At 47.8% G+C, this 72,089-nt stretch overlaps 1 protein-coding gene and 2 long non-coding RNA genes across 3 annotated transcripts; 1 reads left to right on the top strand and 2 right to left on the bottom strand.

Moving 5' to 3' along the window:
- The first annotated feature begins 8,438 nt into the window (after positions 1–8,438).
- Positions 8,439–10,878, top strand: LOC132386622 (uncharacterized). The gene is made up of 3 exons (XR_009509610.1): positions 8,439–8,554; positions 9,362–9,426; positions 10,373–10,878. It is a non-coding gene; the product is annotated as an uncharacterized LOC132386622 (long non-coding RNA).
- An 18,142-nt stretch (positions 10,879–29,020) lies between these two features.
- LOC132386623 (C-type lectin domain family 12 member A-like) lies at positions 29,021–49,193 on the bottom strand. The gene is made up of 4 exons (XM_059958918.1): positions 49,123–49,193; positions 30,748–30,890; positions 30,153–30,214; positions 29,021–29,637 (listed from the first exon to the last, which is right to left on the bottom strand). The coding sequence occupies exons 1-4, from the start codon at positions 49,190–49,192 to the stop codon at positions 29,442–29,444; spliced, it is 471 nt and encodes a 156-aa protein (XP_059814901.1). The 5' UTR covers position 49,193; the 3' UTR covers positions 29,021–29,441.
- An 861-nt stretch (positions 49,194–50,054) lies between these two features.
- On the bottom strand, positions 50,055–58,589 carry LOC132386621 (uncharacterized). Its single transcript, XR_009509609.1, has 3 exons — positions 58,365–58,589; positions 57,610–57,678; positions 50,055–50,113 (listed from the first exon to the last, which is right to left on the bottom strand). It is a non-coding gene; the product is annotated as an uncharacterized LOC132386621 (long non-coding RNA).
- Positions 58,590–72,089: the final 13,500 nt, after the last annotated feature.

Below are 72,089 nucleotides of genomic sequence, written 5' to 3'. Positions count from 1 at the left end.
GCGACCAGAACTGGACACGGTACTCCAAGTGTGGCTTAACCAGAGTTTTATACAGCTGCATCTTTACATCGCGTCTCTTAAAGTCTATTCCTCGAATTATGAAAGTTACCACCCCATAGGTTTTCTTAACTACACTATCTACCTGTGGGGCAACTTTCAGGAATCTGTGAACATGTTCCCACAGAGCCCTCTGCTTCTCCAACTTTCATGTATCCTGCCATTTACTTTATTCTCCTCCTTGGAGTTTGTGCTTACAAAATATCCCTCCTCTCACTTCTCTGGGATGAACTCTATCTGCCACTTCTCAACCCACTTCTGCATCCTATCAATGTCTCTCCGCAATCTTGGACAGTTCTCTACACGATCTACAACACCACTAACCTTTGTGTCGTCTGCAAACTTCCCAACCCACACTTTTACCCCCACATCCAGGTCGGTATTAAAAATTACAAAAAAGGTCCCAGAACAGAACCTCATGGGACACCACTCGTCACAACCCACCACTCCGAATGTACTCCCATCCAACACGACACTCTGCCTTCTGCAGGCAAGCCAGCTCTGAATCCACCCGGCCAAACCTCGCAGGATCCTATGCCTTCTGATTTTCTGAATAAGCCTACCGTGTGGAACCTTGTCAAATGTCTTACTAAAACCCACGCAGATCACACCCACTGCACTACCATCGTCGTTATGCCTGGTCACCTCCTCAAAGAGCTCTATCAGGCTTTTTAGGCACGATCTGCCCTTCACAACGCCATGCTGACTGCCCATGATCAGACCATCCTGATGAGGTCCTGAATTGTGAGTTTCGAAAACTAGGCAGATGTCTGAAGAACAGGAACTCAAGGGTGACGGTCTCAGGATTGCTGACAGTGTTACGTGACAGTGACGTTAAGAATTGGAGGAGATGGCAGTTGAATGTGTGGCTGACGAGCTGGTGCAGGGGGCAAGGCTTTAGATTTTTGCATCATTGGAATCCCTTCTGGGGAAGGTGGGACCTGTACAGATTGGATTGGTTGCACCTGAACTCAAGGGGGAAGTATATCCTTTCAGGTAGGTGGTTCGGGAGGGTTTACAATAGTCTGCAAGGAAGATGGGACCCAGAGTGATAGAACAGTGGAAGAAGTACATGGAGTAAAGCCAGATCTAACATATGGAGAGGTTTTCAGGAAAGAGTAGCAGAATAAAGAGTGTAACGGATGGTGGTGTTGTGGGTAGTGCAGAGGATTGTCGAAAAATACAGAGATAAACTGATTGAATGCAGAAGTGTCCTGATAAGTGGCAGATGGAATTCAACCCGGAGAAATGTGAGGCGGTAAACTTTGGAAGGACAATATCCAAGGCAGAGTACAAAGTGAATGGCAGGAGAATTGGTAGTGCGGAGGAGCAGAGGGATCGGGGGTAAATGTTCACGGATCCCTAAAAGTTGCCTGATGGATCGTTAGGATACTTCAGAAAGCTTATAGGGTGTTAGCTTTCAGAAGTCGAGGGATAGATTTTAAGAGTCGCGAGGTAATGGTGCAGCTCTATAAAACTCTGCTTAGGCCACACTTGGAGTACAGTGTCTAGTTCTAGTCCCCTCACCTTAGGAAGGATGTGGAAGAATTGGAAAGGGTGCTGAGGAGATTTACTAGGACTTATCTTGGTTTAGAGTGTCTGAATTATAATCAGGGATTATGGGAGCTAGGGCTTTACTCTTTGGAGAGAAGGGGGATGAGAGGAGACATGATAGAGTTATACAAGATGTTAAGAGGAATAGAAAGAGTGGACAGTAAGCACCTCTTCCCCAGGCCCGCACTGCTCAATGCAAGAGGACATGGCTTTAGGGTAAGGGGTTGGAAGTTGAAAGAGGATATTAGAGGAAGTTTTTTTTTATTTATTCAGAGTGTGGGTCGGGCTTGGAATGCACTGCCTGAGTCAATAGCGGAGTCAGATTCACTGGTGAAATTTAAGAGACTGCTAGACAGGAATGAGGAGGAATTTCAGGTGGGGAGTTATATGGAAGGCAGGGTTTAAGGGTCGGCATAACATTGTGGGCAGAAGGGCCTGATAAAACACGGCCTTTCCCGTAACACAATCGACACGCCAATGCTGTTATAGTACCAGGCCCTTCAACGAGACACAGATACACTCCTGACCGCGACACTGACACGACCATCGCCGTGACACACACATGGATGTCACACTGACCGTAACGTACCCCCCACGAACATCGACATGCCCCTGATCCTTACTGTTAAACTCCTCAAGCGGACACACCTTACAGTGACACCGATACGCTCCTAACAGTGACACTGATGTACCGTGACACCTTCACGCGATTCGCAATGCACCGTATTGTGAAGAGTCACAAGTCACTGTAAGACCCCTTTTCGAGACAGTATCACCCCTGAACATAAGCCGATGCACCGCTCAATGAGGCAAGTACCCGCTCCTCACCCTGACACAGGCAAACGCCTTAATGTGATACAAACACCTAAATTCATAATAACACTGATATATTACTCTCCGTGATACCGACAGTCACCTCAGCCTGTCACTCTCACACACACGGTGGCCATGACATGTCACTCCCCGTGTCACAGACACACCCCTCTTTGTGAGAATAGCAAACTCCACACCATGACACAGATACTCCACCCACGGTGACACAACCAGGCCCTCACGCTGACATTTTCCTCACCTTGACATTGAGATACACTTCATTGTGACCCGGTACACCTCTCGCCGGGGAACAGAAACTCCTATCACAGTGACACCGACACGTACCTCATAGCACCTCGGACATGCCCTGCAACTTACTGACGCAGACCCCCATTGTAATAACAACGAAATCTTCACCGGGACATTGATATACCCCTCAGCGTAACACAGAAAAGCCCCTCAAGGTGGCGCCGACGCCTCTCAATGTGCCACCAGCAAATGCTTCACTGTGTCACCCTTCGCCGAGACACAGACCCAAAACGTTCTGTGACCAGTTTGGTAGCGAGACGCTGACTTACGTGTCACAGTAAACGCTAAACATCCTTCCCCTTCTCTCTCAGTGTCACAGATCCGTCAGTCTCAGATCACATCCGGCCGTAACTTCCAGCTCTTTTGGGAAGAGTATCACGAGATGAACAGGACCCAGCGCCAATGTCTACTACAATTCCATCAGTTAAACTCCACCCTAGAATCCAAAATATTGGAGAATTCGCACCTGGATCTCTCCCGGAGAACCTGTCTCAAGAATCTCTCTGCGCTCAACTCTAATCTGTCCGATCTTAAACGAATGCACAGCGATCTCCGTCACCAGTTCACTGAGATGGAAACGAAGTACAGATCTGTCAACGGAACCAAGGCTCAAATCTGTGAATTGTTGACCAGCAGAAGAGGTGAGGCAGCATTCTCCTCTTTCACCCTCTCCTCATCACAGGGCAGGCATGGAGAGAGGAAGCGTCACTCTGTGCTTGATATCGGGAGTGTGTGAAGAGATGGCGTAGAGAGTGATTCACTCTGTGTTTGACCCGGTGTGTGTGTGATGGGACTGCGTGCAGGAAGTTTCACTCTATCACTGAATACAGGAGCGTGTGATGGGACGTTGTGGAGTTGGATTCACTCTGTGTTTGAATCTGGGTGTGTGTGACGGTATCGTGGTGGAACAACTTCAGACTTTGTTTGAAACCCGGACTCAATGATGGGACGGTGCATAGGGAATTTCACTATGTGTCTGACTCCCAGAGTTTCTAATGGGATCGTAGAGAGAGAGCGTCTAGGTCTGACTACGGGAGTGTGTGATCTAGCATTGCAGAGGCGCCTTCGTTCTGTGTGACACCATATGTGTGATTGGATATTGTGGAGGGAGTGTGAACCCGTGCGTGTGCCATGGGAGGGGCTGGGTCTAAGTACGCTTTTTCTGAGAACGCAGGGGGTGTGATAGGACCGTTCAGAGAGAGCTTCACTCGCCAGGAAGTGTGTGATGGGGCGAAGGGAGGGGGATTCACACTGTTTTGAACTCGGGAGTGTGTGATGGAATCGTGTGGAGGCAGCTTCACTTTGTGTCTGATAGTTTGCTCTGTGGTGTGTTGAGTAGCTGTAAATGAAAACAAAAACACTCTCACTCTGAGACAGCGGGAGAGTTTAAAAAGCGAACAGATTAACGGAGCGGGTGATGGAGTAGTGGGAGACAGAGTAGGAAGGCTTTGGCTCGACAGGCATCGGCGAGCAGAGACCGAAGACGAGCTTGCTCCCAGTGAGGTAAACTCTTTCAATTACTTAGAAGTAGGTAATGGAGGCAGCAGTTAGGACAATCGAATGCTCCGTTTGCGGGATATGGGAAGTCAGGGCGAGCACAATTGTCCCTGATGACTACACCTGTATAAGGTGCATCCAGCTGCAGCTCCTGACAAACCGAGTTAGGGAACTGGAGTTGGATGAACATCTGATCATTCATGAGGAAGAGGCAAAAATTGATAGGACTTTCATGGAGATAGTCACCCCTAAGAGTCAGGAGACAGGTAGCTGTGTGACTGTCTGGTGAGGACAAGAGAATAGGCAGGAAAAGCAGAGCACAACGGTGACCGTTCCAAACAACAATAAGTATACCGTTTAGGATGCTGCTCGTGGGGAGGACCTTCCAGAAGTTCTGAGTTGTCACGTCGAATGCATCGACACTGGATCCCAGAAGTGAAAGAGGGAAAAGTGGAGAGGAGAATTGATGGGGGTACAATAGTTAGGGGGACAGGTAAGAGGCTCTGTGGGAGAGATCGAGAATCTCGGATGGTCTGTAGCCTCCCTGGTGCCACAGCCCGCGATATCTCGGACCGAGGTCTCAGTATTCTCAAGAGGGAGGTTGAGCAGCCGGATGTCGTGGTCCATGTACGGACCAATGGCGTGGATGTGAAGAAGGAGGAGGGCCTGCAAAGAGAGCTTAAGGAGTTAGGTGCAAAGTTGAAGGACCTGACCGCCAGGTTTGCAATCTCGAGCTTTCTACCAGTTCCACGTTCTAGTGAGGCTACAAATAGGAGGATAATGCAGCTAGATCCGTGGCTAAAGAATTGGTGTAGGTGGGAGGGCTTCATGTTTCTGGGCAATTGGGTCTTGTTTCAGGGACGGGTTGTACCTGAACTGTAAGTGGAATAAATTCCTTGCCGGAAGGCTTGTTAGAGCTGCTCCAGGGGTATCACACTAGATTTGCAGGGAGAGGGGAACTAGAGTGTTGGAACAGATAGTGAGGTGGTGGTGGAAAAAAGTCATGCGAGAACTGCATGGACATTGCATGAAATAAACCCAGATATAACATATAAAGAGGTTTTTTAGGAAAAAAGAAGCAGAATAAAGTGTGTGAAGGTAGTAAGGTAGAACGGCTGAAGTGTGTGCACTTGAATGCAAGAAACATCAGGAACAAAGGTGATGAACTGAGATCTGGGATACATACTTGGAATTGTGATTTCGTGGCCATGACAGAGATTTGGCTGACACCAGGGCAGGAATGGATTCTAAAGGGGAGGGGGTGTGGCCTGACTGATCAGGGATACTACTACAGCTACAGAAAGGGAGGGTAATGCAGCAGGATCCTCTTTTGGGTCAGTATAGGTGGAAGTCAGGAACAGGAAGGGAGTAGTTATTTGGATTATTCTATATGTCTCCTGGGAGCTGCAGAGATACCGAGGAGCAGATTGGGAGGCAGATTTAGGAAAGGTGCAAAAATAACAGTGTTGTTATCATGTGTGACTTTAAATTCCCTAATAATTATTGGCACCTGCTTAATTCCAACGGTTTAGACGGGCAGAGTCCGTTAAGTCCGTTATGATTCCTGTCACAGTATTTTGACAGGCCGACCAGGAAAAATGCCATACTGGATCTAATATTAGATAACGAAACTGGTCAGGTCACATATTTCTCAGTGGGTGACTATCTGGGGGAGAGTGACAACCTCTCCCTGACCTTTAGCATTATCATGAAGAAGGATAGATTCAGGGAGGGTAGGATTTTTTTTTAATTGAGAAGGGCAAATTATGAGACTATAAGACTAGAACAGATAGCGGGTGTGAATTGGGATGATCTTTGTGCAGGTAAATGGACTATGGACATGCGGTCGATGTTTAAGTGTCACTTGCAGGTTGTTAGGGGTAATGTTTTCAAGTTGAGGAAGATAAAGAATGGTAAGCATAAGGAACCATGGGTGACGTGAGGTGGAAAATCTAGTCGGGTGGAAGAAGGCAGCATACATGAGGTTTAGGAAGCAAGGATCAGATGGGTCTATTGAGGAATGTAGGGGGACAAGAAAGGATCTTAAGAAAGGGCTGAGAATAGCAGGAAGGGAGCATGAGAAGACCTTGGTGCTTAGGTAAAGGAAAACTCCAAGGAATTCTTAAATCATGTGAAGAACACAGGAATGACAAGATAGGACCGATTAGAGATAAAAATAGGATGATGTGCCTGGAGGCTGTGGAATTGAGCGAGGTCCTCAAAGAACTCGTCCCTTCGGTATTCACCAAACAGTGGGAAATTGATGACGATGTGGACAATATGAGTGAGGTTCATGTTTTGGTGCATGTTCATATTATAGGAGAGGAGGTTTTGGAACTGTTAACATATATTAGGACGGTTAAATCCCCGGGGCCTGAAGCAAAAAATTCCCCAGGCATCTCCACGAGGAGACGGAAGAGATTACTGAGCCTCTGGCTAGGATCTTTATGTCCTCGTTGTCCACGTGAATGGCTCCGTTGGATTGGAGGGTGGCGAATGCTTTCCCCTTGTGAAAAAAAAGTTAGTTGGGATAGTCAGTGTAATTATCGACCAGTGAGCCTTATATCTGTGGTGGGAAATCTGTTGGAAATTATTCTCAGAGAACGGATCGATGGGCGTTTGCAGAATCATGGTCTGATCAGCGACAGAAAACATGGCTTTGTGAAGTGCAGATAGTGTCTAACAAGCCTGTTAGAGTTCGGTGAGGAGGTGAGTGTCTGGATGGTGTTCCGCTCTGTGTCTGATACCAGGGGTGTGTGATAGGACGGTGCGGATGGAGACGCTCTCGTTTTCCGACCCCTGTATTGTGTGATGACATCGGATAGAAGGAGCATCACACTGTGTCTGACCCCAAAAGCGTGCGGCGGGATGGTGCAAAGTGTGTTTCATTTCCTATCTGATCACGGCCGGGGGAATTGGGGTAGTGTGGAGGGAGGTTCACTTTGTGATTGTCCGCAGGACTGTTTGATGGGAGAGTGCACATGGAGCTTCACACCATGCTTCACCCGAGGAGTGTGAGATAGTGTGGGTAAGGGTTAGGGTCGTGTGTGATGGGACAGTGTGGAAGGAGCATCACTCTGTGTCTGACACCGGGAGAGTATGAAGGAACCGTGAGACAAGAGCTTCATTCTTCGTCCGTCTCCGAAAGTGTGCGACGGGACATTTTCGATGGAACCCAAATTACTGGCTGCCTCGTCAGGAAGTGTGATTGAATAGACTGCAGGGACTTTCACTCTATAACTGTCTCCGGGTGCCTGTGATGGTGCCGAGGTAGTTTCATTCCGTGTCAGATGTTGGGAGTGCGTGATGGGACGCGGTGGAGGGAGATTGACTCTGTCTGATCCCGAAAGGGTGTGACGAGATGGTACGGACGGTGCACACTGTTTTTGACCCTGCGCATGTGTCATGGGAGAGTGAGAAAGAGCTTCACTCACTCCATTTCTTTCTCCGGGTGTCAGTAATCGGACGGTGCTGAAGGAGCTACACTGTGTCTGATCCCAGGAGTGTGCGATTGGACACTGTCACAGTCCCGACCTCTGTGTCTCACTCTGCGAATGTGTGATGTGACGCTGTGGAAGGGATGCCCTCTGTGTCTGATACCGGGGGTGCACGATAGATGAGTTTGGAGGGAGCTTAATTCTGGGTCCAAACCATAGACTGTTGGGACGGTGTGGGAGGAGCATCGCTCTGTTTCAGACACACCGGGTGTGTGATGCGTTGCTGTGGAACGAGCCTCACTTTCTGTCTGTCTCCGTGACTGTATCAGGGACGGGGTAGAGGAAGCCTGAATCTGTGCCTGACTGGAGAGTCTGTGATAGATGATGTAGAGGGAACTTCACTCTATGCCTGATCCTGTGAATCTGTCACGGGACGTTGTGGAGGGAACTTCATTCTGTGTCTCTCCCCGGGCGTGTGCGATAGGACAGTGTGGTACGAGATGCACTCTGTGTCTTGACTCCGGGAGTGTGTGATGGCTGGTTTGGGGAGGAATTCACTGTGCCTTATTCTGTGAATGTGCGATGGGGCGTTGTTGGGGGCGGAAAAATTCCCTCTGTGACTGATCACAGGTGAACAAAGCTGTACCGCATGGCGTGAAATTCACTATGTGCTTCACCCCGGATGTGTGTGATGGGAAAGTGTGCAGGGAGATTCACTCTGTGTTCCTTGTTCGTGATTTCCAGAGCAAAACTGTTCCGAGAATTGGATCGGGAATAATAACCGGTGTTATTACGTCTCCACGCTTCAAACAAATTTCTCCGGAGCGATACAAGAATGTTCAGACCGTGATTCAAGGCTGCTGGAAATCAATTCAAGGGATGAAGCGGTATGTGTCACAGCACGGGAAGATCCCACAATATCACAGGAATCATCACACACTCGCGGATTCAGGCACAGATTGAACACACAACATACATTCCCAGCACACACTCACGGGGTCTGACACAGAGTGAATCTCCCTCCACATCACCCCTTCACACACTCCCGGGGTCAGACACAGAGAGAAACTCCCTCCACACCGTCCCCTCACACACTCCCGGGGTCAGACACAGAGTGAATCTCCCTCCGCATCATCCCTTCACACACTCCCGGGGTCAGGCACAGAGAGAAACTCCCTCCACACTGTCCCATCACACACTCCCGTGGTGAGACACAGAGTGAATCTCCCTTCCCACCGTCCCATCACAGACTCCCGGGGTCAGACACAGAGTGAAGCTTCCTTCACACCGTCCCATCACACATTTGCGGGGTCAGACAAAGAGTGAATCTTCCTCCACACCGTCCTATCAGAAACTCCCGGTGTCAGACACAGAGTGAATCACCCTCCACAACGTCCCATCACACAGTCCCGGCGTCAGACACAGAGTAAATCACCCTCCACACCTACCCGTCACGCACTCCTGGGGTCAGACACTGAGTTAATCTCCCTCCGTACCGTCCCAATACACACTCCCTGGGTTAGAGACAGAATGAATCTCCCTCCACACCGTCCCATCACATACTCCTGTTGCCAGACGCAGAGTGAAGCTCCCTTCACACCGTCCCATCACCGATTCCTTTTGTAGTCATCTGAGAGAAGTTCCGTACATAGATTTCGATTCTTGGCATTAATCAAATAAATTTAATTTCTCAGAGCTTTGTATTCAACAATCTTGTGTACAAGAACCTTGAGTACTGGATTGGAAAATGCGAAGACGGGTAAGATTTGGACTGATGTGTGGGGTGAGAGTTGAGTATTCAGATAGTTCTGATGGGAATATGTGGAATGCGTTTACGGACTGAAGTAGTTTTGTGGGTAAAGGGAGGGGCATTGGGATTTGCCTGTAGACTGTACGCGGGTAGAGTGTAGGGTGATACAGTGGGAACATTTTGGGGCCTACACGTGTCTGCCGGGGAAGGACAGGGCCGTGGGATTATTTCGGAAAGTGGCATTGGGCAGCGGGGACAGTTCAGTACACAGGGATTATTTTGGTATGACCTATGTCGGTGGGAGAGCGCTGTTCAGTGGGATCAGTCACCGGGCTGAGTGGCGAGAGAGAAACAGCCGGATTTGCTTGGTGAATGACATAGATCTGAAGGGCGAGAGTAGGAGAACTGGTTTAGTTTGGAGACCAGTCCAGGGCGATGGGTACACAATGGGTTAATGTGGTTAGTTCGGAGGTAGTCGCCGGGCTGTGAGGAGAGGGAGAAACAGTGTGATTCGTTTGCTAAATGACGTAGATCTGAGGGAACGGAGCTGGGCAGGTGGATTAGACGGTGGAAGAGTGGGGGTTGTTCGCGGACTGAAACAGATTTGAGGGGAGAGAGTTGGCATGTTAGATTCGTATCGGGACTAACAGAGGACTGCGTTGAGTAAGCGGTTCGGTGGGATTAGTTTGGGGGATACGGGGCTGCGGGGAGACATTGGGTCAGTGCCTTATTTGGGGACTGACACTAGACTGTGGGTAGACATTGGGACAGTGGTATCTGTCTGGGTACCGGCACCGGGCCGTCGGGGAGAGCGGTTGCGTGGGATGAGTTTGCGTACTGACACAGTCTGTTAGGAGAGATCAAAATCATGGGATTAGCTTGGGGACGGTCACGGCTCGAGTTCTCTGCTGGAGCTGTTTTGTCTCTGTTGAAATTGTTTATCCCTCTTGAATAGGAATGTGAGCTCCGGTCTCCTGTACAAGGGGACAACTGGAACGCCCCCTTGCAGACTGTGTGATCCGACTGCAGTCAGACCGATTTACCCTTGCGATCTTGATCAGCCTTTCATCTGCGAGAAATCGGTACATTTGTGCCCGCAAATTCCTGAAAAGATCCAGGGTCTCTGTCAACAGCCAGTGGAGGCGACGTGAATAAAATGACTGTCCCCAGTCTCCCCTTCACTCTCACTCCCCGGTCCTTCCAGATTCCCTGCCCACCCTCTCTGCCCTTCCGTGCTCCACCAATTCCTCCTCTTATCGCAACCATATTGTCTCCACCAGACACTAACAAGCCTCTCTTGCTGTCTGTCCCCTTCTTTCCCTCCATTCCCCGGTCCCGCTTTTCCTGCTCCCTCTACCTCCCTCTTTCACCTCTCTCCACGTCCATCCGCTTCTTTCACTCCATTCCCACGCCCCGCTCTTTCTGCTTCCTCTACCTATCTTATTATTACCTCATACTTCCTCCTCCCGTTTTTTCTGCTCCCTCTACCCACCTCATTCATCTCTCTCCCCGTCCATCCTCTTTCCCTCCATTCCCCCGTCCCGCTCTGTCTGCTCCCTCTCCCCACTTCTTTCACCTCTCTCCCCGTCCATCCCATTCTTTCCCTCCATTCCTCCGTCCCGCTCTTTCCGCACCCTCTACCAATCTTATTATTTCCTGCGTAATTCCTCCGCCCGCTTTCTTCTGCTCCCACTACCCCCCTCTTTCACCTCTCTCGCCGTCCATCCCCTTCTTTCCCTCCATTCCCCCGTCCCGCTCTTTCTGCTCCCTCTAACTACCTTATTATTACCTCGTAATTCCACCGCTCTATTTCCACATTCTCTCTTCGTCAACTATCACTGTTCCATCCTCTCGAACTCCCTCCTCACCCTTTCTGTCCCTTCCTCCTATCCCATTCTCCATCAGTGCTCGCAACCCCATTCTTCCCACGACACACCGACAAACCTCTGTCCCCATTGATCTCCGGATTTGTGGCATTTTCCAGCCCGTGACGTTCTTCTCCACCCCCTACTGCCTCGCCCTTTCTCCGCCGGCTCTTTGTCCTCTCCCGGTGCCAACTCTTTCCCACTTTTTGCTCCTTCTATACCCTCTTTCTACCCCTCTCTCTGCCTTCCCTCTCCGTCTCTCTGTACTCTCAGTGTTCATAATGTCCACTTTCTCCTTTCCACTCACTCTCACGTCAATCCTGTGCGGTCTGGTGCTCGATAACCCAACCCAGTGTGAACGTTTGTGCCTATTTCCTCTGTCTGTGCCGCTGTTGGGTTTATGGAACTCTGTCAGGTTACAAAACTGATCCAGGGAGTAAAGTCCCAAACTCCCTCCCTCTCTGCATAACCCTCAGTTTCCTGCAATATCCCCGGAGAACTCCAGGTACTTTGTTTTTCCAGTTCAGTGGCATTTTTCATAAAGCATAAAGCCTCACCGACACTTTGTACCGCTGCAGCGTGATCTCCCGACTCCCGTGTTCAGTGTCCTGACCGGTGAAGGCCAGCGTGCCCAGTGTCCTGTCCTATCGAATATTTTTCACCAGAATCGCTACTTGATTTTTGCCTTGAAATGTATACGGCATGCAATTTGTTCTTTAGCTTTATCAGTACGGCAAAAATATGTAGAGCTAATGTAAATTACAAACATTAATAAACACCGCAAAAAATGTCGAGTGTGTGCTTGTGCGTTCAGAGACGTGATGGCGCAGGGTGAGAAGATGTTCCTGAATCGTTGTGTGTGGGTGTTCAGGCTCCTGCGACTCCTCCCTGATGGTAGTAGAGCTGCTCCCGGGTGGGGAGAGTACTCATTGAAGGATGCCGCCTTCTCGAGGCATCGCCTCTTGACAATGCCCTCGATGGTAGGGAGGGGTGTGACCGTCAGAGTGGCGGCTGAGGCTGGAAACCTCTGTAGCCCGTTACTATTCTGTGCGTTGCAGCATCCGCACCCGGCGGCGATGCGGCTGGTCAGAAAGTTCCCCACCGAACATCCATAGAATTTTCCTCATCTTCACTGAGAGAGCACATCCCCTCAAACTCCTAAAGCTTTTATCCCTTCTGTAACGAGACCCAAATGCAGAGTCAGGTCTGGAAATAAGACTCAGAAACGAAGTAAACAATACGGCGCCAAGCCAACCAAAGCCAAAATCTCAAGCAGTCGGACTGGAGACGGGACTCTTACGATTGAGCACTGACTGCTCTGCTACAGTGCTTTAACTATAGACTGTCCATAAGGAATTGTGGCATTGCGCAATTATGTTTCTGAATCTTTAGAAGAAATGTGACAGTTAACTATACTCTGGGAAATGGACGTGCGGAAAAATGACACCTTCTGTGCGCTTGCGTGAACGCGTTGGGCCACAATAGACCCTCTGAGTTGTTGACACACAGTAACGTAGGAACTTCAATTAAACCCATACGACGCGGGAGGAGAATTAGGATATCGAGTCTGCTGGTCGTTTCATAGCTGATCCATAGTCCTCTTGGTTCCAAACTCACGCCTTCATTCCTTCAATAATGTAGAATTTTTCAAACTATCTCTTAAATATACGGAATGGCTGGTAGTCCACGCTTGCCTGCGGCGTAGAATTCCGCAGATTCAGCACAATCTGGTGAAGTAAGTTCCTTTTTATCCCCTTTTTAAAAGTTATCTCTATATTCTCGTTGTTTCTGCTGATCCTAGATCCATTCTCTTCACACCAACTCTGTCATAATCTTTCACAATCTGAAATATTTCAATATGAACCGTTCATTATTCATTATTCTGAATTCCCGCGAGGAGAGGCCCACAACCATCAAACGTTCTGCATACGACAGGCAATTTATTTCGGGATTCTCCTTTGAAACCTTTTTAAATATCACCACAAGCTTTGTTCGATAAGGGATATCAACGTGCTCACAATTCTCCAAATGTAGCCTCACAGTTCCTTATTGAGCCTTAGAATTATTGGCATTTTTGCTTGGAAGCTGAGGTGTGATGAGGTGGTTATACTGTGAGGAGGCTAGACCCAATGTGCAGTTCACAGGAAACTGGGTGACAGTCAGAAGGATGAAAGCGGTTTAACAGACAGGCTCAGGTTAGAGTGCCCCCTGTAGCCCAACCCTTCAATAGCACGTCTACCACTTTGTATACCTTTGGGTGGGGGACGGGTCAAATTACCAAGTAGAGGGATGTATCTCAGGTCAGGACTCTGGCACTGATTTTGTCTCTGTAGTTCAGAAGGGAAGGGGGAGGGCGAGATGAGGCGAGCTGTGGGATGGGGGATTATTTGTTAGGGAATTAGAAAAGGGGTTCTGTGGGCGACAGAGGGATTTGTGGATGGTATTTCGCCTCCCGAGTGTCAGGGACACTACCACTCTGAGCGGGTCCTCAGCAATCTTGAGTGGCAGGGTGAGCAGTCGAAGTTCGATACGCGCTGGTGTGGGCAGAAATAGGAAGATAACACTGCTTAACACGTGGCTAAAGTGTCCTGGGATGAGTGAGGGCTTCTGATGTCTGCATCATTGGTCCTCTTCTAAGGAAGTTAAAATATACCTTATATGCATAAGGCTTAAAATACGCCACAACGCAGCTTGAGTCCCGGGGTCCACAGAATGCAACCGGAATCTGGATTCGACACCGCCAGAGGTTGTCTTCTGCCGAGCGAACACTAGGGGGCGGCACATACACCTGCCTGGAGGCCATGCTGCACAGCCCCTTCCTTTACACTGCCAAGAGCAAATCTCACCGTTTACACCTGGACTGGACTGGAACTGATATTCCAGCGGGAAATTCTGTCATAAAAGATGAGGAGGAGTGGGAATAGAACCAGCAATGCAAGGGTATGAATAACAGAATGTCAGTCTTACATGAATAGGCTGAAATGCTGAAATGAGCGTTACTCCAGGACCAAACGTGCAAACAAATAAACGTTAATATATAAGGCTTAAAATAGGCCACAACGCAGCTTGAGGCCCGTGGTCCACAGAATGCGACCGAAATCTGGATTCGACACCAACAGAGGTTGTCTTCTGCCGAGCGAACACTAGAGGGAAGCACATACACCTGCCCAGATGCTGCGCCACAGCGCCCCCACGTGGCGCAGCCCCGTCATTTCCTCCGCCACCGAGCAAATCACACCGTTTCCACCTGGAATGGACTGGAACTGATATTCCAGCCGGAAATTCTGTCACTAAAGATGAGGAGGAGTGGGGATTGAACCAGCGATGCAGGGTATGAAAAACAGAATGTCAAAACAGATGTTGGAGTGGTTGTTGGAGCAGATGTTGTTGAGACCACAGACAAAGTGAGGGAGCAAAAGGATGAGCCTGCTAGGACTCATGTTCTGAGCTGCCTCCGTTTCAATGCGAGAAGTATTGTACGAAAGACCGTCGGGCTCAGGGAAGGGGTCATCCGCTGGCATTATGATACTGTGGACATTAGTGAGACGCCGTTGCAGGGCGGGCGGGAGCGTCAGCTCAACATACCCGGTTTCCGTTGTATCAGTCATGATGAAGCGGGAGGTATTCAAAATTGAGGGGTGGCTTTACAACTCACGTGAGATTCATTGACAAGCACGGAGAGAGGAGTTCACGTGCCGCTTTAACAGGGACGTTAATATCCAGGGAGTTGATTGTTGTGCAGTCAGAAGTGATTCAATTCAAGTGGTATATCGCAACATTGTTGGCCGAATGGTCTGTTCTGTTGAGTGATTTACGTTCACTGCTCTGCAGGAGGGGTAAAAGAGAAATTTAAACTCATCGAGTGGACAGATAAGGAGGTGGGTTAGATCAGGGACTTTGACGATAGGTTGCGAAACACAGAGAACAGCCACTTCACAAACAACATAGGCAGTGAGCGAGCTACACAGCTCTCACTGTGACACCTACACACACATCACCATGACTTGGACACAACACCGACCGGACGCTAAAGGACCCATACCGTGACACCCACACAAATCTCGCTGACACTCTGCGTAAAGCGTTGGAACTGGAACTGGATAAACTTAGGATCATTCGGGAAGCTAAGGGAGTGATAGAGAAGACATAAAGAGAGGTATTTACAACTACGGTGACGGGTACAGGTAACTGGGAGACAGACAGGAAGGGGAAAGAGGTTAAACAGCCTGAGCCAATGCAGAGCCCACTGGTGCCGAATCCGCAGAATAACAGGTAGACCACTTTCGATACTTCTGGATGGGAGGAGAGAGGTGCAAATGACCAATCAGTAGAAAGTCTCACCGGTCCGGTCTCTGGCACTGACTATGGCTCTGTGGCTCAGAAGGGAATACGTTGTGAAATCTGGCGAGCTATGTCGCTAAGGTTGTCTTTATTAGGGGAGCAGAAAAGAGGTATTTTGGAAGTGAACGAGATTACAGCATGGTTTGATACCTGGAAATATGATGTTGTAGCTATTAGTGAAACATGGATGCAGGATGGGTGTGATTGGCAACTAATTATTCCTGGATTTTGTTGCTTCAGGTGTGATAGAATCGGAGGGTGAAGAGTAGGAGATGTTGCATTGCTTGTCCGAGAAAATATTACAGCGGTGCTTTGATAGGAAAGATTAGAAGGCACATCAAGGGAGACGATTTTTTTTGGAATTGATGTATGGGAAAGGAGTAGTAACACTTATAGACCACCTAATGGGGAGCAAGAATTGGAGGAGCAAATTTGTAAGGAGATAACAGATATTTGCAGAAAGCACAAGGTTGTGATTGTAGGAAATTTTCCACACATAGACTGGGAAACTCATTCTGTAAAAGCGCTGGATGAATAGCAGTTTGTAAAATGTGTACAATACATAGAGGTACCAACGAGCGAAGTGGTAGTGTTGTATCTCTGTTCAGGAATGAGATAGGTCAGGTGACGGAGGTATGCGTTGGAGAGAACTTCGGGTCCAGCGATCACAATATCATTAGTTTCAGTATAATTATGGAGAAGGATAGGACTGGACCCAGGGTAGAGGCTTTTGATTGAAGAAGGCTAACTTTGAGGAGATGCGAAAGGAGGCGGAAGGAGTGGATTGGGACATTTTGTTTTATGGGAAGGATGTAATAGGGAAATGGAGGTCATTTAAAAGTGAACATTTGAGAGAACAGAATCTTTATGTTCCTATTACTTTGGAAGGAAATATTAAATATTTGAGAGTGCCATTGTTTTATAGGGATAGTGGAAGCTTGGTTCGAAAAAGAGGGAGATCTATAATATATATAAGCAGCATGGAGTAAATGAGGTGCTCGAGGAATATAAAGAATGTAAGTAGAATCTTAAGACAGACATTATAAAAGCAAAAAGAAGATACGAGATTGCATTGGCAAGTAAGGGGAAAATAAATCCAAAGGGATTCTACAGGTATATTAACACCAAAAGGATAGTGAGGGATAAAACTGGTCCCTTAAAGAATCAGATTGGACAGCTATATGCGGAACAGAAAGAGATGGGGGAGATTTTGATTTTTTTTTCTTCGGTATTAACTAAGGAGAAGGATATTGAATTGTGTACGGTAAGGGAATCAAGTAAGGAAGTTATGGATACTATGACAATTAAAGAGGAGGAAGTACTGATATTTTTAAGGAATATAAAAGTGGATAAATCTCCGGCTCCTGACAGAATATTCCCTAGGACCTTGAGGGAACTTGGTGTATAAATAGCAGGGGCTCTGACAGAAATATTTCAAATGTCATTAGAAACGGGGATGGTGCCGGAGGATTGGCGTATTGTTCATGTGGATCCAATGTTTAAAAGGGGTTCTAAGAGTAAACCTAGCAGTTATATGCCTGTAAGTTTCACGTCAGTGGTGGGTAAATTAATGGAAAGTATTCTGAGAGATGGGATATATAATGATCTGGATAAACAAGGTCTGATTAGGAATAGTCAGCATGGATTTGTGCGTGGAAGGTCATGTTTGACAAATCTTATTGAATTTTTTTGAAGAAGTTACGAGTACAGTTGACGAGGGTAAAGCAGTGGATTTTGTCTATATGGACTTCAGTAAGGTCTTTGCCAAGGTTCCGCACAGAAGGTTAGTCAGGAAGTTTTAATCGTTCGGTATTAACATTAAAGTACGTTTGTAGTAAAATGGATTCAACAGTGGCTAGATGGGAGATGCCAGAGAGTAGTGTTGGAGAACTGTATGTCAGGTTGGAGGCCGGTGTCTAATGGTGTGCCTCAGGGATCTCCAATGGGTTCAATGCTGTTTGTCATATACATTAATGATCTGGATCATGGGTTGGTGAATTGGATTAGCAAGTATGCAGATGTAGGTACCTACCTAAGGCACCTACTTGAGGTAGGTGGCGTTGTTGATCATGAGGTAGGTTTTCAAAGTTTGCAGAGAGATTTAGGACAGTTAGTAGAGTGGGATGAACGATGGCAGATGGAGTTTAATGCTGATAAATGTGCGGTGCTACATTTTGGTAGCAATAATCCAAATAGGACATGCATCATAAATGGTACGGCATTGAATATTGCAGTAGAATAGAGTGATCTAGGAATATTGGTGCATAGTTCCCTGAAGGTGGAATCTCATGCGGATAGGGTAGCGAAGAAAGCTTTTTGTATGCTGGCCTTTATAATTCAAAGCATTGAGTATAGGAGATGGGATGTAATGTTAAAATTGTATAATGCATTGGTCTGGCCGAATTATAGGAAAGATAGCAACAAAATACAGAGAGTACAGTGCAGATTTACTGGAATGCTACCCGGGTTTCAGCACGTAAATTACAGGGAAAGGCTGATCAAGTCAGATCGTTATTCTTTGGAGCGTAGAAGGTTGAGGGCGGACTTGATAGAGCTATTTAATATAATGAGGGGGATAGATCGAGTTGACGTGGATAGGCTATTTCCTTTGAGAGTATTTGAGATTCAAACTAGAGGACATGATTTGAGAGTAAGGGGGCAAAATTTTAATTGTAACACGAGGGGGAATTTCCTGACTCAGAGAGTGGTAGCTGTGTGGAATCAGCTTCCCGTAGAAGTGGTAGAGACAGTTCCGGTATTGTCATTTAAAGTAAAATTCGATAGGTATATGGACAGGAAAGGAATGGAGGGTTATGGGCTGAGTGCGGGCCAGTGGGATTAGGTGAGTGTAAGCGTCGGCACGGAGTAGAAAGGCCGAGATGGTCTGTTTTTGTACTGTAATTGTTATACGGTTATATGGTTATTCGTCGATCGTGTTCGGTCTTTATCGTCGCCAGTATTTAGGTATGAAACGAGCCGGTTCTGAACATTCACTTTAAAACGTGGCTAAAATGTTAACGTTGAAGCGCACATAATATGTATAAAATATGAAGATAGCAAGCATATTTAGGATATCAGTGAATACATTCTCGCATTACACACACACACACACACACACACACATCTCTGCAGCTTGAGGTCCCCTGGGCACTTTGAAGGCCACGGTAATCTACAATGTTCACAAATGACTTTGTATTCTGCTGAGGGGACACCTGGGGGCAGCACAGTGTCCTGCCCGGAGGCCGCGCCACACCTTCTCCACCTTGCTCCGGCCCTTCATTTCCTCTCCCATAAGTACACCTGAACTGGATTGGAACTAATATTCTAGGGTTGAATTTTTCCATGAAAATGGGAGACTGGTGATATAAACTAGAGTTGCAGGGACATGTAAACAAGAACGCCATTACAGTTAGTTGAGTGGTTGTTGGGACAGATGTTGCTAATACTTCTGAAAAAGTCAAGAAGCAAAAGGTTGAGCCTGCTGGGACTCATGTCCTGAGCTGCGTGCGCATCAATGCAGGAAGTATTGTTCGAAGGGCCGATGCGCTCAGGTCAAGGGTCAACGCCTCTAAGCCTGACACGGCAGATATTAGTGAGTCTGGATTGCAGGAGGGACAGTACCGTTTGCATAAGCTATGAACGAGACACACAACCCTCAGTGTGACACGGAGAAGTTTTTTCAATGAGGCTCTGAAAATGTGTCGGTGTCACTGGCACAACCCACATCTGACGTGAACACGCCCCTCATCGTGACACAGACACAGACAGGCTCTGCACCACAGCAGGATCTCACCACTCAACGATACCAACACAGAGTCAGGCCCTGCACTGTAACTCGAATACAGTCCTCCCCGTATGCATAACACCCTCCCTGTCCGAAAGCACTCCCGGACTCCGTCACCCTACTCCTAAACTATTCCCAGTCACCGTCACACAGACTGCAGTGCACCGCTCCCGTCTCCGTCACCCATTCCTCGCCTACAAGTAATCCCGTCTCCGTGACCCACCTCCTCTCCTGCACACTTCGCCATCTCCATCATCCCGTACGTACACATACGCCCCGCCCAGTCTCCATGATACACTCCACCCGCTAAACGCTCCCCATCTACGTCGTCCCTCCGCTCTCCTCCTACTCGATGTCCGAGAGACGGTCCCGCTGCAGTAAGTGCGACGCGTACTGGAGCTACAATTGTAAAAATAAATACAGATTCATCTGTGAGATGTCGGCACATTTATACCCGGATATTCCTGAAGAGATCCGAGGTCTCTGTCAACAGCCTGTCGCGTCGACTTCAATCAAGTGACTTCACGCCACTTTTCCCATTCAATCTACACCACTCTCACTCCCCCATCTTTTCTTACACCCACCCTCTCCGCCCCTCCTTCCTGAGCCATTATCCTCCTCTACTCGCATCCGCATACTCCTTCACTGGTCTTCCTCTCCCCATCCAGTGTACCCCTCTCCCTTCCCAGACCCGAACTCCCCCGATCCCCCATTTATTCCCCCTCTTCTCTTTCTCCACTACTCACCAACTCATTCCCTTTCCACCCCTCCTCTTCCCGTCGGATCCCATTCTCTGCCTTTCCTCTCTCCTATCTCTCCACACACTCTGACCTCAATTCTGTGCACTCTGGCTCTCAATTCCCCAAACCAGGGGAAAACTATTGTGCACATGCACCCTATCTGTGCCTTTCCTGGCTTCATACCCACGCTCCAAGGTACAAAGTCCCCTCCTTCTTGCCGTCTCCCCATAACTCAGACCCTCGAGTCCTGGCAACATCCTCGTAAATCTCCGTCTGCACTCTTTCCAGATCAGTGGCATCTTTCCTTCAGCAGGGCGACCAGAACTGAACACCGGACTCCAAGTGCGGACTCACCGACACCTTGTACAACTTCAACGTGACCTCAGCACGGTCGAAGATGCAAAATTAACGTAAATAGCGAAAAATAATAAATACTTGTTCAAAGGTGAATACCGAGGGAGAGTTTAAATGTGTACGGTGTATTCTTACACTGGTAGCGAAGAGGCAGCAACTGCTTGTAAATTGTTGAGTTAACCGGCGCCTGTACCCCCTCCCCGATGGTACCGATGAGCACAGCGCACTTACCCGGCTGGAGAGGGTCCTCGCTGATGGATGTGGTCTTCCCGAGGCATTCCTTCTTGAACATGTCCTCGATGGAGAGGAGGTTTGTGCCCGTGATGGGGTTGGTTGAGTCTAGAACCCTCTGCAGCCTCTGGCGACCCTCTGCGTCGCAGCCTCCACACCAGGCGGCGATGCGACAAGTCAGAACGCTCTCCACAGTACATCCGGAGAAATTCGCGAGTCTTCAATGAGAGACTACATCCCCTCAAACTCCTAACCTTGCAATCTCTTCGGTACCGAGAGAGGTATGGATGTTGGAGAAGGCAAGGGCCGAGTAGAGTCTAGAATACTCTCCGGCTCAGACCGGAATTAAACAAGAGCACAGTGATGAAATCCAAAGATAAAGTCACAAACAGCAGTACAAGAAATGGATCCCGTACGGTTGAGCACTGAGTGCTCGGCGCGAGGCCTTCACCGACAGACATTCCATGAAGGAACACTGGCCGACAATAATTGGCATTCTGAGTCTTAAAGGGAAAGTGACAGCGAACTACACTCGGAGGAATGGGAGTGCTGAAACCTGGGTGCCTGAGGCTATTCTGACAGGAACATGACCCGTTCTTCGAGTCACATGAATTTGTCGTGCCCAGTGTAGACCCTCTGAGGCGCTGTTACCCACTATCCCATGAACTTCAAATACCATCATACAACAGAGTGGTAGAATTAGGTCATTTGCTCCATCGGGTTGGCTCACCATTTGCTTATGGCTGATCAACCCTTATTCTCATTGCCCAGTCATTGCTCCGTTCTCTTCATGCTCTGTCTGGTCAGGAATCTGTGACTCTCTGTCCAGTAACATGACATCCACAGCCGCCTGTAACAACGAAGTGAAGAGCTTCACGCATCTCTGGCAAAATAAATTCCTCCCAATCTCTGTTGTGTATTCACATCTCTCTATCCTGTGGCCGTCAAAGATATGTTTGGAGAAAAGATGGGTGCAACATTTCATGAACAGAACGCCTCTCCAACTGTTAAACATGGGGTGGATCGAACATGCTTTGGGCTTGTTTTGCAGGGAGTGGCAAAGGGACAAATTTCACTGGTAGACAGGAGAATGCATTCAATTAAATACCAGCGAATTCTGGAAAGAAACATCACACCGTCTGTAAAAATGCTGAAGATGAAAACAGGACGGCTTCTACAACAGGATAATCATCTGAAACACATCCTAAACTCAAACTCCACAACGGACTACTTCAAGAGGCGCAAGCTGGATGTTTTGCCAGGGCCCTCACTGTCCCCCGACCTAAACATTATCGACAATCTGTGGATAGACCTCAAAAGAGCAGTGCATGCAAGACGGGCAAAGAATCTCGCAGAACTAGAAGTACTTTGCAAGGAGGAATGGGTGAAAATTCCCAGAAATAAGAATTGAAAGACCCTGAGCTGGCTACAGAAAGCGTTTAAAAGATGTACCACTTGACAAAGTGGGCATTACTAAGTACTGACCATGCACAGTACCCTACAATTTGCTTCGGGCGCTTTTACTTTTTTGTTATTTTGAAACTGTAAAAGATGGAAAATAAAAAAAGGCAATCTTGCTTAAAATATTAAAGAAATGGGTCATCTTTAACATTATGCCTTTTGGAATTCTGGTCCTTTTTTACTCGCTTATCTATTCAAAGTAACAAAAACTTTGACCGGGGTGCCCAAACCTTTGCATATCACAGTAACGGCACACTGTTGGTAGGTTTGTTTTCAGTTTATTTTTCGTTTATAATTGCACAGTTAGAACAGTAGGAATGCCTGGCAGGAGAGTTGAATGCTCCTCTTGCAGGATCTGTGACGACAGGGAGACCTCCAGTGTCTCCGACAACCTCGCCTCTGATAATTGCATCCGGATGCAGATTCTAACACTCGGATTTATGGAGTTGGAACTGCTACTGGATGAACTCAGGGTCATTCGGGAAGATGGGGGGATGGTCGGGAGACATATTGGGAGGAAGTTAGACCCCATATGCAGTTCACAGGAAATTGGGTGACAGTCAGGAGTTTGAAAGGGGTTAACCAGCTGGACCCACTGTAGAGTACCCCTGTGTCCAACTGGCTTAATAACAGGTTTAACACTTTCTATCAGTCTGGGTGGGAGAGATGCGTGGAACGGACCGAGAAGAGGAAAGTGTCAGAGTTCCGGTCTCTGGCACCGAGTTTGTCTCTGTGCTTAAGAAGGGACGGCGAGATGAAACAAGCGGTGATTATCGGCGATTCCTGGTTTGGGGAACATAAAACTGGCTTTCTGTGCAGGATAGAGATTCCTGCCTCCCGCGACCTCTCGGAGTGGGTCCTCAGCGATGTCAAATAGGAGGCTGAGCGGCCGAGTTCTGCACGGGCTGGTGTCGCCAGAAATAGGAGGGTAATAGATATCAACACTTGGCTCAGTTGTTGGGGTGGGAATGAGGGCTTCAGATAGTTGATCACTGGGGCTTCTATGGAAGGTGAGAAGTGTGCATAAGAGAGCGTTTCAATCCAATCCGAGTTTAATTGTCATTCAACCAGACATAAGTAAAAATGCATCAGGTAAAATAGAAAACACTGGGTGAATATCAGTATTTATACAATCACACAATTTAGACTGTATATACATTCACATATACACACACATGTATGCAAATCTGCAGTCGACCATAACAGAGCTTGTCTTCTGCGTAGCGAACACTGGGGGGCAGCACAGACTGTTGCCCGGAGGCTGCAATACACCGCTCCGCGTTGTGCCGCTCCTTCATTTTCTCCGCCAGCGAGCAACTCTCTCAGCTTACAACTGAGCCGAAGTAGAAAGGGGGAGTGGTGGGGTTAAACTTCAGTCGGTTTCTGAAACAAGATTCTGATAACAGATAGCGAAGTGGTTGTTGTGAAAGATGTTGTTCAGACCTCAGACAAAGTCAGGAAGGAAAATGTTGAGCCTGCTGGGACTCATGTTCTGAGATGCGTCCATTTCCTTGCAGTAAGTATTGTACGAAAGGAAGATGAGCTCAGGGCAGGTCCCAACACCTGGAAGCATGATATTATAGCAATTAGTGAGAGTTGGTTGCAGGAATGGCAGGACCGTAATTTCATCATTCCCGGTATCTGCTGTTTTAGTCGTACTAGTACGGGGATAAATCAAGGGCTACGGTTATATTGAACTAGTCGTTGAATATATCACGGCAATGCTCAGTTAGGAAAGAAAGGAGGACTCGTGCACGTGAGGACTTAAGGGTGGAGCTGAGGAATAAATAGGAATGAACTCGTTTATGGGGCAACAGTCCTGGGAGTTTAGAGGAACAAGCCTGTAAGAGGTCGCAGTCTGTTGCAAGAAGCATTTCGCTGTGATCTTGGGTGATTTTAGCAGGCATTGACTGTGAGTCCCATACTGTGAAAGGACCAGTGGGATAGTTTGTCAAGCGTTTGGAAGAAAGTTGTCCGAATCAGTACGTATAAAGTCCCATTGAGGGAGTGCGATACTTGATCTACTGCGGAATGGGACAAGGCAAGGGACAGAAGTTTGAGTAGGGGACCACTTTGTATCTAGTGATGATGATGCCATTAGGCAAAAGGTCATTATGGAAAAAAGATAAGTGTGCCGTTGAGTTTAGTTTCCGAATTTCAGGAAGACCAGCTTTATTGGTGTCAGGAGTGATCTGCCAAGTGTGGATCCGGTAAGGCTGTTTTCGGCTGTTCATCGCAAGTTGGAGCGGAAGCGCTGTTCAGCCTCAGTGTAGAGTGGAATGGACCAGACCGTAAATAGATGGAGGCGTTGAAGGAGGCGTTGGGTGACAGTCAGGAGTTTGAAAGGGGTTAACCAGCTGGACCCACTGTAGAGTACCCCTGTGTCCAACTGGCTTAATAACAGGTTTAACACTTTCTATCAGTCTGGGTGGGAGAGATGCGTGGAACGGACCGAGAAGAGGAAAGTGTCAGAGTTCCGGTCTCTGGCACCGAGTTTGTCTCTGTGCTTAAGAAGGGACGGCGAGATGAAACAAGCGGTGATTATCGGCGATTCCTGGTTTGGGGAACATAAAACTGGCTTTCTGTGCAGGATAGAGATTCCTGCCTCCCGCGACCTCTCGGAGTGGGTCCTCAGCGATGTCAAATAGGAGGCTGAGCGGCCGAGTTCTGCACGGGCTGGTGTCGCCAGAAATAGGAGGGTAATAGATATCAACACTTGGCTCAGTTGTTGGGGTGGGAATGAGGGCTTCAGATAGTTGATCACTGGGGCTTCTATGGAAGGTGAGAAGTGTGCATAAGAGAGCGTTTCAATCCAATCCGAGTTTAATTGTCATTCAACCAGACATAAGTAAAAATGCATCAGGTAAAATAGAAAACACTGGGTGAATATCAGTATTTATACAATCACACAATTTAGACTGTATATACATTCACATATACACACACATGTATGCAAATCTGCAGTCGACCATAACAGAGCTTGTCTTCTGCGTAGCGAACACTGGGGGGCAGCACAGACTGTTGCCCGGAGGCTGCAATACACCGCTCCGCGTTGTGCCGCTCCTTCATTTTCTCCGCCAGCGAGCAACTCTCTCAGCTTACAACTGAGCCGAAGTAGAAAGGGGGAGTGGTGGGGTTAAACTTCAGTCGGTTTCTGAAACAAGATTCTGATAACAGATAGCGAAGTGGTTGTTGTGAAAGATGTTGTTCAGACCTCAGACAAAGTCAGGAAGGAAAATGTTGAGCCTGCTGGGACTCATGTTCTGAGATGCGTCCATTTCCTTGCAGTAAGTATTGTACGAAAGGAAGATGAGCTCAGGGCAGGTCCCAACACCTGGAAGCATGATATTATAGCAATTAGTGAGAGTTGGTTGCAGGAATGGCAGGACCGTAATTTCATCATTCCCGGTATCTGCTGTTTTAGTCGTACTAGTACGGGGATAAATCAAGGGCTACGGTTATATTGAACTAGTCGTTGAATATATCACGGCAATGCTCAGTTAGGAAAGAAAGGAGGACTCGTGCACGTGAGGACTTAAGGGTGGAGCTGAGGAATAAATAGGAATGAACTCGTTTATGGGGCAACAGTCCTGGGAGTTTAGAGGAACAAGCCTGTAAGAGGTCGCAGTCTGTTGCAAGAAGCATTTCGCTGTGATCTTGGGTGATTTTAGCAGGCATTGACTGTGAGTCCCATACTGTGAAAGGACCAGTGGGATAGTTTGTCAAGCGTTTGGAAGAAAGTTGTCCGAATCAGTACGTATAAAGTCCCATTGAGGGAGTGCGATACTTGATCTACTGCGGAATGGGACAAGGCAAGGGACAGAAGTTTGAGTAGGGGACCACTTTGTATCTAGTGATGATGATGCCATTAGGCAAAAGGTCATTATGGAAAAAAGATAAGTGTGCCGTTGAGTTTAGTTTCCGAATTTCAGGAAGACCAGCTTTATTGGTGTCAGGAGTGATCTGCCAAGTGTGGATCCGGTAAGGCTGTTTTCGGCTGTTCATCGCAAGTTGGAGCGGAAGCGCTGTTCAGCCTCAGTGTAGAGTGGAATGGACCAGACCGTAAATAGATGGAGGCGTTGAAGGAGAGAGCGACTTCAGTGAACAGCATTGGGGTGCCGAGAAACAGACCAACATAGTAGATGGGAGTTGGGACTGGGCTTGACGTTTCCGAGTTCCCTAATTCATTTCTGGTCGCCCCGTTACAGGAAGAGTGTGGGTGTCTTTGGAGAGGATACAGAAGGGATTTACTAGGATGCTGCCACGAAACGATAGCATAATCTGTAAGCAGAGATCAGAATTTTTTTGCTTCTTTGCTCCGGAGCGGCGAAGGCTGAGCGGCGTCAGAACAGAATGTGGAATGAGAAATGCATGAGCATGCTCATGGGGCTACATTACAGGCCAGTCAACAATCCACTCGGATAGAGTTTGATGATGTGATTGTGAAGGGAGGATCTGAAGCCGATGTCGGAACCGGGAGTGTGTGATTTGACGGGGAAGAGGGAGCTTCACTCTCTGACTGTACAAGGGAACTTATACAGATTAAAGAGGAGTAGGTGCTTTCTGTCTTGAGGCAAATCAGAGCAGATAAATCCCCAGAACCTGACAGGGAATTCCATCAGACCTTGAGGGAGGCTGGTGTTGAAATTGCAGGGGCCCTGGCAGAAACATTTGAAATGTCAATATCCACGGGTCAGGTGCCGGAGGATTGGAGGAAAGCTCATGTAGTTCCATTGTTTAAAAAAGGCTCAAAAAGTAAACAAGGAAATTATAGGCTGGTAAATTTGACATCGGTAGTTGGTAAATTATTGGAAGGAATACTATGAGATAGGATCTACAAGTATTTGAATAGACAGGTGCATATTAGAAACACTCCGCATGGCTTTGTGCGTGGTAGGTCATGTTTAACCAATCTATTAGTGTTTTCGAGGAAGTTACCAGCAAAGTGGATGAAGGGAAGGCAGTGGATGTTGTATACATGGACTTCAGTAAGGCCTTTGACGAGGTCCCTCATGGGAGGTTAGTTAGAAACATTCAGTCACTCGGTGGACATGGAGAGGTAATAAATAAGATTAGACGTTTGCTTAATGGAAGAAGCCAGAGAGTGGTAGTGGAGGATTGCTACTCTGAGTGGAGGCCTATGACTAGTGGTGTGCCACAGGGATCAGTGCTGGGTCCATTGCTATTTGTCATCTATATGATCTGGATGGTAATGTGGCAAATTGCATCAGCAAATTTGCTTATGATACAGAGATTGGAGGTATAGTGGACAGTGAAGAAGATTTTCAAAGCTTGCAGAGGGATTGAAGCCAGTTAGAAGAGAGGGCTGAAATATGGCAGATGGAGTTTAATGCTGATAAGTATGGGGTGTTACAATTTGGTGGGACTAATCAAAATAGGACATACATGCTAAATTGAAGGGCATTGAGGAATGCAGTTGAACAAAGTGATCTAGGAATAATGGTGCAGAGTTCCCTGAAGTTGGAATCTCATGTGGATAGGATGGTGAAGAAAACTTTTGGTATGCTGGCCTTTATAAATCAGAGCACCGAGTGCAGGAGTTGGGATGTAATGTTAAAATTGTACAATACATTGGTGAGGTTAAATTTGGAGTACTGTGTAAAGTTCTGTTCACCGAATTATAGGAAAGAATTCAAGAAAATAGAGAGGGTACACAGGAGATTTAATAGAATGTTTCCTGAGTTTCAGCACCTAAGTCACAGAGAAAGGTTGAACAAGTTACGTCTTTATTCTTTGGATCATAGCAGGTTGAGGGGGGACTTGACTGAGGCATTTAAAATTATGAGGAGGATAGATAGAGTTGATGCGGATAGACTTTTTTTCTATTGAAAGTAGGGGAAATTCAAACAAGGGGACATGAGTTGAAAGTTAGGGGGCAATAGTGTAGGGGCAACAAGAGGGGAAATTTCTATACTGAGAGAGTGGTAGCTGTGTGGAACGAGCTTCCAGTAGAAATGGTGCAGGCAGGTTCGATATCGCCATTTAAAGAAATGAGAATATGGAGAGGAAAGGGTAATGGGCTGAGTGCAAGTCGATGGGACTAGATAAGAGTAAGCGTTCGGCACGGACCAGAAGGGAGGAGATGGCCTGTTTCCGTGCTGTAATTATTATATGGTTTTATGGTTATGTCTCTCTCGTTACAAAACAGATTAGAACGTTAGGAGTTTGACGGGATGTGGTCTGTCATTGAAGACTCGCGAATTTCTCCTGATGTACTGTGGAGAGCGTTCTGACTTGTCGCATCGCCGCCTGGTGTGGAGGCTGCAACGCAGAGGGTCGCCAGAGGCTGCAGAGGGTTCTAGGATCAGCCAACCCCATCACGGCACAATTCTCACTTCTATGAGGACATGTTCAAGAAGGAATGCCTCGGGAATACCACATCCATCAACGAGGACACTCTCCAGCCCGGTAAGTGCCCTGTGCTCATCGGTACCATCGGGGAGGGGGTACCGGCGCCTGTAAACTCAACAATTTACAAGCAGTTGCTTCCCCTCCGCCATCCGTTTTCGAAGCCTCCCTGAACACTTAAACACTCCTTCTGTATTCTGCTTTTTGCAATATTTATTAACTTCCCCGATTTACGATATTTTTACATCTTTGCACCGCACTGAAGTCACGTTGTAGTTGCCGGAAAGGTCGGTGAGGCTGCGCTTGGAGGGCGGTGTTCAGTTTTGGTCGCCCTCCTGCAGGAAAGATGCCATTAACATGGAAGGAGCGCAGAGGGAGATTTACGAGGATGTTGCCGGGACTCGAGGCTCTGAGTTATGGAGAAAAGCCAAGAAGGTTGAGACTTTGCTCCTTGGAGCGTGGGTATGAAGCCAGGGGATTCACAGATAGGGTGAATACACAGCCGTTTTTCCCCTTGGTTGGGGCATCGAGAGCTTGTATGCACAGCATTGACGTAAGAGTGGGTGGAGAGAACGGAGTGAGGAGAGGCAGGGACTGCAGTATGAGACAGAGATAAATGGGAAGAAGCGGAATGAGTTTGTGAGATGAAGGGCAGAGTGAGAAGAGGAGTGAGTAGGAAGGAGGAGTAAATGGAGGGAGTGGGGTTCGAGGCAGGAAGGGGAGAAGAGTGGTCTCGATGGGGAGAGGGAGAGTAGGGTGGCGAATGGGGACGTGAGTAGTGGAGGCTTGGGTAGGAAGCAGTGGAAGTCAGGGTAGGAGGGGATGAAAGGATGGGGGAGTGAGGGTGAGGTAGATTGAATGGGGAGAAGTGGGGTGAGGTCACTTGATTGAAGCCGGCCCGAGAGGCAGTTGACAGAGACCTTGGACCTCTTCAGGAATATCCGGGTATAAATATGCTGTCTTCTCGCAGATGAATCTGAATTTACTTTTGCAACTGTAACGGTAACTCGATCCGCACTTACTGCAGGTGGGCGTTTCATAGCTTAACTCGTACACAAGATCTGAGGCCACATTCCTGTTAAAGAGGGTTAGACAATTTCAACCGAGACAAAACAGATCCAGCAGACAACCGGAGACAGTCGCTAAACTCATCCCACTAATGTGCACCTCTCTCCACAGCCCCTGTCAGACTCTAAATTTATCCTTAGATACCGCGCTCTCCACTCAGTCCCGGGTCCATCGCCGTACGAATCCCACTACACCGCTCTCCCCTACAATCCCGAATCAGCTCCCAAATTAATCCCGCTGTACCACACTGTCCCGCTAACACTGTGCCAGAACTCAAACAAATCCCACTGCACGACTCTACCCCCGCGACCTCATTTCAGTCTCCAAACTAATCCCACTGTCTCACTCTCTCCACAACCCTGTCTTTCTCCAAACTGATCTCACTGTCTCACTCTCTCCCCACAGATCTGTGTCAGAGCTCAGACTAATCCCACTGCCTGACTCTCTCCCCTCGTTTCAGTCTCCAAAATAATCCCACTAACCCACTTCCACACCACAGAGCTGCAACAGTCCAAACCTCACCTGCCTGCGCATTTTCCAATCCAGTATGTTACATATCGTTCGACAGCGTTGGAAACAAACTTCTGTGAAATTAAATCCCTTGTGTTAATGTTTAGAACCAGACTCTAACAATGCATATCCATGTGAAGGGACGGTACAGAGAGGGAATCACACAGTTTCTGAGATTGTGCGAGTTTCACTCTTTGTCTGACCCCGGGAGTGTTTTGGGGGACGGATTGGAGGGAGATTCACTCTGTGTCTGACCACGGGAGAGTGTAGATGGGACGGTGTGGAGGGAGATTCACTCTGTGTCTGACCTCGGGAGTGTGTGATGGGACGGTATGGATGGCGATTCACGCAGTGTTTGACCCGGGGAGTATGTTATGGGACGGTGTGGAGGGAGTTTCACTCTGTGTCTGACCATGGGAGAGTGTAGATGGGACGGATTGGAGGGAGATTCCCACTGTGTCTGACCCAGGGAGTGAGTGCTGGGACGGTGTGGAAGGAGCTTCATTCCGTGTCTCACACCTGCAGTGCGTGGTGGGAATGTGTGTAGGGAAATTAGGGATTATTGTGTGTAGGGATTATTGACACTTCTTCTCGCGGTAAGACGTACCTTTTCATTGTTTGAATTTATTTCGAGGAGCCTTGAATCATATTCCGAACAATTTTGCCTCGCTCCATCATAAGAGGTTCCAAACGTGGATATGAAATAACAACGGTCTTCATTTTCGGTCCATTCCTGGGGACACTTTCTCTCTGCAACTCAGGAGAAACAAACTGTGAATCTCCCTCCATAAATCCCGTTGCATCAGCTGGGATCAGAAAAAGTTAAACTCCCTCCACACTATGCAATCACACACACCTGAGGGCAGACAGAGTGTCCCCTCATAAACTCCTGGGGTCAGACACAGAATAAATCTCCCTTCACACCGTCCTTTCACACACTGCCGTGGTCGATGTGAAACTCCATCCTCACCATCCTATCACACTTTTCCTGGATAGAACGCAGACCGAAACTTACTCCACATAGTCACCTCACACATTCTAGTTGTCCTTCAGCATCATTTCTTCCTACAGTCAGGTCAGACGCAAAGGGTAGTAATTAAGCATCACGCTTTCCAGAGATCAGACAGTAAGAGACGCTTTTTGTAAATTGTCCATTCATACTGTCCAGGGTCAGACACAGGATGAAGCTACATTTTATTGTCCAACTTCCGGTAATTACCTCACCCTCGCTTCCCTTATCCCGTGTTCACTATGCCTCCTCCTCCAGTTACCTATCAGCTCACTCCTGCCACCTCCTGACGGTTGGAGATCAGTCTGTGTCTGCCCACGGGAGTGTGTGATGGGATCGTGCGGAGGGAAATTCACTCTGTGTCTGACACCGGGAATGTGTGATGGGACGATGTGGAGGGAGATTCACTCTGTGTCTGCCCACGGGAGTGTGTGATCGGACGGTGTGAATGGAGATTCACTCTGTGTCTGACACCGGGAGTGTGTGATGGGACGGCGTGGAGGGATATTCACTCTGTGTCTGACCCCGGGAGTGTGTGATGGGACGGTGTGGAGGGAGATTCACTCTGTCTCTGACACCGGGAGTGTGTGTTGGGACGGTGCGGAGTAAACTTCCCTGTTTTCTGAGCCCAGGAGGGTGGGATGCGACGGTATGGAGGGAACTTCACTCTGCATCTGACGCTGGAAAAGTGTGATGGGACGGTTTTGAGGGAGATACACACTGCGTCTGACCCGGGAGTGTGTGATGGGACGATGAAGGGGGTCATTCACTCTGAGTCTCACCCCGGTGTGTGTGGAATCGTGCGGAAGGATTTTCACTCTGTGCCTGACCCAGGGTGTGTGTTTTGGGACGGTGCGGATGGAGCTTCACACTTGTCTGTGCACAGTACTGGGTGATGGGACGGTGTGGGGGAAGATCCACTCTGTATCTGAACCCGGAATATGTGTTGAGACGGTATGGAGGGAGGGACATCTAGTGTCTGACCCCGAGAATGTGGGGGAAGATTCAGTCTGTATCTGAGCCAGGAACCGTGTGCTGGGAAAGTGTGGAGAGAGATTCTGTCTGGTCTGACGCTGGGATTGTGCGACCGGACGGTGTGGATGGTGATTAACTCTGCGGCTGACTTCAGGAGTGTGTGATGGGACGGTGAGGAGGGAGATTCACTCTGTGTCTGACCCCGGGAGTGTGTGATGGGACGGTGTGGAGGGAGATTCACTCTGTGTCTGACCCCGGGATGGGAAGAAGGTTCGTAGGTGCAACGTGAAGAACCAATAAGGGAAAGGATCAAGGTGTGTGGACGGAGAGCAGGCGATAGGCTGAAAAGGTGAAGAAATGTAAGGGCATAGCACGATGGAGGCGGAACATTCCCGGGGTGAGACAGAGAGTGGAGCTCCCTCCACACCGTCGCCTCACAGTCCCGCGGTCAGACATAGAGTGCAATTCCCTCCACATTTTCCCACCACACACTCCCGTGGTCAGACACAGAGACAATCAGCTTCCACACCGTCCCATCACGCATTTCCGGGGTCAGACACAGAGTGAATCTCCCCATACACCGTCCCATCACACTCTCCCGGGGTCAGACACAGAGTGAATCTCCCCATACACCGTTCCATCACACACTCCCGTGGTTAGATACATAGTGATGCTCCTTCCACACCGTCCCATCACCCACTCTGGTGTCAGACACAGAGTGAATCTCCCTCCACACCGTCCCATCACCCACTCTGGTGTCAGACACAGAGTGAATCTCCCTCCACACCGTCCCATCACACACTCCTGGAGTCAGACACACAGTGTATCTCCTTCCACACCGTCTCATCACACCGTCCCAGGATCAGGCTCAGAATGTATCTCTCTCGACACTGTCCCATCACACACTAGCGCGCTCAAGTTTTAAATGAAAGACCGCCATATACAGCGGCAATAGTCGGAGTGGACTGAGTCAGAGTGGGTCGGCTTTGGCTCAATCAGGCTTCGGCAAGAACAGACAGAGGCGAGGATTGGACGGGGCACAACTGCGCAAGCGCGTGAAAGTCGTCCTGTGAGGCAGCGGGAGAATTTAAATGCCGAGCAGAGGCTGACTCAGGGCGAGCACTGTTGTCCATGAATACGACACATGCAAAAGGTACATCCAGCTGCAGCTCCTGACAAACCGTGTTAGGGAACTTGAGCCTGATGAAATTCTGATTATTCGGGAGGCAGAAATAGAAATAGACAGTAGTTTCAAGGAGATAGTCACCCCTAGGAATCAAGAGACAGGCAGTTGGGTGAGTGTCAGGAGAGGGAAGGGGAATAGACAGGGAGAGCACTCCTGTGACTGTTCCCATCAACAATAAATATACCGTTTTGGATACTGTTGGTGGCGACGACCAACCAGGTACAAGTTGCAGTGGTTGCGTTTCTGGCACCGAGAATGGACTCAGAAGGGAAGGAGGGAAAAGAGGAGAGCAGTAGTGATAGGGGATTCGATAGTTAGTGTGACAGATAGGAGGTTCTGTAAAAGAGATCGAGAATCCCGGATGGCCTGTCGTCTCCGTGGTGCCAGGGTCCGCGGTATCTCGGATGGAGTTCTCAGCATTCTCAAGAGGGAGGGTGAGCAGACAGATGTCGTAGTCCATGTAGGGAACAATGACGTGTGTAGGAAGAGTGAGGAGATCCTGAATGGGGAGTTTAGGGAGTTAGGTGCCAAGTTAAAGTGCAGGACCTCCAGGTTAGCATTCTCAGGATTGCTACCAGTGTCATGTGCAGGTGGGTTTAGAATTAGTAAGGTAGTGCAGATCAACAGAATGTTGAAGACATGGTGCAGGAGGGAGGGCTTCAAATTTATAGGTAAATAGGCATTTTTCCTGGGAAGGTGGGACCTGTTCCGGCGGGACGGTTTACATCTGAACTTGAGGCGGACAAATATTCTTGCAGGTAGGTTTGCTAGAGAGGATCTAGTGGATTTATACTAGATACAAGCGGGGAGGGTGAACCAGAGTGTAGGAACAGATGTATGGGAGGAGGAAGAAAAAGAAGACATTAAAGCTCTTGGTACTGTCAGAGATAAACAGAAAGGAAGTGCTGTAGAATTTTTTAAATACATTTATTTTAATGCTAGGAGTATTGCAAGAAAATTGGATGAGATTAGAGCATGTATTGATACCTGGAAATATGATGCTCTAGCGATTAGTGAAACATGGTTGCAGGAGATATGTGATTGACAACTAAATATTCCTGGATTTCTTTGTTTCAGGTGTGATGGAATCAGAGGGACAAGAGTGTTGCGTTGCTTGTCAGGGAAATATTACAGCAGGTGCTCTGGAGGTATAGATGAGAGGGGTCGTCTGGGGATACTATTTGTGTGGAATTGAGGAAGGTGAAAGGGATTACTAACACTTACAGGGGTGTATTAGTGACCACATAATATGGAGCTTGAAATGGAGGAGAACATTTGTAAGGAGATAGCAGATATTTGTAGTAAGCACTAGGTTGTGATAGTGGGGGATTTTAATTTTCCACAACTAAACTGGAAAGCCCATTCTGTAAATGGCTGGACGGGGTTGCAGTTTGTAAAATGTGTGCAGGATAGTGTTTTACAGCAATACATAGAGGTACCGAAGACAGAAAGGATAGCGTTGGATCTTATGTTAGTGAATGAAATAGGTCAGGTGAGGGGAGTATGTGTTGGGGTGCACTTCAGTTGCAGTGATCACAATGACATTAGTTTCAATATAATTATGGAAAGGATAGGACTGGACCCAGGGTCGAGATTTTCTATTGGAGAAAGGCTATTTTTGAGGAGATGCGAAAGGATTAAAACTACAGATTGGGACAATTTGATTTATAGGAAGGATGTAGTAGAAACATTGCGGTCATTTAACGGTGACATTTTGAGGGGAAAGATTTTTTATGTTAAAAGTTTGAGGGAGGCATGATTTTCTAGGGATATTGGAAACGGTTAAGAAAAAGAGAGACATCTGCAATAAATACAGGCAGCATGGCGTATTTGAGGTGCTCTGGAAATATAAAGAATATAAGAATAATCTTAAGTATGAAATTAGAAAAGCTGAAAGAAGATACGAGGTTACTTTGGCAAGTAAGATGAAAATAAATGCAAAGTGTTTCTCCAGTTATAGTAACAGCAAAAGGATAGTGAGGGATAAAATTGGTCTTTCAGAGAATCAGAGTGGACAGCTATGTGTGGAGCCTAAAGTGATGGGGGAGATTTTGAGCAGTTTATTTTCTTCGGTATTCACTAAGGAGAAGGATATTGAATTGTGTAAGGTAAGGGAAACAAATAGGGGAGTTATGGAAACCATGACAATTAAAGAGCAGGAAGTACTGGCGCTTCTAAGGAATGTAATAGTGGATAAATCTCCGGATCCTGATAGGATATTCCATAGGATCTTCAGGGAAGTTAGTGTGGAAATTTCTGGGGCTCTGACGGAAATATTTCAAATGTCATTGCAAACGGGAATAGTGCCGGAGGATTGGCGTATTGCCTATGCGGTTCAATTGTTTGGAAAGTGTTCTAAGAGTAAATCTCGCAAATATAGGTCTGACATTTTGACGTCAGTGGTGGATAAATTAATGAAAAGTATTCTTAGAGATGGTATATATAATTATCTGGATATAGATTGTCTGAATAGGAACAGTCAGCATGGATTTGTGCTGTTTGACAAATCTTACTGCTTTTTTGAAGAGGTTACCAGGAAAGTTGACAAGGGTAATGCAGTGGATGTTGTCTATATGGATTTCAGTAAGGCCTTTGACAAGGTTCCGCACGGATGTTTAGTTAGGAAGGATCAATCGTTTGGTATGAATATTGAAGTAGTAAAATAGATTCAACAGTAGCTGAATGGGGAGATTCCAGAGAGCAGTGGTGGATAACTGTTTGTCAGGTTGGAGGACGGTAACTAGTGGTGTGCCTCAGGGATCAGTATTGGATCCAATGTTGCTTGTCATATACATTAATGATCTGGATGAGGGGCTATTAAATTGGATTGGTAAATATGCAGATGATACTAAGGTAGGTGGCGTTGTTGAAAATGAAGTAGGTATTCAAAGCTTGCAGAGAGATTTAGGCCATTTAGAAGAGTGGGCTAAACAATGGCAGATGGAGTTTAATGCTGATATGTGCGAGGTGCTAAATTTTGGCAGGAATAATCCAAGTAGGACATACATGGTAAATGGCAGGGCATTGAAGAATGCAGTAGAACAGAGTGATCTCGGAATAATGGTGCATAGTTCCCTGAAAGAGGAATCTCATGTGGATAGGGTGGTGAAGAAAGCTTTTCGTATGCTGGCTTTTATAAATCAGAACACTGAGTATAGGAGTTGGGATGTGATTTTAAAATTGTACAAGGCATTGGTAAGGGCGAATTTGGAGAATTGTGTACAGTTCTGGTCACCAAATTATAAGAAAGATGTCAAGAAAATAGAGAGAGTACAGGGGAGATTTACTAGAATGTTACGTGGGTTTCAGCACCTAAGTTACAGGGGAAGGTTGAACAAGTTATGTCTTTATTATTTGGAGCGTCGAAGGTTGAGGAGGAACTTGATAGAGGTATTTAACATTATGAGGGGGAGAGATTGTGTTGATGTGGATCGGCTTTTTTCTATCGAGAATAGTGGAGATTCAAACAAGAGTAAATGTGTTGAGAGTTAGGGGGCAAAAGTTTATGGGTAACACGAGGGGGAATTACTTTACTCAGAGAATGGTAGTTGAGTGGAACGAGCTTCCAGTCGAAGTGGTAGAGACAGGTTCGGTATTGTAATTTAAAGTAAAATTGGATAAGTATATGGACAGGAAGTGGATGGAGGGTTATGGGTTGAGTCCAGCTCGGTGGGACAAGGTGAGAGTAAGAGTTCGGCACGGACCAGAAGGCCCTAGATGGTCTGTTTTCGTGCTGTAATTGTCATATGGTTATTTGATCAGACAGACAGAGTCTCTCTCTCCATGGACCCATCACACACCCCAGGTTCAGACGTGGAGCGAAGTTCCCTGCGCACTCCCGGGATCAGACACTGAGTGAGGTTCCAGTCCATAAATATCTGTCCCACACTTTTGGAGTCAAACACAGAGATTAGCTCCCTGAACAAAGCCTCGACTCACACTGCCTCTATGAGACAAGAATGAATCTCTCTCTCCCTAGACTCATCACACATTTCAGCCTTCAGATGTGTGATGAAGCTTGCAGCACACCGTCCCATCACTCTGATCCCGGGTCAGATGCTCAGTATTACTCTTTCCACACCGTCTCATCACACACTCCAGCGGTCAGACACAGAAAGGAACTCCCTCAGCACATTCGACAAATGTCAGAGGGAGAGTGATACTCCCTCCACAGCTTCTCAAAACAACACAGAGCAAGGTGTCAGACACAGAGGGAAGTTGCCTGCATACGGTCCCATTACACACTTCCGGCTTTAATAAAATGGGAATCTCCCTCCTTATATCCCATGACACACTTCCTGGCGAGCCACAGAGTGAGACTATCTCTGCACCGACTCATCGCGATACCCTGTGTTCTCACAGAAAGCAAGGTTTCTCCCACAAGCTCCCATGGCACAGCACCGGGTTCAGACTCCCTCCACAACATCTGATCACACAATCGGGTGACAAATAGAATGACCATCCCGTCACACAGTCCCGGATTCTCAGTGAAACTCTCTGTCCACTGTGTCATAACACATTTGAGGGGTCAGAGATGGGGTGAATCTCTCTGGACAGTATCCCATCACACAATCCCGCTGTCAGACACAGAGTTAAGGTGGATCCATATTGTCCCATCAGACATTCCCGGAGTGAGACATCGAGTGAAGCTGTAATGTTACGTCTCACAACCCCGTGGTCAGACCCAGAGTGAATCCACCTCCTCAACGTCCCATCACAATTTCCTGGATACATTGATAGAGTGAATCTTCCTCCACGCATTCCAATCACACAGTCACCGGGTCAAACACAGAGAGAATAACCCTCCATACCATCTCTTCACACACTCCCGATGTCAAGCACAGAGTGACCCATTCTCTCTCCATGCCTGCCCTGTGATGAGGAGCGGGTGAAAGAGGGGGATGATGCCTCACCTCTTCTGCTGGTCAAAAATTTACGGAACTGGTGACGGAGATCGCTGTGTATTTGTTTAAAAACTGATAGATTAGAGTTGAGCCCATAAAGCCTGGATTGAAGGGTTGAGTTTTACCCATGGTAGTTTCGGTGACAGGTTTCCTTAGACTGACGAATCTGTGATACTGAGAGAGATGGTGAAGGATGTTTAGCGTTTACAGTGACCCGTGAGTCAGCGTCACGTTACCGAACTGGTCACAGAGAATGTTGTGTCAGTGTCACGGTGAAGGGTGTCACAGTGAAGGATGTACTTGTGGCACAGTGAGAGGCGTCGGCGTCAACTTGAGACAGACACGCAAAAATATTGATCCCGAGCGAAATTGGATAATCCCGAGGGAAATGAGAGGCGTGTCTGTGTCACGCTGAGGGGTATATCAATGTTACGATGAAGATATAGTTCATGTTACAATGGGGGTCTAAATAAGTATCCTGTCGGTCAATCCGAGTTGCTGTGAGGAACGTGTCGGTGTCACTGTGACAGGTGTTTAGGTGCCCGGGCCCGAGTTGGAACAGATTTATGTGAGAAGGAAGAAAAAGATGACAGTAAAGTTATTTCTACGGTCAGAGTAAAACAGAGAGGAATAGGTGGAGAATTTCTTAAATGTATTTATATTAATGCTAGGAGCACTAAGAAAGGTGGATGGGCCAGGATGATACCTGGAAATACGATGTTGTAGCAATTAGTTAAACATCGCTGCAGGAGGAGTGTGATTGGCAACTAAATATTCCAGGAATTCGTAGTTTCTGGTGTGATAGAATCCGAGGGACAAGGGAGGGAGTTGTAGTATTGCTTGTTAGAGAAATTTTTTCAACCGTGCTCTGGCAGGATAAATTACAGGGCTCGTCTAGGGAGACTATTTGGATGGAATTGAGGAATTAGAAAGGTGTGGTAAAACTTATAGGGGTGTATTATAGACCACCTAACGAGGAGCGAGAATTGCAGTAGCAATTTTGTAGGGAGATAGCAGATATTTGTAGTAAGCGTCGGGAAGCCCATTCTGTAAAAGCGCTGGGCGGATTGGAGTCTGTAAAGTGTGAGCAGGATAGTTTGTTTGTTTGCTTGTTTGCTTTTGTTTGCAACAATACATAAAGGTACCAACAAGAGAATGGGCAGTGAATGCAAAATCTCAGTCATTTGCCAGATGATCGGAGGGGGGGGGGTGGTCGGCTACGGGACACTTTAATATGACCGGTTGATGGTGTGGCTGGTAATTGCAACCGTCTCACCCTCACACAACACGGTGCTCGACACAGAGTGGAGCTCTTCCACACAATCCCATCACACACGCCAAGGATCAGATACAGAGTGATGCTCCCTCCGGCGCATTCCTTCACACGCACACTGTGTCAGTCACAGAGTGAAGCATCTTCCACTACATCCATTCACAGAACATGGACGTCAGGTGAAGAGTAACGCTCTTCTCCATACACTCCCATCTTAATCCCGGGCGTTGAACACAGTGCGAGCATCGCATGGCACTCTCCCATCAGACACTCCCGGTATAAGACACGGAGTGAAGCTCCCTCCAGACTCTCCCAAGACACATTCCTGGGATCAGTCACAGAGTGATGCTCCCTGCATAACATCCCATCGCAGAGAAACTGCAGCAGATGCAAAGTAAAGCTTACTCTATACCGTACCATCATTCACTCCCACGGTTCGACACAGAGTGAAGCTCCATCCACAACGTCCCAACACACATTCCTGGGGTCAGAAACAACCTGGAGCTCCCTCTGAACTGACCTTTACCCGTTTCCGGAGTCAGATAAAAACACCATCCACACCCTCCCATAGACTGAATATGCGTTTTCACCGTCCCATCACACTGTACTGGTGACAGACTCAATTTGCAAGGTTTAGCTCCATCAACACCGTCCCATCTTAAACTAGAGGAGTCAATTACACATTTCCTTCCCACCATCCTATTACAGACTGACTGAGGGACACATAAAAACAGAATTTCAATCCACACCGTCCAGTGACGCGCTTCTGGGGTGAGAAACAGGAACTTCCAATCATCCAATCCGTTGCCAGACACTTTGGGTAATCTCCTTCAGCGGTGTCCCATCACGGAATCCAGGAGACAAACACAAAGAGAGACTCCCTTACATGTTACAACATACCCAACAGAGGTCAGACATAGCGTGAAGCTCTCTGTCCCTACGGCCCAATCATACATGCATGGCTTCAGACTGCCCGCTGCTCACTGTCACATCACACGTTCTTGCTGGTAGACACAGAGTGAAATTCCCTCCATACCGTCTCATCACACAGCCGGAAGAGACTCGGAATGAAACCCTCTCAGCTCCGTCCTCTCCCGGGATCAGACATAGAGACAATCTCCCTCCACACCGTCTGGTCACCCGCCTGTGATCAGAGAGGAAATGAAGCAGTGTCTGCACAATCCCGCCGCATACTTACGTGGCCAAACACAGTATGCTGATACTTCTACCTAGTGACATCACACAACAAACGTGTCAAAAAACGAGTAAACTCCCTCCGCACCGTCCTATCACACACCACTGGTATCAGACAGAGCAGAACAGTATCCAGACACACGTCACCGTTCCCGGTGTCAGACACACGCATGACACTCCCCCCAAGTGCATCCACCCACCCCACTGTCCGCCATATCTCCTCACCACACGCACAATGTGTTAAACACAGAGACCTATCATACACAAACGGAGTGAGCCCTGCACACCGTCCAATAATAGACAGCCTGTGTCAGGCACTGTGTGAATCTTTCTCTCCACGTCCCCATCACACACTCCATTGAAAGAAAATTCCTCAGCACAGACACGAAATAGACTTAGGCATCGAACGTAGAATAGTGCACGATAGTACAGGACTTTTGACACATTATGTTATACCGAGCCTTAAAACCTGCCTCCCATATATCATCCCAAATTAAAGTCCTCCATATACTTATCTATAGTGTCTTAAATTTCATTTGTGTTTCAGCCTCCACCATAGATCAGGCAGTGCATTCCACGCACCAGACACTCCTTCCCACCCCTTACCTCATAGCCATGTCCTCTTGTATTTGAGCACTGGTGCCCTGGGGATGAGGCGCCGCTGTTCACTCCATCTACACCTCATAATATTTTGCATTCCTCTATCATGTCTCCTCTCAACTTTTGTCTCTCCAAAGAGTAAAGCCCTAGGCCCCTTATTCTCTAATCATACTCCATAATCTCTAAATCAGGCAGCATCCTGGTAAATCTCCTCTGTACCATTTTCAATGTTTCCACATCCTTTCTATAGTGAGGCGAGTAGAACAGTACACAATACCCCAAATGTGGCCAAACCAGAGTTTTATAGAGCTCCATCATTACCTCGCGACTCTTAAAATCTATCCCTCGACTTATGAAAGCTAACACCCCATGAGCTTTCTTAACTACCCTATCTATCTGTGTGGCAACATTCTGGGATCTGTAGACATGTACCCCCGTATTGCTCTGCTCCTCCGAACTACCAAGTATCCTGCCTTATACTTTGAACTCTGCCTTGGAATATGTCCTTCCAAAGTGTGCCACCTCACACTTCTCCGGGTTGAACTCCATCTCAGCCCACTTCTGCATCCTATCAATGTCTCTCTGCAATCGTTGACAATTCTCGACACAATCCACAACACCACCAACCTTTGTGTAGTCTGCAAACTTGGTAAGCCACCATTCTACCGCTCATCTAGGGTGTTAATAAAAATCACGAAAAGTAGAGGTCGCCGAGCAGGTTCTTGTGGGACTCCACTAGTCACTTGCTTTCTGCAGGCAAGCCAACTCTGAATCCACCTGGCCAAGTTTCCCTGGATTCCATGCCTTCTGACTTTCTGAATAAGCATAACGTTTGGATCCTTGTCAAATGCCATGGAGATCACACCCACTGCACTGCCCACATCTATATGACTTGTCCTCCTCAAAGAACACTATCAGGCTTGTTAGCCACAATCTGCCCTTCACAAAGCCATGCTGACTGTCCCTGATCAGACCATCATTATCAAAATGCCCATAGATAAGAATCTGTTCCAATAGCTTTCCCAACACAGACGTACGGCTCCCTGTCTATAATTACCCGGACTATCTCTACTACCTTTTATGAAGAAGGGGACAATATGCCTCCCTCCAAGCCACTGGTGCCATCCCCGTAGACAACGAGGGTATAAAGATCCTAGCCAGAAGCTCAGCAATCTCTTCCCCCGCCTCTTGGAGCAGCCTGGTGAATATTCGGTCAGGCCCCGGGGACCTATCCATCCTAATGTATTTTAAGAACTCCAACACCTCCTCTCGGTTAATATCAACATGATCCAGATCTTCAAATTCACTCATATTGTCCTCACCGTCATCAAACTGTCCCTCATTTCTGAATACCGAAATAAGTATTCATGAGGAACTTCTTCAATTCCACAGTCTCCATGCACATCTTCCCACATTTATCTCTAATCGGTCCTACCTTCAGTTCTGTCATCCCTTTGATCTACACATAATAGAAGAATGTCTAGGGTTTTGCTTTACCATACTCGCCAAGGCCTTCCCATACCCACTTCCTGCTCTCCTCAGCCCCTTAGAAACAGAGAACCAGAGAACATTACAGCGCAGAGACAGGCTTTCTGGCCCTTCTTCGCTGTGCCCAACCATTCTTCTGCCTAGTCCCACAGACCTGCACCTGGGCCATATTTCCCCACACCCCTTTCATCCATATATCTCTCCAGGTTTTCACCACTTCATCTGGCAGATTCCACACTCCCGCCACAAGAAGCCCCACCTCATGTTCCCTTTAAACTTTTCCCCCTTCACCCTTATCCCCTGACCTCTGTTTTTTTTTATTTCTCCCCTGGCCTCAGTGGAAAAACAATCTGCTGGCATTCACTCTATCTATACCAGGCATGGGCAAACTACGGCCCGCGGTCCATATGCGGCCCGTTAAGCTTTTTAATCCGGCCCGCAGAACTTGATGAAATTATATTAATAAACCTTGTTAACGTTTCTTCCCCACATTTCTGGCGTTTTCCCAATAGATGACGCACTCTATATACATTGACCTTTGTTGAGGTGCAGCGTATTACTCCACATTTGCGCTTTACTCTTTGTGACCTTGTGGCGACCCATTTCCTGGCACATCCGAACCGGCTCACAATTAGCCAGCGTTCCGGCTAAGGGAGATAGCCTGCGGGGAATTGCGAGCGCAGAGCTCCGCATACTGGCGCGCTCTCACTGTTCTGTCATTGTGCGGGTCGTTGTTGAGTTTTGGCACAGGGGACAATTGAATAAAAAGGAGCAGGACAAGTAGACCTGCATCTCCTACCGTTTTTGAAATAAAGACAGTCAGGAGGAGAGTGATGATGATAATATCTTGAAGGATAACAGAATTTTCAGTGCTTTAAAATAATAACTGTTACTATTAAAAAAGCAGTATTTTATTCATTTAATTTTTAGTGTTTTAAAAGTCATTTCAATAAATAGCTAAATACCATGGGACTTCAAAGACAGATATTTTGTTGTAATGCATTTGTTCATTTTCAATTGATATTAAAGCTCATTTTTTCTACATATCCCAAAATATTTTATTTTCTCTTATGAGGTATATTACCAAAACACTCCGTCCATCTGCTCCTGATCCGGCCCCCCTGTCAAATTTTAGAACCCTTTGTGGCCCTCAAGTCAAAGAGTTTGCCCACCCCTGATCTATACCCACTAAATTTATACACCTCTGTCAAATCACCCTTTATTCTCCTGTGCTCCAGGGATTAAATCCCAACCTATTCAACGTTTCTCTGTAACTCAGTTTCTCAAGTCCCGGCAACATCCTTCTCTGCACTCTTTCAACCTTATTAATATCCTTCCTGGAATTAGTTGACCAAAACTGCACACAATACTCCAAATTCGGTCTCAGAGATGTCTTATACAACCTATCCATTACATTCCATGAAGCTTACCATAGAACCATAGAACTATAGAACACTACAGCCCAGAACAGGCCCTTCAACCCTCCATTCTGCGCCGACCCATATAATCCAAAAAAAAGTACTAAACCCACACTACCCCATAACCATCCATTTTTCTTTCATCCATGTGCCTGTCCAGGAGGCTCCTAAATACCTCTAATGTTTTCTCCACCACCACCATCCCTGGCAAGTCATTCCAGGCATTAACAACCTTCTGTGTAAAAAACTTACCCCAGATGTCTCCCCTAAAACTCTCTACATTAATTTTGTAGATATGCATTCTGGTGTTTGCTATTGGCGCCCTGGGAAACAGGTACTGATTATCCATCGTATCCATGCATCTTGTAGACCTGTATCAAGTCCCCTCTCATTCTTCTGCGCTCCAAAGAGAAAAGTCCCAGCTATGCTAACCTTGCTTCATGTGACCTTTTCACCAATCATTCAACATCCTGGTAAATCTCCTCTGCACCCTCTCCATAGATGCAACATCCTTCCTATAATGAGGTGACCAGAATTGAACATGATAGGGTGCGGTCTCACCAGAGATTTGTAGAGTTGCAGCATGACCTCTATACTCTTGAACTCAATCCTCTTTTTAATGAATCCTAGCATCCCATAGGCCTTCTTAAGTACCCTATCAACCTGTGCAGCGACCTTGAGGGATCTATGGATTTGAACCCCAAGATCCCTTTGTTCATACGCACTCTTAAGTAACTGACCATTAGTCCTGTACTCAGTCTTCTGGTTTGTCCTTCGAAAATGCATCACTTCACACGTGTCCGGATTGAATTCCATCTGCCATTTTTCTGCCCAACTCTGAAGCATGTCTATATCCTCTGGTAACCTTCGACAATCTGCAGCTCCATCCACAACTCCTCCAGTTTTCGTGTAATCCGCAAACGTACTCACCCATGCTTCCGCCTCTGCATCCAGGTCATTATAAAAATCTCAAATAGCAGGGGTCCAAGGACAGATCCCTGCGGCACTTTACTAGTCACCGACCTCCAGGCAGAATACTTATCTTCCACTGCTTTCTTCCTTTCAACCAGTTTTTATTTTACCCAAACAGCCAAGGCTCTACTTATCCCATGCCTTATGACTTTCTGGATGAGTTTCCCAAGAGGGACCTTACGATCTCTTCTCTTAATTCCCACAACAACCTGGTGTGCATCATAACCGGCCCTGGGGATTTATTAATCTGAATGTTTTTAAGAAGATCCAGCACTTCTTCTTCCTTAATCGCCACATTGTCCAGCATACAGGCACTCTCTACCTCCAACTCATCCTGATCAAGATACTTTTCTCTTGTGAATACTGAAACAAAGTATCCATCCCCAACCTCCTCCAGGCACATGTTGCCCACTTTATTCTTTTGCGGTCCCATCTTCGTTCTCTTCATCCTCCTATTCTTCACATATGCATAGAACGCCTTGGAGATCTCCTTAATCCTACATACCAAGGCCTTTTCATGTCCGCTTCGTGTTCTCCTTAGTCCTTTCTTTAGCTCCTTCCTGACTATATTTCTCATAAGCCCCTCTTACCTGCTTCTTGCTATTTCTAACATATGCTTCCTTTTGCCTCTTGACGACTTGCCTCACATGTTTCGTCAGCCATGGTTCCCTTTTCCTACCATTTTTCCTTGCCTCAGTGCGAAAAACCTATCCTGAACCCAGCTCAAGTTGTCCCTCAGCTTCTCCCACATTACTTCTGTGCTTTCCCCTTTGAACATCCGTTTCCAATTTACTCTCGCTAGTTCCTGCCTCACCCCTTCACAGTTTGCTTCTTAAGCTCCTTTTTTGCTAACCTAAATTCCTCAATAGAAAAATCTGATCCTCGCTTCCTGAACCTCATGCAGGCTGCCTTTCTCCACCTGAAATGTTTTCCCACCTAACCTGTCACTCATGGGTCCTTCACCCTACCGTTCTTTATTTTCCTCAAGGGGACAAATTTATTCCTAACATCCTGCAAGAGATCCCGAAATATCGACCACGTCTCCACAGTTCATTTCCCTGCAAAACGCCATCCCAATACACATGCAAGTTCTAGCCTTATAGCTTAATAATTCTCCGTTCCCCATTAAAAAAAGACGATCCTCTCTGATTCAGTCCTTTTCCTTGATAATGCTAAAGGCCAGGGAGCAGTGATCTCTGCTCCCCATATGCTCACCCACTGACATATCGGTGACCTGACTTGGTTCGTTACCTTTTACTGGATCCAGAATGACATTCCTCCTGGTCGGCCAGTCAACATACTGTGACAGGAATCCGTCCTGGACACACTTAACAAACTCTGCCCATCTAAACCATTGGAAATAATTTAGTACCAATCAATATTAGGGAAGTAAAAGTCACCTATGATAACCTGTTATTTTTGCACCTTTCCAAAATCTGCCTCCCAATCTGCTCCTCGGTCACTCTGCTGCTACCAAGGGGCCTATAGAATATTCCCAACAGGGTAACGGCTCCCTTCCTATTCCTGGCTTCCATCCATTCTGATTCAAAGAGGATCCGGCTACATTACCCAACTTGTCTGTAGCTGTTGTAGTATCCCTGACCATTAACGCCGCCCCTCCACCCTCCACCCCCGCCTATCCCTGTTAAAACACTGAAATCCAGGAATATTGAGAATCCAATCCGGCCCTGGTACCAGCCAAGTCTCTGTAATGGCCACTACATCATAATTCCCTGTATGCATAGAAGTTCTCAATTCATCCCCTTTGTTCCTGATGTTTCTTGCATTGATGTACACACTCTTCAGCCCTTCTACCTAACTACCTTTACAACCTTTATTCTGTTTCTCTTTCCTCAAATGCTAGTTCTGGCTTTACTCCATGCACGGTACTTGCAGTTCTCCCATGACCTTTATCATTCTGCACCTCACTATCTGTTCTAACACTCTGGTTCCTCTCCACCTGCAAATCTAGTTTAAAGCTCACGGAGCAGCAGTGGCAAACCTTCCCGGAAGGATTTTAGTCCCTCTACCGTTCAGTTGCAGCCAGTCCCGTCGGAAGATGTACCGGACCCAATTGTCCAGATACATGAAGCCCTCCCTCCTGCACCAACTCCTTAGCCACGTATTTAGCTGCATTATCACCTATTTCCCGCCTCACGAGCAAGTGGCACTGGAAGCAATCCTGAGACTACAACCCTGGCCGTCCTCTGCTTCATTTTGCACCTAACACGCTGAAATCCTTTTGCAGGACCTCCCCCTTCTTCCTATCCACGACACTAGTCCCGATATAGACCACAACATCTGGCTGCTCTCCCTCCCTCTTGAGAATACTGTGAACTCGATCCGAGATATCGCGGTCCCTTTCACCAGGGAGGCAACAGAGTATCCGAGATTCTCAATCTCTCCCACTGAACCGCTTATCTGCCCCCCACCAACTATTGAATCCCCTACTTCTACTGCTCTCCTCTTTTCCCTACTTCCCTTCTGAGCTGAGGGTCCAGTCTCGGTGCCAGGGACGTGACCACTGCATCTTGTCCCTGGTAGGTCATCCTCACCAACAGTATCCAAAACGGTGTATTTATTGTTGAGGGGAACCGCCACAGGTGTGCTCTGCTCTTTATGTCTATCCCCCTTCCCTCTCATGACAGTCACCCATCTACCAGTCACATGACTCTTAGGGGTGACTATCTCCCTGAAACTCTTGTCTATCTCAGCCTCTGCCTCCCGAATGATCCGAAGTTGATCCAGCTCCAGCTCCTGTTGCCTAACCCGGTTTGTTAGAAGGTGCAGCTGGATGCACCTTTTACAGGTGTAGTCATCAGAGACAAAAGTGCTCGCCCTGACTTCCCACATCCCACAAACGGAGCACTCAACTGCCTTAACTGCTGCCTCCATTACCTAATACTAAACTAAATAGATTAATTAAAGGAGCAGACCCGGCCTTACCTCACCGGGAGCAAGCTTGACCTTAGTCTCTGCTCGCCGTGGCCTCCGTAGCGAAAGCCCTCCTACTCTGACTCCCACTAATCCGTTGCCAGCTCCGGTAATCTGTTCGTTTTCGTTAAATTCTCCTGCTGTCTCCGAGGCCGACCTTCAAACGCCCTGTTCAAACTACAGAAGATATGACTATCCCCCTCTCAATCTGCTAGCGTTTTTAGCTCTCCCGCTGTCTGAGAATAAGAGAGATTGCCCCTCGAAGGATTCGTAACACACCACAGAGCAAAGTTTCAGAAACAGAGGGAAGCTGCATCTACACGGTCCGATCACATATTCCCGAGTTTAACAGTGTGAATCTCCCTCCTTACCTCCCATCACACAGTTCCTGGCGAGTGACAGAGTGAAGCTGTCTCTGAACCGTCCTATCACACACACCTGTGTTCTCACACAAAGCAATGCTAACCCCACCTCCTCCAATGGCACAGTCACGGGGTGAGAAACCATCCCCAATATCCACAATATCCAATCACAGAAACCGGTGTCAAATAGAATGTAAGTCCCTCTGTACTGTCCCATCACACAATCCCGGAGTCAGACAGAGTGAAGCTCCTTCCACACCGTCCCATCACACACTCCAAGGGTCAGACACAGAGTGAATCTCCCTCCACACCATCCCATCACACACTCCCGGGGTCAGACACGGGGTGAATCTGTGTCTATATTGTCCATTCAGACATTCCCGGAGAAAGACATGAAGTGAAAATGTAATGTTACGTCTCACAATCCCGTGATCAGACACAGAGTGAATCCACCTCCACAACGTCCCATCACACACTCCTGGATTCAGTGATAGAGTGAAACTTCCTCAACGCAGTCCCATCACACACTCACCGGATCAAACACAAAGTGAATCACCCTCTATTACCATCTGTTCACACACTCCCGATGTCAAGCACAGAGTGACGCTTCCTCTCTCCATGCCTGCCCCGTGATGGGGAGAGGGTGAAAGAGGGGATGATGCCTCACCTCTTCTGCCGATCAAAAATTTACAGATTTGAGCCTTGGTTTCGTTAATAGATCTGTACTTCGTTTCCATCTCAATGAACTGGTGAAGGAGATCGCTGTGCATTCGTTTAAGAGACTGATGAATCTGCGATACTGAGAGAGATGGTGAAGGATGTTTAGCGTTTACCGTGACTCGTGAGTCAGCGTCACGCTACCGAAAGGGTCACAGAGAGGGTTGTGTCACTGCCACAGTGAAGGGTGGCACAGTGAAAGATGTGCTGGGGGCACAGTGAGAGGTGTCGACGCCAGGTTGAGGGACGAGTCTGTCACGCTGAGGATTTATCAATGTCCTGGTGAAGTTTTTGTTGTTACCATGGGGTTCTGAGCGAGTATTGTGCGGAGTATCTCAGAGTTCCTGTGAGGAACGTGTCGTTGTTACTGTGTTAGAAGTTCCTGTGCCCCGGAGGCAGGTATACCGGGACAAAATGAAGTGCATCTCGATGTCATGGCGACAGAAATGTCAGTGTGAGTGGCGTTGTGGAGTGACGGTGTTGGAGTATCTGTGTCATGGTGTGGGGTGTGTCTTTGTCACGGTGAGAGGCATACCATCGGAGTGGTGCATCGGTGTTATGTTATCCCGTCTCAGTAAGGGGTGTGACAGTGACATGTGAGTCTTTGTCACTGTGCGGAGCCGGTCGTGTCACGTTGAGGAGCGTGTACGTGTCACAGTGAGCGGTGTCTCCGTGTCACGGTGAGGTACGTGTCGGTGTCATATTGAGATACGTGTTGCGATACGTTGAGCTGCGAGTCCGTGTCACTGTGAGGTTTTACATTCACGTTTCATTCCACACTGTTGGTTTACGGTCTGACTCCAACCGGAGTCCGATCGACTCACCATAGATCGACAGCCCGACCACGGTCACGAAGAGGACGGACGTAACGAGGCAGAGTATGCAGATTCTACGGTCCGGTCCATCTCCGAAGTTCTCGTTCGGCTCTTGCTTATGCGGACCTTTGGAGAGGCCATGCAGATGAACAGAAGTCGAAGTAAGGTTCTGGTGCGAGGGGAGCGATGGGCGGGAAAATGTGAGAGAATGGGGGAAAGCAAACGAAAAGAGAAAGGAGAGAGCGAATGGCGGCTTGAGAAGAGGGAGCCATTTTGATTTTTTTTTCTCATTGGGGGTAAGAGATGCGGGTCTGTGCAGGCGTGTGACGTCGCGCAGTGAAGAGCGGAAGATTTTAAAGGAACACAGACTTACACAGCGGGCACAAGAGTGAGCCGGGAACAGTGTGAAGGCTTAAGAGCTTGGGCTCGATTTGAGTTAAAGGACAGGACCTTCAGGAGAGCAATCTCAGGATTGCTACTATTTCCACGTACAGGTGGGTTTAGAAATAGTAAGATAGTGCAGATCAACACGTGGCTGCAGAAACGGTGCAGGAGGGAGGGCTTCAGATTTATAGATAATCGGGCAGTTTTTCAGGGAAGGTTGGATCTGTTCGGGCGGGACGGTTTACATCTGAAATGGAGGGTAACAAGTATTGTTGCAGGTATATTGCTAGAGAGGCTCCGTTGGATTTAAACTAGTTTTGCGGCGGGAGGGGAAACAGAGTGTAGGAACAGATGTATGGGAGATGGAAGAAAAAGAAGACATTAAAGTTCTTTGCACTGTTAGAGATAAACCGAGAGGACGAGGTTGGGAATTTCTTAAATGCATTTATTTTAATGCTGGGAGCTTTGTAAGAAAGGTGGATGAGCTTAGCGCATGGATTGATACATGGATATACAATGTTGTAGCTGTTAGTGAAACATGATTGCAGGAGCCGGGTGATTGGCAACTCAATATTCCTGGATTTCTTTGCTTCAGGTGTGATAGAATCAGAGGGAAAAGAGGGGGAGGGTTTGCGTTGCTTGTCATAGAACATATTAGAACGCTGCTCTGGCAGGATAGGTTACAGTGCTCGTCGTGCTTTTGGGTGGAATTAAGGAATAGGAATGGGAAAGGTGTAGTACATTTATAGGGTGTATTCTAGATAACCTAACGGGGAGCGAGAATAGGAGGGACAAGTGTGCAAGGAGATAGCAGATATTTATAGTAAGCACAAGGCTGCGATTGTGGGAGATTTGAATTTTCCACACATAGACTATGAAGCCCATACAGTCAAAGGGATGGATAGTTCGGAGTCTGTATAATGTGTGCAGGATAGTTTATCGCAGCAATACCTGGGGAACAAACTGGAGAAGGTGCTGTGTTGGATCTACTTTAAGGGAATGAACTAGGTCAGGTGACGGAGGTATGTGCTGGGGAACATTTCGGATCCAGTGATCACAATGCCATTACGTTTAATATAATTATGGAGCCGGATAGGACTGGACCCAGTGTTGAGATTTTTGATTGGAGAAAGGCTAAATTTGAGGAGATGCGGAAGGATTTAGAAGGAGTGGATTGGGACAATTGTGGTCATTTAAATGTGATATTTTGAGGGTACAGAATCTTTATGTTCCTGTTAGGTTGAAAGGAAAGGTTAAAATTTTGAGAGGGCAATGGCTTTCATGGGATATTGGAAACTTGGCTCGTATAAACGAGAGGTATCTACAATAAATATAGGTAGCATGTTGTAAATGTGGTGCTCGAGTAATATAAAGTATGTAAAAAAATCTAAATAAATAAATTAGAAAAGCTAAAAGCAGCTTACCTTGTAAACAAGTAAGGTGAAAGTAAATCCAAAGGATTTCTACAGTTATATGAAAAGCAAAAGGACAGTGACGGATAAAATTCGTCCCTTAGGAAATCATGTGTGGAGCTAAAAGAGAGGGGGGAATTTTTGAACAATTTCTTTTCTTCGGTATTCACTAAAGAGAAGGATATTGTTTTGTGTAAGATAATGGAAACTAGTAGCGTAGTTATGGAAACTATGATTATAAAATTACTGGCGCTTTTAAAAAAATATAAAAGTTGATAAGTCTCCTGGTCCATTTGGGATTTTCCTAGGGCCTTGACTGAAGTTGCTGCAGAAATGTTAGAGGTACTGACAAAATATTTCAAATTCCATTAGAAACGGGGATTGTTCCGGAGAATTGGCGTATTGCTCATGTGGTTCCATTGTTTAAAAAGGGTTCTAAGATTAAACCTAGCAATTATCAGCCTGCATGTTTGACGTCAGTGGCGTATAAATTAATGGATAGTATTCTTAGAGATTGTATCTATAAATATCTGGATAGACACGCTCTGATTAGGGGCAGTCAAATTGATTTATGTCTGGAAGGTCATGTTTGACAAATCTTATTGAATTTTTGTAGGGGTTACAAGGTAAGTTGACGAGTGTAAAGCAGTGGATGTTGTCTATATGGATTTCAGTAAGGCCTCTGTCAAAGTTCCACACGTAAGGTTATTTAGGAAGGATCAGTCGGTACTAATATTGAAGAAGTAAAATGGATTCACAGGGCTTGATGGGAGATGCCAGAGAGTACTGGTGGAGAACTGTTTGTCAGGTTGGAGGCCGGTGAGTAGTACTGTGCCTCAGGGATCTGTATTGGGTCCATTTTTTTTGTCATATACATTAATGATCTGGATGATGGGGGGTTAAGTTGGATTATTAAGTATGCAGATGATAGCAAGATAGGTGGCGTTGTGGGGAATTAAGTAGGTTTTCTAAGCTTGCAGAGTGATACAGTTCAGTTAGAAGAATGGCTTGAATGATGGCACATGGAGTTTAATGCTGTTAAATGTGAGTTGCTACATTTTGGTAGGATATACATGGTAAATGTTAGAGCACTGAGGATCGCAGTAGAACAGAATGATCGAGGAATAATCGTGTATTGTTCCCTGAAGGTGTAATCCCATGTGTATAGGGTGGTGAAGAAAGCTTTTGGAAAGCTGTCCTTTACAAATTAGAGAATTGAGTATAGGAGTTGGGATATAATGTTAAAATTGTACAAGGAATTGATAAGACCAAATTTGGACTATTGTGTGCAGTTCTGGTCACTGAATTATAGGAACGATGTCAACAAAATAGAGAGAGTATGGAGGACATTTACTAGAGATTTTTCTGGGTTTCAACAGCTAAGATACAGAGACAGGTTGAACAAATTAGGTCTTTATTCTTTGGAGCAGAGAAGATTGAAGGGGGACTTGAAAGAGGTATTTAAAATTATGAGGGGGATACATAGAGTTGACGTGCATAGCCGTTTTTCATTGAGAGTCGAGGAGTCTCAAACAAGAGGACATGAGTTGAGAGTAAAGGTGCAAAAGATTATGGGTAACACGAGGGTGGAACTCTTACACAGCTCTTACACAGTAGCTTTGCGTGGAATGAGATTCCAGTAGAAGTGGTGGAGGCAGGTTCGTTATTGTCATTAAAAAAATGGATAGGTTTGCGGACAGGAAAGGAGTTGGCGTTTATGGACTGAGATCAGTGCGAACTGTCGTATTTCAGAAAGACACGCTAGGGTGGGGCATTCACATTGAAGAGGAGGAAATATGGGAAGTATTATAGAATAGATGGACCCACGGCTACGGATTTACGGTTCCCAGAAATTGTGGTCAAGGTTGGATATGGTGGTGAAGATTTCATCTTCATCAATCAAGGCTCTGAATACAAGAGTCGATAGGTGACTTTGCGTTTGTACAAGATGTAGGGAAGGCCACTCTTGGAGAACAGTGTTTGTCCACCTGCGCTAGGAGAAATGCCACTGAGCAGCAAAGACTGCAGAGGGAGCATTACGGGGATATTGCCGAGACTCGAGGGACCGAGTTATTGAGATAATTCGGGCAGGTTAGGATTTTATTCCTTGGAGTTCATGGGTGACTGACAGAGGTTTATAAAACCACGTTGGGCACAAACAAGGTGAATGCGCAGAGTCATTTCCTGTAGACCTGGAGAATCGAGGATTAGAGCGCACAGTTTGTCTATAACAATGGATTCCAACAACTTTCCAAACTCTGCTGTCAGGCTAACAGTTCTATAGTTTCCTTTCTGCTGCGTACACCCTACCTAAATGGCGGAGTAACATTTGCAATTTCCCAGTCATCTTGTACAATGCCAGAATCTATCGATTCCTGGAAGATCATTGTCTCTGCAATCAGTCCAGCTACCTTCATCTGAACCCGAGGGTGCATTCCGTCGGGTCCAGTAGATTTATCCACTCTCAGACCATTAAGCTTCCTGAGCATCTTTTCAATCGTAACTTGCACTGCAGAGACGTAATTTCCCTGACACTCTTGAATGTCTGTTATACTGCAGACCTTCCAATGTGAAGTCCAATGCAAAGGATACTTTCAGTTCCTCTGTCTTCTCTGGGTCTCTCATTACAATATCCCCGGCGACGTTTTCTATTTATCAAATATCTACCCTTGACTCTCTTTTACATTTTATATAAATAAAAAATCATTCGAGCTAGCAGCGCCTATTCACTGTGATCATGGCTGATCTTCCACAGTCAGTATCTCGTTGTTGCCTTCTCCCCATATCCCTTGACTCCGCTATCTTTAAGAGCTCTATCTAACTGTCTCTTGAAAGCATCCCGGGAGCTGTCTCCACTGCCTCCTGAGGCAGAGCAATCCACAGATCCACAATTCTCTGGGTGTAAACAAAATCCTCTAAATGGCCTACCGCTTATGCTTCAACGGTGGCTTCTATTTCTCAACTCCCTCAACTTCGGGAACAGGTTTACTGCCTTTAGCGTGTCCAATCCCTTCACACCCTTATATTTTTCAATCAGATCCCCTCTCATCTTTCCAATTCCTAGTGTATACGTCCAGTCGCTCCAATCTTTCAACGTATGACATTGTCGCCAACCCGGGAATTAACCTCGTGAACCTACAATGCACTACCCCAATAGCAAGAATTTCCTACCTCAAAATTGGAGACCAAAACTGCACACAGAACTCCCAGTGGTGTCACCTGGGCCCTGTTCAACGGCAGAACGACCTCCTTGCTCATATACTCAACTCGGCTTGTTATGAAGGCCAACATGCCATTAGCTTTCTATAACATGCCATTATTTTAGTATCTTCTTTGATATCCGCCGCCAGCTTCCTTTCATAATTCATCTTTTCCTTCCTTGTGACATTCTTAGTTTCCTCCAGCAAGTTTCTAAAATCTTCCCAATCCTCATATAATACGCGTGATGCAGCCTAATACAGGAATGCTATGTACCTGCATAAGTCCCTGTCAGTAAGCATGGGCACGAACAATGACACTGGACCCCGGCATCACTCTGATAATCAACACTGTTTTGGTTCTTGACTTTAATATTGCGCTATCTCTTACCATTTGACTGACCGAAGTTCAACTTCTGAGTTTGTCCGGGTTAAGCTCATCCCGCCATTTCTCCAACCCACATCAGAAACTGATCCACATCCTACTGAAATCTTTGCAGATCTTCTACACGGTCCACAACACCATTTAACTTCACGTATCATGTGTAGAACTACAAAGCCCCCATCTACGTTTTCAGCAATATCACTTATTTTTAGCAAAATCAGGACAAGTGTCAGTGACTTCCAGAGATACAGATCACTTCGCTGGGATATAAGGCTGTGCATCAGTCACAGAATGCAGAATAAAGTGTCACAGTTACAGATAAAGTGCATGCAGGCAGACAGTAAGGTGGAAGGGTCACGAGGTGACGATTGTGAAGTTCAGCGTCCCTAATATCCTGATATGGGACTGTTCGGTTCTCTGTTAACAGTTGGATAGAAACCCTCCTTGAGCATAGTTACAGCTATAGAAGACCATGGTCAGATCCCATTTGGAGCACTGTGTTCTGTTGTGCTCACCTCACTACGGGAAGGATGTGGACACTGTAGCGAGAGTACAGAGGAGATTTACAAGGTAGTTGCCTGGATTCGGTGGCGTACATTATGAGAATAGGTTGAGTGATCCGTCGGCACAACATTGTTGACCGTTGCGCCTGTAATGTGCTATACATTTATATGTTCTATGTTCTAGTGAGACATGCTTTCGTATCTCTTCCCCATGGGGTGGGTGCAGAAGACAACATGTCCGGGTAGTGGGGTTGGTTCTTTGATGATGATGACAGCAGGAGGTGTGGACAGAGTTCCTGGAGGGGAGGCAGTTTGCCGAGATGTGCTCAGGTGTGTCCACAGTGTTCTGCAGTCTCTGTATGAGGGTTCAGGAACCAGGACGGTTCATGAGAGCAAGGTGGTAGACCCGATGTGTAGGGAACTCAATAAGGCGTTTATTGTTTCCAGCTGTAAGCTAATCTGTAGAATGCTTTGTGGCCCAGAGAGAGTTTACTGACTGATTTCTGCAGATTGGTAGGCAGAATGTACGCTGAATTTTACAAGTCCCTTCACAAGGTCGCAGATAGTTGATCGTTCTGGAAGATGGAAGAGAGAGGGGTAGGGAGAGACGTAGGAGGAACGGAGCAGTGATAGAGGGAGGGAGAAGGGAATAGAGGGATGGTGGAAGATAGAAGAGATATGGAGATTCTGAATGGTGTGAGACCCGGGGTGAGTTGTCGGGGTGATTTTACCGGTCTGACATATCAAGCACCGGTAGTGTATGTAGCGTATTTAATACAGATATGAACAATTGCTTCAATGGTTGTCTGCTCTGGATGATGATGTGGGACCCAGGAGATATTTCTGACTTATTTGATTGCGGAGGACCGATCAAATCGGGATGGTAGATGTAATATACCTAGATTTTAACAATGTCCCAGATGGTACACGGCTCTGGAAGATGGGCGCGATGCAGTCACGATTGACTGACTGATACACAATTGGGGCTGTGTGAGGAGGAAAGGTTTAAGGTTGCAGTTCCTCTCTCAGACCTGGAACCCGTCACTAGCAGAAGAAATGCAGTCTAAATCGGAAAAGTGCGAGTTATCGTATTTCAGTAACACAGCCCAGGGTTGGACTTTCAAAGCGTTCCGGGGGAACACTGAAGAGTGTTGGAGAACAGAAGGACCCGCGGTCCAGGAACACGGTTCCCAGAAAGTGAAGTCACAGGTAGACAGGGCGGTGAAGAATGCATCTGAACGCAAGCCTTCATCAGAGTGTCACCGACTACAGGAGTCGGGCGACCATGTTGTAGTTGTACATGACGTTGGTACACCTGGAGTACGGTGTTCAGTGTTGGTCGTCCTGTTCCCGGAAAGATGCCATCAAACTGAAAATGAGTGCACCGGGACTCCAGGGACTGAGTTAGGGAAAGAGGTTGGGTAGATTCCGACTTTATTCTTTGTAGCGAAGGGATGAACTTTCAGAGGTATATGAAGCCACGAGGAGCACAAACAGAGTGAATGGTGCAATTATTTCCCCTAGATCTGGACAATCGAGAGCGAGAGCGCACAGGTATAAGGAGAGAGGGGAAAAATGATTCAGCTGGTGAGCCGATTGACAACGGTTTGTTACCCCGTTGATGGTCAGTCAGTGGAACGAGCGGCCAGGGAATTGGTGGACACGAATGCCTCACCCAATAGGGCCTTTGGGAGTATGACATGTGAGCCATCTGGAATGACGTCATTGCTGCATCACTGACCTGTTTGTATATTGATGAGGGGTTCGACTTTCCGAATGTTCAGCTTTGTGTTGGTGGAGGTCTGATAGTCTGCGAGAGAGAGATAGACAAGGCAGAGTGAGAGCGCAGCAGAAATTCGGGGACAGTGAGGTGCCGAGTAGAGTAAATGACCTGTTTCTGTATTGATGAGGCGTTCGCTTTCCGAATGTCCATCTCGGTATAGAAGGAGTAGAGAGAGGCTCGGAGATATTTATCGAGCGGGCTGAATTTGTAAGTGAGATTGAGGCAGGAAAGGTGGGAAAGAGGAAGGGGAAGAGAGAGAGTGGGAGAGAAGGAATAGAGAGAATACCGTGAGAGACATGGCGGGGGAGAGTGGGCAGGGAGGAGTCTGTGTTTTAGTAGAGAGAGAGAGGAGGGTGGCGTTAGAGGGGAGCGAGAGAAAAAAAACAACATGGGGAGAAGTGAGACAGAGAATAGAGAAAGGGAGATGGTGGACAAGGGTCTGACTGAGGAGAAGAGAGCGGAGAAGAGAGGGAAAGAAGAATAAGCGTGAGAGGGAAAGGGAGAGAAAAGGTGGGAAGGGATAAGTATTGTGCAGAGTGAGAGAAGGGAGAGGAGAGCAAAGGGGCGAGAGAGGATTAAAATATATTTTAGTGTGCTCCCTCCGCACCGTCCCACCACACAATCCCGGGGTCAGACACAGAGTGAATCTCGCTCCACACCGTCCCACCAGACACAGAGTGAATCTCCCTCACTCCGTTTCTCTGCCCACTCACCTCGGGAGGAAGACCGTGTTTTTGAGAACTTCACATTCATGTAAGTCTCGCTATCGTCCATCCTGTCGAGGATACTCTGCGTCTCTGAGCTCAGAAAGGGGATGTACCGTTGTCAGAGGAAACCTGTTTTGACAAAGGAGTCAGACCGACACCAACAAACACGACATGAGAGGCTGATAAAGAGGAACCGAGAGCAGACGGTGGAGGAGTTGCCGTGGAAAGGGATTGAGAGTGTGCGAGAGTGTGGCCCACGGAGATTAAAGTGGAGGAGAGAAGAGTAGTGAGAGTGGGTAGAAAGAGGGGGAGGGAGAGGGGGGAATGACCGGGTGTTTGTGGAGAGAGAAGTGGGTACAGTGGAGTGAATGGGTGGAGGGGGAGAGGGACGTAATGCGAGTTAGGCAGAAGTGAAGGGATGATAAGAGTGATGGAGATGAGAAAACAGAGGAAGAAGAAGAGGGGTAGAAAATTAGAGGGAGAGGCGTTTGAGAGAGAGAGGGAGAAATGTGGGGACGTGTAAACCGGAGGGAGGGATGGAATGTGAGGAGCGGAGTGGATAGGAAGGAGAGTGTTTGGTAGATAGCAGAAATAGGAGAGCAGTAAAGGGAGGGATGAGGGAGAAGGAATGTAGACGATGAGGGATGGAGCAGTCGAATGGGGAGAGAGACGAAAGGAATGGACGGTGGGATGTAGAGGAGGAGGGCGGGTGGAAAGAAACTTAGGGATGAGGGAGAAGGAATGTAGACGATGAGGGGGGAGCAGTCGAATGGGGGAGAGCCGAAATGAATGAACGGTGGGAGGTAGAGAAGGAGGGCGGGTGGAAAGAAACTGAGGGATGAGGGAGAAGGAATGTAGACGATGTGGGCGGGAGCAGTCGAATGGGGAGAGAGACGAAAGGAATGGACGGAGGGAGGTAGAGAAGGAGGGCGGGTGGTAGGAAAGGGAGGGATGAGGGAGAAGGAATGTAGACGATGAGGGAGGGAGCAGTCGAATGGGGAGAGCCGAAAGGAATGGACGGTGGGAGGTAGAGAAGTAGGGCGGGTGGAAAGAAACTGAGGGATGAGGGAGAAGGAATGTAGACGATGAGGGATGGAGCAGTCGAATGGGGAGAGAGACGAAAGGAATGGGCGGTGGGATGTAGAGAAGGAGGGCGGGTGGAAAGAAACTGAGGGATGAGGGAGAAGGAATGTAGGCGATGAGGGAGGGAGAAGTCGAATGGGGAGAGAGACGAAAGGAATGGACGGTGGGAGGTAGAGAAGGAGGGCGGGTGGAAGGAAAGGTAGTGATGAGGGAGAAGGAATGTAGACGATGAGGGGGGAGCAGTCGAATGGGGAGAGAGACGAAAGGAATGGACGGTGGGAGGTAGAGAAGAAGGGCGGGTGGAAGGAAAGGGAGTGATGAGGGAGAAGGAATGTAGACGATCAGGGGGGAGCAGTCGAATGGGGAGAGAGACGAAAGGAATGGACGGTGGGAGGTAGAGAAGGAGGGCGGGTGGAAGGAAACTGAGGGATGAGGGAGAAGGAATGTAGACGATGAGGGGGGAGCAGTCGAATGGGGGAGAGCCGAAAGGAATGAACGGTGGGAGGTAGAGAAGTAGGGCGGGTGGAAGGAAACTGAGGGATGAGGGAGAAGGAATGTAGACGATGAGGGGGGAGCAGTCGAATGGGGGAGAGCCGAAATGAATGAACGGTGGGAGGTAGAGAAGGAGGGCGGGTGGTAGGGACGAGGGAGACGGAATTTAGACGATGAGGGCGGGAGCAGTCGAATGGGGAGAGAGACGAAAGGAATAGAAGATGGGAGGTAGAGAACGAGGGTGGGTGGAAGGAAAGTGATGTAAGAGGGAAAAGGAATGTAGACGATGAAGATGGGAGTAGTCGAATGGGGGAGAGACGAAAGGAATGGACGGTGGGAGGTAGAGGAGGAGTGCGGATGGAAGCGAACGGAGGGATGAGTGTGAAGGAATGTAGACGATGAGGGAGGGAGCAGACGAATGGGGAGAGAAACGAAAGGAATGGACGGTGGGATGTAGAGAATGAGTGCGGGTGGAAGCGAACGGAGGGATGAGGGAGAAGGAATGTGGACGATGAGGGAGGGAGCAGACGAATGGGGAGAGAGACGAAAGGAATGGACGGTGGGAGGTAGAGGAGGAAGGCGGGTGGAAGGAACGTCGATGTGATTTTTTTTTCACTCATACAGAGCCTCTATTCTTCAGGAGATTGAAATAACCGGTTGGTTCATGGTTTGTGCAAAGGACACTCCCATTGCTCCTGTTCATCGTCGGGTCTGCGAGAAAACACGGCCCCAGGGCAAACACCCATGCCCCACCGAGGTGAGTGAGCTGCCCCTCCTTCCGAGTAACGTGAACAGCTCCCCTGGTAAATCGTGTCCCCCACGGGGTGTCCACGACTTTCTCTTCCAGTGGGGCACTCTATCTTCCTTTCTTTATCCCATGACTCTCTCTCTCTCTCTCTCTCTCTCTCTCTCTCTCTCTCTCTCTTTCTCTCCATGACTCTCTCTCTCACCACTTTGCCTCCACCATTCCTCTCTTCCCTTCTTTCCCACCTTCCCCCTCTCTCACCTCTTCCCCATTATCACAACTCACTCTCCCATTTCTCTGCCGCTCTCTCTTTCTCCTCTCCACCACCCGTGTCACCCCAAACTAGAGATACACCCCCAGCCTATCCACCGTTTGCACCCCGATCACAGTTCCCTGCATTATCCCCCTCCATTCCGTTTTTGCAGGGGTTGGGATGTAGGTGGTGTTTGGGAATTTGGTAACGTTCAGCCCCGAACTTCCAGCTGTTTGTCAGAATCACTCTCCCTTCTTCCCATTTCCCACCCTCCCCCTCCGTCGCCCAATATCCATCCCTCACTTCCTTAATCCTCCCCCAATCCTCTCCTTCTCTTGCACCACATCGTTCCTCTTTTCTTTTAGCCCTCTTCCTCCTCCTTACGTCTGCCACACTCACTCCCTCTCTCCCCTCGACCAACATCGCCCGTATCTGCACTTTCTTCCCTCCTTGCCTCTCCTCCTTCCCCACCAACTCTCAACCTCCCCTTTTCCGTCATCTCTACACCCCGTCCAACACCTACCTTACCTTCCCCACACCTGTCCGCCCTCCCTTCACCTCTCCCCTTTCCTCATGCACCTCCGTCATTCTTACTTCTTCCCTCACCCTCGCTTCCTCCCTTCTCCATTCCTTTCCATCACTTTCCCTCTGCACGGCTCTCCTCAGTTCTCGATGTCGTGCTGCGTACAGCACTGCGAAGCGCTGTGTTGAGGGAACCCCACCCGTCTTGTGCACCACGCACCACGCTGGTGGGCAGCCACATCCCTCCGGGGTGAGAGGACGAGTGGAATTCTGAAGGCCAGGCAGCTTTTCCGGATTTCCCCAGGAGCCGGGATTCCAACGACGAGTTTCCTCCACCTTTGGCGTTCCACTTCTTTTTCACCCCGTTTTCCTCACGATGTCCCACTGCAGGAGCCGCCGCCTTTCACACAGGACAGTTAAGGTGAGGGAGAGAACACCGGAGAGGATGCGGAGGGTCAGAGCGGAGAAAGATATTAGAGGGGGAAGAGTGGGGAACAGCAGAAGGAGGAGGAGTGGGCTCTCCCATGACCGTAAGGTATGGGGTAATCCCTCTGACGCACCGAGGAACGGGAGATGATTTCTTCAGAGTCATGCTGAACCGGGAGATGCGGAGGTGGTCGGAGGTGACGGACGCCCTGTCCTCATTCATCCGACCCACTGGCTCACCTTCACTTATTTTCACCTCCCCTGCGATTTTTTTTTATATATAGCCAGAGGGTGGGGAATCTGTGGAATTTGTTGCCAGAGGCAGCAGTGGAGGCTGTCATTGGGTGTATTTAAGGCAGAGATTGATACGTATCTGAATAGTCAATGCATCCATGGTTACGGTGAGAAGGCGGGGGAATGGGACTAAAGGGGAGATTGGATCAGCTCATGATGAAATGGCAGCAGACTCGATGGGCCGAATGGCCGACTTCGGCTCCTTTGGCTTATGGTCTTATGGTCTTACGGTCTTCCCTCTCCTCACCTCCAAAATCTCATTTGTCCCCTCCTTGCCTCTTCCCCACCTCAGTCCCTTTGATGTCCTCATTCCTCATCTGTCTCCCTCCCTCTGTCGCCTTCACCTTCTCTCCGGCACCACTCCCCTCCATTCTTCCCACATGCTACTCCCCTGCTTCTCCTCTTCCCCACCCTTTCCGCCTCTCTTTCACCTCCCAGTATCACTACCGCACCTCTTCGTCTCCCTCTCAATGTACGCTGTTCCACCTCACCAAATGTTTCTTCCCCTCCTCTCAACTCCCTTTCTATCGCCTCCTTTCTCTCTCTCCGAACACCCTCAGACTTCACTCTCCCATCTCTTTTTCCCTGCTATCGCCTGTACATCTCTGCCCACTTGCCCTTTCGCACTCTCTCTCTACCGTCCATGATGCCTCTAATATGTTTCAGTTTCGCTCCTTTCCCCAACTCCCTCCCTCTCTCTACCCATCTCTCCTAACCAACTGTCCTCCTCAGTCAAAGAACAATGCAGCACAGTGCATACCATTCGGCCCAAAATGTTGCGCCGACCTTCAAACCCAGCCTCCCATATAATCCCCCACCTTAATTTCCTCCATATACCTCTCTAGTAGTCTCATAAATTTCACTAGTGTATCAGTCTCAACCACTTACTCAGGCAGTGCATTACACGCACCAACCACCCTCTGGGTAAAACAAACCTTCCTCTAATATCCCCCTCTAACTTCCCTCCCCTTACCTTAAAGCCAGGTCCTCTTGTATTCAGCAGTGGTGTCCTGGGGAGGAGGCGCAGCTGTCCACTCTGTCTATTGCTCTTAATATCTTCTACACCTCTATCATGTCTCCTCTCATCCTCCTTCTTCCCTGAGAGTAATGTCCTAGATCCCTTAATCCGTTAAATTTTATTTTGCTCGTTTAGAGTGGAGACAATGCTAGGCAGGATGCTGGAATGCTCCTCTTGCAGGATGTGATAAGTCAGCGAGACCTCTGGCGTCCCTGACAAGGACACCTGCAAGAAGAGCATCCAGCTGCAGCTCCTAACAAACCGCGTTCAGGAAATGGAGCAGGAGTTGGATGACCTCTGGATCATTCCGGAGAATGGGAAGTTTATAGATAATATACAGGGAGGTAGCTATGCCAAAGGAAGAGCGCACAGGCAATTGGGTGACCGTCAGGCCAGGGAAGTGGAAAGGGCAGGTAAAGCAGGGCTCACCTGTCGCCATTGCCGTCAACAACACGTATACCGATTTGCATAGTGTTGGGGGGGATGACTCACCTTGGACAAGCTACGGCAGAAGGATCTCTGGCACTGAGTCATGTTCTGCAGTGCAGAAGGGAGGGGGGCAGATGAGGAGAGCGATAGTGATAAGGGACTCGATAGTTAGAGGTACAGACAGGAGATACTGTGGTCGTGACAGAGACTCCCGGATGGTTTATTGACTCACGGGTGCCAGGGTCAGGGAGGTCTCTGATCGCGTGCACAGCATTCTGATGTGGGAGGGTGAACGGCCAGATGTCATTGTACACATCGATACCAATAGTAGGAAGAAATAGTGAGGAGGTCCTGAAGAGTGAGTATAGAGAGCCTGGTGGGAAGTTATAAAGCAGGACTTCAAAGGTGGTAATCTCAGGATTGCTACCTGTGCCATGTGCCAGTGCGGGTAAGAACAGGATGCTATGGAGGATGAACGCGTGTCTGAGGAACTGGAATAGGGGGCAGAGTTTCAGATTTCAAGTTCACTGGGAAGGTGGGAACTGTACAAAAGTTAAGGCGTACACCAGAACTGCAGGAGGACCAATACCATTGAAGGGAGGATTGTTATTGCTTTTGGGGGGCGTTTAATCTATATTTAGAAGGGGATTAGAACCAGAGTGCCTGAGTAGATAGTGGAGCGGGAGGGAAAATAAATTGTGTTAAAGTTTCATGCAACGTTACAAATAGAAGGGTTGTGTGTGGTGGTAATAAAATTCTGAGGAGTATCTATTTCAATGCGACGAGTATTGTGGGGAAGGCAGACGAGCTGAGGGCGTGGATTGACACATGGTATCATGACATTATAGCCATTAGTGAAACCTGCTACACGAGGGGTAGGACTGACAGCTTAATATCTCAGGGTTCCGATGTTTCAGCCGTGATAGAGGCAGAGTGATCAAGGGTGGGGAGTCGTGGCATTGCTAGTCAGGGAAAATGTTACAGCAGTGCTCAGGCCGGACAGATTAGAGGGCTTGTCTGCCGAGGCCATTTGGGTGGAGCTGAGAAACAGGAAAGGTATGACCACATTAATAGGGTTGTATCATAGACCACCCAACAGTCAGGGAAAATTAGAGCAGCAAATCTGCAGAGAGATAGCAGACAGCTGCAGTAAACTTAAGGTTGTGATATCAGGGAATTTTAATTTTCCACATAATGATTGGGATTCCCATACTGTTAAATTTCTAGACGGGGTAGTGTTTGTAATATAAGTTCAAGAAAGTTTTCTCCATTAATATATAGAGGTATTGACTGGAGAGGATGCAATATTAGATCTCCTGTTAAGAAACGAGTTATGCCAGGTGACGGAAGTGTGCACATGGGAACACTTTGGTTCCAATGATCATAACAACATTAGTTTTAACTTGATCATTGATGAAGATAGATCAAGCGCTCGGGTTGAGGTTCTAAACTTGAAAAAGGCCTATTTTGAAGAAATGAGAGAAAAAAAATAAAACGCGTAGATCAGCACAGGTTGTTCTCTTGCGAGAATGTCGTTGGTACGTGGACGGCCTTCCAAGGAGAAATTTTGAGAGAACAGACCCTGTATGTTCCTGTCAAGATTAAATGAAAAGTGAATATGAATATGGAAACTTGGTTTTCTAGGGATATTGGAACTCTGATAAAGAAGAGAAAGATGTATGACAAGTATAGGAAACAGGGAGGAAGTTACTCAAAGACTGTGAAAAGTGCAAAAAAAAAAACAACTTAAGAACTAATTAAGGATGGCTAAAAGAAGACATGAGGTAGCTTTGGCAGTCAAATTGAAGGATAATCCAAAGAAATTCTATAGACAACGACTTATTAGGGACAGTCAACAGGTCTTTTTTGCGTCGAGGTCAACACCTCTACATGCTTAACAAATCTATTTTTCGAGGAGGTTTCAAGAAAGTGGATGAAATGAAGGAAGTTCATATTGTATACATGGACTTCAGTAAGGCCTTTGACAAGGTCCCGCATGCGAGGATAGTTAGGAAGATTCAGTCGCTAGGTATACATGGTGAGGTAATAAATTGAATTAGACATTGGCTCAATGGAAGAAGTCAGAGAGTGGTAATGGAGGATCGCTTCTCTGAGTGGAGGCCTTTGACTAGTGGTGTGCCACAGGAATCAGTTCTGGGTCCATTGATCTTTGTCATTTATATCAATGATCTGGATGATAATGTGGCAAATTGGTCCAGCAAATTTGCTGATGATACAAAGTTTGGAGGTGTAGTTGACAGTGAGGAAGGTTTTCAAAGCTTGCAGAGGGATTCGCAGCAGCTGGAAAAATGGGCTGAAAAATCGCAAATGGAATTTAATGCGGACATGTGTTAAACGCTGCACTTCGGAAGGACAAACCAAGGTAGAACATGCAAGGAAAATGGTAGGACACTTAGGAGTGCAGTAGAAAAGAGGGATCTGGGAGTACAGGTCCATAATTCCCTAAATGTGGCTTCACAAGTAGATAGGTTCGTAAAGAGAGCTTTTGGTACATTGGCCTTTATAATTTAAAGTATTGAGTATAAGAGTTGGAATGTAATGTTGAGATTGTATAAAACATTGGTGAGACCGAATTTGGAGTATTATGTGCAGTTTTGGTCAGCGAATTACAGGAAGGGTATTAATAAGTTTGAGGAAGTGCATAGAAGATTTAAAAGGATGTTGCCAGACCTTGCGAAACAGAGTTACAGAGAAAGATTGAATAGGTTAGGGCTTTATTCTGTGGAACGAAGAAGAATGAAGGGAGATTTGATAGAGGTATGGATAATAATGTACAACAGGGAATTTCCACTGAGGCCTCGGCGAGAAAAAAAACGAACAGAGGACATGGGTTGAAGGGGGAAAAGTTTAAAGGGAATATGGGGGTGGGCATTAGGGTAAATGGTGGGAGTATGGAATGAGCATCCAGATGAAGATGTAAATGCGGGCTGACTTTTAACAATTAAGAAAAAAGACTGGGACTGGTACATGGCTGAAGGATATGGTCCAGGTATAGGTCCGTGTGACTCGGCAGAAAAATGGTTCGGCACAGCCAAGAAGGCCAAAAGGCCTGTTTCTGTGCTGTAATGTTTTATGGATCTGTGGCTCTAAATAAATAGACGGTTTGCCCTAGCTGACCGGCCAGTGAAGGAGTGGAGCTTTAAGGCTCTGACCCAATAAGTTTTCGCGAGAAGAGATGAAGACGAGCTTGCTCCAGGTTAGGCTTTACAATGCCTCATATGAGATGTGTCAGTTTTGGCCGGTTCTCCACTCTAGGCAGTCACATCTGCCAGAAGTGCTTGCGGCTGGCCGATTTGGAAGACAGTGTAATGTATCTGGAGCAACAGCTGGATAACCTTCGACTCATGAGGGCGTATTGGGTAGTCATAGATGAGAGGTACCGGGGGGTAGTCACACCTAGGGACCGGAAACAGGTCGTTGGGTAAGAGTCAGAGGAGAGAGAGCGACGGTGAGTAGACAGGTTTTGTGGAAGTGAGAAGGAAACACGCATGGTTTGTTGCCTCCCGGGTGCCAGGGTCCGGGGTGTCTCTGACCGGGTGCATTTTATGTGTGTGTGCGTGTGACCAGAAGGTTTGCTGCTAGAAGTGGAAGAAAGGGGAGGAGAGACGAGGCCACGCAAAGGGTGTTAAGAATGCAGAAACAGGTACAAGTGGTGTGGAACCGCACGACCGGCCTGAGCATAAAGAGCTGTGCAGAGACTCAGATAATGGTGATAGAAATACAGTGGAAGTGTCGAGATGCAATACCAGAGATGATCTCTCCCTCATACTCCCTGTAATACAGGCAATATCCTTGTAGATCTCCTATGCACCCATTCTATGGCAACCCCATTGTTACTGCATTGAGGTGAACAGAACTGAGCACAGTACTCCAAGTGGGGTCAGACCAGGTTCCGGTCGAGCCGCAGCATTTACTCTCGGCTCCGAAACTCAGTCCTCTGGTTCATTAAACCTAAGCACGGTATGGCACATAACCACAGTGTCAAACTGCTGAGCAGCATTGAGTGTCCTATGGACTCAGACCCCAACATCCTCTGATCCGCACCACTGTCAACACTTGACAATAATACTATATTCTGCCATCGTATTTTACAGATCAAATTAAACCACCTCACACTTATCAGGGTTGAACTCTAGAGAGCATAGAGAGCATAGAGAGTATTTATGTGGGCGAGAGAGAGAGAGAGAGAGAGAGAGAGAGAGAGAGAGAGAGAGAGAGAGAGAGACAGAGAGAGAGAGAGAGAGAGAGAGAGAGAGAGAGAGAGAGAGAGAGAGAGAGAGAGAGAGAGAGAGAGAGAGAGAGAGAGAGAGAGAGAGAGAGAGAGAGAGAGAGAGACAGAGAGAGAGAGAATGAGAGAGGAGAGAGAGTGTACGGGTAGAGAGAGTGTGTCACATCACACTTTCCCGGGTCAGACACAGAGTGGAGCACCATCCATACCGACCCATCACACACTCCCGGTGTCAGACACAGAGTGAATCTCCACCACACCGATGTGATCTACCTCACTTAACATAGCAGCACATTCTACAGGAGTCAGAAAAAGTGCGCAACCATCTCTCCCTCCGGTCTCCCCACTCACCAATACCCAGCCTTTCGGCGTTCCCGTAGTCTCGAATTGTGTTTGTCTCTCAGAGATGGTGTGTTTGTTTGTGAGACCGGATGGTGTGCTGTTGAAAGAGGAAGTAGGGGGAGGAGAGAAGATGCGAGAGCAAAGGTGTTAAGATTGCAGGTACTGAAGCAAGCGGTGTGGAACCACACGACCGGCCACTGCATGCAGAGCTGAGAAAAGACTCAGATCATGTTGAAGGTTATCCAGTGGAAAGGCGAGCTGTAATACTGGACGTCATATATCCCCCAACTCCCGACACAGAGAGTGAAGAGAGTAGGTGGGTGGGGGGGGGGGGGTGTAGGTGTCACAGTGTTTCACGTACGGGATATGACAGGGGGTAGAGTGTTGTGTGACGTTGTGGCGTCCAGCATAAGAGAAGACAGTCGGGGTACAAAATGAGAGAGGGAGGGTGTGCAGGAGACAGAGAGTTGTGAGTAGCAAAGGTATGTTTGTGTGTAGGCATAGAGTGAAAGAGAGAGGGAAAGAAAGAGAGAGAAAACAATAATCCCTGGACTGTCCGAACAAACACGACCGGGGTCAGACAAAGTGTGAATCTTCCCCCACACCGCCCCATCACACACTCCCGGGGTCGGAAACAGAGTGAATCTCCGTCCACACCGTCCCATCACACCCTCCTGGGATCAGACACAGAGTGAATCTCCGTGAACACCGTCACATCACACAACCCCCGTGTCAGACACAGAGTGAAACTCCATCCACACCGTACTATCACACACTCCCGGGTCAGACACAGAGTGAATCTCCCTCCACACCGTCCCATCACACACTCCCGGAGTCAGACACAGAGTGAATCTCCCTCCACACCGTCCCATCACACACTCCCGGGGTCAGACACAGAGTGAATCTCCCTCCACAACCGTCCCATCACACACTCCCGGGGTCAGACACAGAGTGAATCTCCCTCCGCACCGTCCCATCACACACTCCCGGGGTCAGACACAGAGTGAATCTCCCTCCACACCGTCCCATCACACTCTCCCGGGGTCAGACACAGAGTGAATCTCCCTCCACACCGTCCCATCACACACTCCCGGGGTCAGACACAGAGTGACTCTCCCTCCACACCGTCCCATCACACATTCCCGGGGTCAGACACAGAGTGAATCTCCCTCCACACCGTCCCATCACACACTCCCGGGGTCAGACACAGAGTGAATCTCCCTCCACACCGTCCATCACACTCTCCCGGGGTCAGACACAGAGTGAATCTCCCTCCACACCGTCCCATCACACTCTCCCGGGGTCAGACACAGAGTGACTCTCCCTCCACACCGTCCCATCACACATTCCGGGGTCAGACACAGAGTGAATCTCCCTCCACACCGTCCCATCACACACTCCCGGGGTCAGACACAGAGTGAATCTCCCTCCACACCGTCCCATCACACACTCCCGGAGTCAGACACAGAGTGAATCTCCCTCCACACCGTCCCATCACACACTCCCGGGGTCAGACACAGAGTGATTATTCCTCTACACGGTACCATCAAACACTCCCGGGGTCAGACACAGAGTGATTATTCCTCTACACGGTACCATCACACACTCCCGGGGTCAGACACAGACTGAATCTCTCTCCACACCGTCCCATCACATACTCCCGGGGTCAGACACAGAGTGAATCTCCCTCCGCACATTCCCACCCTCCTGGGATCAGACACAGAGTGAATCTCCGTGAACACCGTCACATCACACACCCCTGGGGTCAGACACACTAGGTGTGATGCCCACCACACCGTCCCAATACCACACTCCAGATCAGAGACGGGAGTGAGTAAACCGATCTCTCTCTTTCTCTCCGTCTTTCTCTATCTAGATATATGTCTGTCCCTTTCGCTCTGTCTGTCTGTCTGTCTGTCTGTCTGTCTCTCTGTCTCTCTCTCCCCCTCTCTCTCTCTCTCTCTCTCTCTCTCTCTCTCTCTCTCTCTCTCTCTCTCTCTCTCTCTCTCTCTCTCTCTCTCTCTCTCTCTCTCTCTCTCTCTCTCTCTCTCTCTCGCTCCCTCTCCTCTCGCTCTCTATCGCACTCTGTCCTTGAGATTAGGAGCGGTGGAATCGGGGATATTATCTCACCTTTCCTGCTTGACAGAATTTGGCAGATGGCATTCTGTGATGTTACGGTATGGAGGGAGTTTCACTCTGTGTCTGACCCCAGGAGTGTGTGACGGTGCGTTGTAGAGGGAGCTTCACTCAGTGTCTGTCCTGACAGGTGTGTGATGGGACGGTGTTGATGGAATTTCACTCATTGTCTGACCCTTGGACTGTATGATAGCACCGTGCAGATGGAGATATTCTCTGCGCCTGACACCGGTAGTGTTTGTTCAGATAGCCCAGGGGTTATTGTCTCTCTTCTCTCTCTCTTTCTCTCCCTCCCTCTCTCTGTCCTTGAGATCAGCAGCGGTGGAATCGTGGATATTTCATCAGCTGGCAGATGGGATTCTGTGATTGGACGGTTTGGAGGGAGATTCACTCTGTGTCTGACCCCGGGAGTGTGTGATGGGACGGGGTGGAGGGAGATACACTCTGTGTCTGAACCCGGCAGTGTGCGATGGGACGGTGTGGAGGGACATTCCCTCTGTATCTGACCCAGGGACATTGTGAAAGGACGGTGTGGAGGAAGAATGACCTTGTATCTGACCCTGGGAGTGAGTGATGGGACGTTGTGGAGGGAAATTCTCTCCGTATCTGACACCGGGATTGTGCGATGGGACTGTCTGGATAGAGATTCACCCTGTGTCTGACCCCGGGAGTGTGTGATGGGACTGTGTGGAGGGAGATTCACTCTGTGTATTACCCCGTGAGTGTGCAATGGGATGGTGTGAATGGAGTTTTCCACTCTGTGTCTGAGACCGGGAGTGTGTGATAGTTCGGTGTGGACGGAGATTCACTCTATGTCTGACCCCAGGAGTGTGTTATGGGACGTTGTGGAGGTATATTCGCGCTGTATCTGACCCCGGGAGTGTGTGACGGGACTGTGTGGATGCAGATTCACTCTATGTCTGACCCCGGGAGTGTTTAATGGGTCCGGGTGGAGGGAGATACACTCTGTGTCTGACCCCGGGAGTGTGTGACGGGACGGTGTTGATGGAGATTCACTCTGTGTCTGACCCCGGGAGTGTGTGATGGGTCCGGTTGGAGGGAGACACACTCTGTGTCTGACCCCGGGAGTGTGTGACGGGACGGTGTTCATGGAGATTCACTCTGTGTCTGACCCCGGGAGTGTGTGATGGGTCCGGATGGAGTGAGATACACTCAGTGTCTGACCCCGGGAGTGTGTGACGGGACGGTGTTGATGGAGATTCACTCTGTGTCTGACTCCGGGAGTGTGTGATGGGTCCGTGTGGAGTGAGATTCCCTTTGTGACTGACCCCGTGAGTGTGTCATTGGACGGTGTTGATGGAGATTCACTCTGTGTCTGACTCCGGGAGTGTGTGACGGGACGGTGTTCATGGAGATTCACTCTGTGTCTGACCCCGGGAGTGTTTAATGGGTCCGGGTGGAGGGAGATACACTCTGTGTCTGACCCCGGGAGTGTGTGACGGGACGGTGTTCATGGAGATTCACTCTGTGTCTGACCCCGGGAGTGTGTGATGGGTCCGGGTGGAGGGAGATACACTCAGTGTCTGACCCCGGGAGTGTGTGATGGGACGGTGTGGACTGAGATTCCCTCTGTCTGACGCCGGGAGTGTGTGATGGGACGATGTGGAGGTAGATTCACTCTGAGTCTGACCCCGGGAGTGTGTGATGGGACGGTGTGGAGGGAGATTCACTCTGTGTCTGACCCCGGGAGTGTGTGATGGGACGGTGTGGATAGAGATTCA

This window comes from Hypanus sabinus, unplaced genomic scaffold (genome assembly GCF_030144855.1).
Source record: "Hypanus sabinus isolate sHypSab1 unplaced genomic scaffold, sHypSab1.hap1 scaffold_123, whole genome shotgun sequence".
Classification (NCBI taxonomy): domain Eukaryota; kingdom Metazoa; phylum Chordata; class Chondrichthyes; order Myliobatiformes; family Dasyatidae; genus Hypanus; species Hypanus sabinus.
The sequence above is the reverse complement of the archived record's forward strand: the minus strand, read 5'-3'. Positions and strand labels throughout refer to the sequence as shown.

Coding starts and splice junctions, on each gene's coding strand:
- LOC132386623 (XM_059958918.1), bottom strand. CDS start 49,192: ATGGAAACGAAGTACAGATCTATTAACGAAACCAAGGCTCAAATCTGT. Junction 30,891..49,122: donor ATTTTTGATCGGCAGAAGAG/GTGAGGCATCAT, acceptor CCTGAGTTGCAG/AGAGAAAGTGTCCCCAGGAA. Junction 30,215..30,747: donor TAAATTCAAACAATGAAAAG/GTACGTCTTACC, acceptor TTAATTTCACAG/AAGTTTGTTTCCAACGCTGT.